The following is a 71830-nucleotide window of genomic DNA, read 5'->3' on the forward strand; positions in this document are numbered from 1 at the left end:
ACACACGTGCACTGCACACACACACCTCTTCAAAGAGCTGCAGACTGTATGTGTTGTCGTCGTCTGCAAAGTAGACCACAGCAGCCTGCTGGTCCCTGCCGTCCTCTCTGAGCCACCGTAGACCCTCGTTCCTCTGCTCCGCTCCACGAGGCTTCAGCCAGCTGGGGTCTCCCTGAGGGGGGACGACACACAATCAACATGCCACTCCGTTTAAACCAGTGCTTTTCAACCAATGGTATTGGTTGAAAAGCACCAGTGGTCCTTGAGGGGCTTCCAGGTGGTCCCCAGCTAAATGATGAAGAGTAGATTGAGAATAGATAGAAGTGTTTTTTGACTGGCGGGTCATATTTTGACAGCAGGAATTGCCTGTCATAATTTGACCCCCCAGTATCAGGATGTATTAGGATGTTGATATTCATTCATCAGCCAACACTCCCCACTGACAGGTAGTCCCCCCCCCCCCCCCCCCAGAGAGGACATATCGGGCCTTAGTCCTACTCCTCCTCCCAGCCCAAATCACACCTTGGAAACCATGAGTGTCTATTTCAAACAAAGTGTTTTTTGACTGGGGCCGACACTCCCCACTCACAGGTATTTTACGCTCTTGAGAGCGTAAAATGAAACCCAAATATTTGGTTTCATTTTACGCTCTCAAGTTCTTACGCTCTTATATCAGTGGTGTATCAAAACGTTGTTACTGTATGTCTATGGCCGCCTTAGCCCCATCCCCCCAATCTCCACCCACCTCTTGCAGCTTGCGGTCTTTGGGCGTGGTGATGTGGAGGTGAGTGTAGGCCAGGCCGCTCTTGGCCAGGAAGTCGGCCACCAGAGTTGTCTTGTGGGGGGAGTCCTCCACCAGGATCCAGTGGAACTGAGGGACGTGTCTGAAGGTCTGGGACAGGCGAGTCAACTCCGCCTTCTGCACAAACCTGGACATTGATTGATTGAAATATTTATTAACAGTTTGCAGAATTACAGTACATTTCAAGCACAAACTCAATACAAATACAAAGACTGTTAACTGTGAGTGGACGACCCAATTAAACATTACACTTGTTTACAAGAGGGTCCACCTTGTTCAATTCATCAAAACATTTAGAGACGTACAAATAGACACTTCTATATAGTCAAAGAACAGAACAGGAATTCATCATAAGATGAACACATGCACGGAGCAAGTGTGTGTGTGTTTGTGAGTGTGTGTGAAAGAGACGGCCAGACTAAAGGTCCTATCAGACTATGGGAACGAGTGCCGCAGGCTCCAACTCTGCTTCATGAGAGGCGTGGGACGGATAGCGTTAAAATAAAAACTCACCACAATCTCACCTGGTGGGATTGTGGTGAGCCCGCGGGCCACTAGATGGCACCAGATGGCAGAAAATTAAGTTATTATTTACCTTGCATATGTTGGGGTGATTACAAAAATGGTGGTCTGGGGGCCTTTGACTGGCTGCTTCTGGGGGGATTTGGTCGCCTCTGCCTTCTTCATTTGCTCCTGGAGACGGTGTACCTCCCCCCGTAGCCGAGAGATGGTGCGGTCCTTAGGCATGTCGTGCTCTGTGCAGTCGCAGCGCTGACCTGCATGGTGTTAGGTACAGAAGAAAACAGAAAGAAGAGATAAACAAGACAATAAAAGGGAGTTTCTCTCAGTATCCACTCCACTAGTCCACTCGTCTTTTATTAACAGGTCCTGCTTGCTGCCTCCTGCGGAGATAAACAAGACAATAAAAGGGAGTTTCTCTCAGTATCCACTCCACTAGTCCACTCGTCTTTTATTAACAGGTCCTGCTTGCTGCCTCCTGCATTATGTGCAAATTCAAAACAGGTGGTACGCAGGGCCGTTCAGTGACTTCGACGAGCGCATCCAAACTCCAACACTTACAAAAATAATCACCTGCACAGAATTTCTTGAAAGTAGCTCATGTCTACAGTACATGTCATTAACGTTGTTTAATACAAGTAGATAGCAAATGCAATTTGGATGAATGGGCTCACACTGGATGGTATTGCAATTCTAGATTCATGATATTCATCCCATTATTAAACAAATCTAGTGCTGCAAATTGCGGCTACCCGGGGACGGGGTAGAGAAGGTTGGGCCACTCAAACCACTTTGAGGAAGAAGCTACAGACAGCGCCGGTAATCCACCTTGGTGGAAAGAGATGTTTGACCGGCCAGCAGCAATGAGGACGCAGTGCACAGAAGGACTGGTCAGACTTCTAGTCAGACGAAGGAGGAGCCAGGCCACAGTGCCTAGAGCCTCCTAGTGTGGCCAACCTGCTACACTGTCTTGAAGCGCCTAGGCTCAAAGAGACCTACAGTATATGCGTTTCTGGGCATGATAGAGGTGGCGGTTCAATCTAGCTAGTGGCAGAGTAATCTAGTAAGAGAGTGGTGAGTGACACGCTTTAATCTCGCCGCAAAGCGGGTGCCTATGGGCGATAGTTCCAAACATTGCTCCTATGGCTGGAACTATTCCATTGAGATAGAATGAGCACTTCCGCATTCCATTGTTACAATGCGAGTCAACGGGAGTGTCATTTCTCTCTTACTAGATGACTCTGGCTAGTGGGTACTAATACCCACACCTGCAAAACATCCATGGCACCTTGGGTGAGCACTTTATATTTGAAATCTAAACGTTTATGTACACGATAACTTTGTAAATATAGCAAAGGGGGGAGGCACGTCATAACTGTCGTGATTGCCTGGGCCGTGGCTCAGCGGTCAAGGCACCTTGGCTGGTGGTAACCCAGTCTGGCAGTGTGCCGCGGGTTCGACTCCCGATCCCGACGGCCTTCACTGCATGTCTTCCCCCAATCTCTCTCCCCATTTCCTGTCAGCCTACTGTCTGTCCCCCCCATAAAATAATATAAAATAAAGGCGAAAGCTACAAAAAAACATTAAAAAAATGAATAATAACCGTCGTGAATCTTGGCAGTCATGTCTCAGGGCTAAATGTGAAGGATCAGTCGGTGTGACTTTACTTACCCAGCTGCATCAGTGCGTAGATCAGACCCATGAGAGACACCATGAAATACAACACAAACACCGTCTTCAGTTTCAGCTTCATCCTCGTCGCCATGGCACCGGCACTGCAACAACAACACAGGCTACAAGGGAAGATATGAAAAATACCACACACCCAATAATGTCAACGTTATTTTATCCCTTTAGTTTTAAACCTATTTAGTATTGATGTCATTAGAATACAACGGTTTGGGTAATTGGGACACTGACCGACATATGCTGAACGAATAACTCAATGTCGTTCATCATAGTGAACCAGTTTGATATTAAAATGGCATTTTAGCTGACAGAACTTTGATCATTTCCACCAAAGCCATGCATGATGCATCATCATTGACCAATTCTAATTCTGCAGTGTAGGCTAAGTACAGCATAGCATGAATGGAAATTAGACGGTAGTAAGTTGTTGGGGACAAATTAAGTGCAGACTGGGTTTTAAGCCTTTGTTTTGATATCCCAAAAAGGTCGTTTAATTAATGTGGCTATAAGAGAGTATAGCTAGTCATCATCTGATGTCAAAGGTAACATTCATATTAGCTATGTTTGGCTAAATGTTTACATTGCACCGCTCGTCACATTTCTTGACACTTACCGAGAGCTAAATCTTGAAAGACACAAAGGTTGAGACTGAAATGTGACCTTATTTCATGTCATTTTTGATCAGATGTGGGTAAAAGACAACCCATTCATTCAGGTAGTGGATACGTAAACATTTTTTTGTTGCTGCTGGGCACTGTCTAGTGAGCTAATCTAGTGAGCTAATTTAAGGCTTCCGGTGGACGATCTCTTCAAAATAAGAGTACCTCTAGAGTATTGAAAAAAATAATAATTTGCACATTAAAACTACAAATTAAGCATTTAAATGATGCTATAAGACACACATTATGTTTCTGTGTAAAAACAAGTAATTAAATAATAATAATAATAATAATAAAGTTATCTAAATGGATAAATGCTATTCACTGGAGTGCATGGACTTCATAAAGTGGACACTGGACAAAAGACGGCTCCGCGAGGCAACTATCTGGACATACCCACGCGTCCGGGGAGATGTCCTCTACCACACCCCACTCTCCGCTAAGCGGGAGAGGTGTAAAATTCACAGCAGCAGAGCTTCTACTGTGGTCAATGCAAAAAAAATTACCGTTTCCGGACCCAGAATGGACACTGGACAAAAGACGGCTCCGCGAGGCAACTATCTGGACATACCCACGCGTCCGGGGAGATGTCCTCTACCACCCCACAGTCTCCGCTAAGCGGGAGAGGTGTAAAATTCACAGCTGGAGCCCTTCTACTGGGGTCAATGCAAAAAAAATACCGTTTCCGGACCCAGAATGGACACTGGACAAAAGACGGCTCCGCGAGGCAACTATCTGGACATACCCACGCGTCCGGGGAGATGTCCTCTACCACCCCACAGTCTCCGCTAAGCGGGAGAGGTGTAAAATTCACAGCAGCAGAGCTTCTACTGGAGTCAATGCAAAAAAAATACCGTTTCCGGACCCAGAATGGACACTGGACAAAAGACGGCTCCGCGAGGCAACTATCTGGACATACCCACGCGTCCGGGGAGATGTCCTCTACCACACCCCACTCTCCGCTAAGCGGGAGAGGTGTAAAATTCACAGCAGCAGAGCTTCTACTGGGGTCAATGCAAAAAAAATACCGTTTCCGGACCCAGACTGGACACTGGACAAAAGACGGCTCCGCGAGGCAACTATCTGGACATACCCACGTGTTCAGGGAGATGTCCTGTACCACACCCCAGTCTCCGCTAAGCGGGAGAGGTGTAAAATTCACAGCTGGAGCCCTTCTACTGGGGTCAATGCAAAAAAATTACCGTTTCCGGACCCAGAATGGACACTGGACAAAAGACGGCTCCGCGAGGCAACTATCTGGACATACCCACGTGTTCAGGGAGATGTCCTGTACCACACCCCAGTCTCCGCTAAGCGGGAGAGGTGTAAAATTCACAGCAGCAGAGCTTCTACTGGAGTCAATGCAAAAAAAATACCGTTTCCGGACCCAGAATGGACACTGGACAAAAGACGGCTCCGCGAGGCAACTATCTGGACATACCCACGCGTCCGGGGAGATGTCCTCTACCACACCCCACTCTCCGCTAAGCGGGAGAGGTGTAAAATTCACAGCAGCAGAGCTTCTACTGGGGTCAATGCAAAAAAAATACCGTTTCCGGACCCAGACTGGACACTGGACAAAAGACGGCTCCGCGAGGCAACTATCTGGACATACCCACGTGTTCAGGGAGATGTCCTGTACCACACCCCAGTCTCCGCTAAGCGGGAGAGGTGTAAAATTCACAGCTGGAGCCCTTCTACTGGGGTCAATGCAAAAAAATTACCGTTTCCGGACCCAGAATGGACACTGGACAAAAGACGGCTCCGCGAGGCAACTATCTGGACATACCCACGTGTTCAGGGAGATGTCCTGTACCACACCCCAGTCTCCGCTAAGCGGGAGAGGTGTAAAATTCACAGCTGGAGCCCTTCTACTGGGGTCAATGCAAAAAAATTACCGTTTCCGGACCCAGAATGGACACTGGACAAAAGACGGCTCCGCGAGGCAACTATCTGGACATACCCACGCGTCCGGGGAGATGTCCTCTACCACCCCACAGTCTCCGCTAAGCGGGAGAGGTGTAAAATTCACAGCAGCAGAGCTTCTACTGGGGTCAATGCAAAAAAAAATACCGTTTCCGGACCCAGAATGGACACTGGACAAAAGACGGCTCCGCGAGGCAACTATCTGGACATACCCACGTGTTCAGGGAGATGTCCTGTACCACACCCCAGTCTCCGCTAAGCGGGAGAGGTGTAAAATTCACAGCAGCAGAGCTTCTACTGTGGTCAATGCAAAAAAATGTACCGTTTCCGGACCCAGAATGGACACTGGACAAAAGACGGCTCCGCGAGGCAACTATCTGGACATACCCACGTGTTCAGGGAGATGTCCTGTACCACACCCCAGTCTCCGCTAAGCGGGAGAGGTGTAAAATTCACAGCTGGAGAGCTTCTACTGGGGTCAATGCAAAAAAAATACCGTTTCCGGTCAATGCAAAAAAAATACCGTTTCCTGGCAGCGGTAATGCAAAAATATTAGTAATAGAAGAATTGCTTTCAACTGTCCAGGCACAGAATGTACAGATGTCTGTATGTTTTGCTTGAACAACTGTGTGGACACCACACATACTCAACCAATCTACTAGTTTGTGTATAAAATCTAATGGGTCATTGTGCATTCCTAAGGCCAAGTCTGGGATGCTATTCACTAGTTGTTGAGTGACACCACAGATTGTTTTGCAATCAAATGTGTGACCTGGATTTTGAAAAAACGCTTGAATGAGAGCTGCTAAATTCCCCGGCATAGATGACAACTGAACCATCGAAGTAGGTGTCAATGGTTTCAATTTATCTTGTCTTGTCGATCATGCTTTGTATCAACATTTTCTTTCTGTGGCGCTAGTTTCTGTGTCTCAGACATGATGGTGTCAATACTGGCTTGCACCACGCTAGAGTTCCTTTTACTACCAAGTACAATACAAGCAGCTTGTACTATTGTACTTGTTTGTTGTAGTGTTTTGGCATTAACTAAAGTGCTGAAGATGTACATAGCCAAATTATACCTCTTATCTCTGTGTATGTATTGTTGTTTGCAAATGTGACTTGCCTGTTTCATCAAATGACTTTTACATGCCCTTATGGTACAGAAATCTAAATATTTGTTATCTGCCTTTCCTACCACTATTCTCCAGCAGCGTAACAAGTACATACTCATGCTATCTTGATTGAAGATACGCATACTGGCTTTTAAAAGCACTATGGACCTGTCACTATTAATCTGAATCGGTGTTGTGTTTGTACCAAATATCTCCTTCTCTTTGCATCTCAATTGTGTGAGTAGTTCCTCTATAGCCGATTGAGTATGTTCTTCAGAGATCATGAATGCAACAGGAGTTGATGAATTAAATGAACTTACTATAATTTCATAATACAAAATCCTTTTCTCTGTTAGTTTAGTCTTAATGATCCCCCCTGTGGCATCCCATGATGCGGCACATTGTGCGGTCGCATTGTGCCACAGTTTCACTCCTGCTTTACTAAAACATATAACCTTAAGGGGAATAACTTGAATGAATCCTTTTACAACAACACTGTCTGTGTCTTTATCCTCCCATTCTTTTTTAAGGTCCATCAAAGCTTTGATCTCACTGTTATCCTTCCATCCTAGTTTCCGCTGTTCATATTTGACCTGCCTGTACAAAGAAGTGTCTTTGCCAACTCCACTACGATTTCCAGCTATTAAAGACCTTGGGTCTGCATTGTTCACTGCCTCAATGTAAGCATTATGTGCAAATCGGTTCTTCATTTTTCTACCCAAGTTTGCACGCTCTGTGCTTCTAATATATCTACCTCTCAATTTGTCCTTTGTGTGATGCATGTTGCCAGTGTAAGCTATATGAAATATGCTGTCTTCGAATGAATAGAGATGTATTTTAAAGGTCATCTCACATGAAGTATGCCGACAGGCGCCAATGATTGTCAGACATGGCTTGCTTGATTTTCTAACGACAGCGGTAGAAAAGTAGTGATTAACAAAACGGATTATACAGTATGGATTCGATTCCTTGACTTTGCTGGCAAACAGCTCTTGCCATTCATACTTCTTAAAATATTTATTTCCTTTGACTCTTAAGGAGTTTACAGTGTCCCATTCTGAAGACTTCAAAGTAAAGGTAGTAGGTTCAATGGCACTGTGTTTGAAGGGTCCTAATGTAGCACTAGATAGTCCCATGACACTCTGAACAGTACCATCATCTAGACTCAGAGTCTGTACAGACTGATGTACAGTGCTATACGAGTGATCTATTTCTACAGCATCTAGACTCAGAGTCTGTACAGAATGATTATGTACAGTGCTCTCATGAAATGCGTGGTGCACAACAACTGGCTTTATAGGCACATGAACACTGCTGGTTTGATTTAAATGTGATTCATCTACACTAGTGCTGTCTTCCTGCACATGAACACTGCTATTCTTTTCAGGCTTTATAGGCTGCACATGAACACTGTTGGTTTGATTTAAATGTGATTCATCTACACTATTGCTGTCTTCCTGCACATGAACACTGCTATTCTTTTCAGGCTTTATAGGCTGCACATGAACACTGTTGGTTTGATTTAAATGTGATTCATCTACACTAGTGCTGTCTTCCTGCACATGAACACTGCTATTCTTTTCAGGCTTTATAGGCTGCACATGAACACTGCTATTCTTTTCAGTATATAAAATCCCCTGTGTCAATGGCTCATGATTGCGTAGTAGTGGATAAACACGCATAATTGAGTTTGTCAAAGTCTCGACTAGGTGAAACTCCCAGACAGTCCATATGAAACCAGGCTCCACAGAGGTCACATGCAATCATAGCTTTATTTCGGTCATTTGGCGCTTGGCAAATGCAATAGACAGCCCTTTTACTTGGCATGACCCATTCATTAGCATCTAGTGGATGTTTGGCACACCTTCTGTTCACACGCATTTTCATGGGTGTAGCAGATGTGTTAATTTGTAGAATCTCTAAAGCAATCTTGTCAGCTTCATCATTACTCTGTTTTGTATCTGTGGTCAAGGCATCGCGAATAACTGGACATTCACTAATTCCATCCACATCCTCTATGTGTAGGCTGTTACCAATATAAGAAGGGCTCCAGCTGTGAATTTTACACCTCTCCCGCTTAGCGGAGACTGTGGGGTGGTAGAGGACATATCCCCGGACGCGTGGGTATGTCCAGATAGTTGCCTCGCGGAGCCGTCTTTTGTCCAGTGTCCATTCTGGGTCCGGAAACGGTATTTTTTTTGCATTGACCCCAGTAGAAGCTCTGCTGCTGTGAATTTTACACCTCTCCCGCTTAGCGGAGACTGTGGGGTGGTAGAGGACATCTCCCCGGACGCGTGGGTATGTCCAGATAGTTGCCTCGCGGAGCCGTCTTTTGTCCAGTGTCCATTCTGGGTCCGGAAACGGTATTTTTTTTGCATTGACTCCAGTAGAAGCTCTGCTGCTGTGAATTTTACACCTCTCCCGCTTAGCGGAGACTGTGGGGTGGTAGAGGACATCTCCCCGGACGCGTGGGTATGTCCAGATAATTGCCTCGCGGAGCCGGCTTTTGTCCAGTGTCCATTCTGGGTCCGGAAACGGTATTTTTTTTGCATTGACCCCAGTAGAAGGGCTCCAGCTGAGAATTTTACACCTCTCCCGCTTAGCGGAGACTGTGGGGTGGTAGAGGACATCTCCCCGGACGCGTGGGTATGTCCAGATAGTTGCCTCGCGGAGCCGTCTTTTGTCCAGTGTCCATTCTGGGTCCGGAAACGGTATTTTTTTTGCATTGACTCCAGTAGAAGCTCTGCTGCTGTGAATTTTACACCTCTCCCGCTTAGCGGAGACTGTGGGGTGGTAGAGGACATCTCCCCGGACGCGTGGGTATGTCCAGATAATTGCCTCGCGGAGCCGGCTTTTGTCCAGTGTCCATTCTGGGTCCGGAAACGGTATTTTTTTTGCATTGACCCCAGTAGAAGGGCTCCAGCTGTGAATTTTACACCTCTCCCGCTTAGCGGAGACTGTGGGGTGGTAGAGGACATCTCCCCGGACGCGTGGGTATGTCCAGATAGTTGCCTCGCGGAGCCGTCTTTTGTCCAGTGTCCATTCTGGGTCCGGAAACGGTATTTTTTTTGCATTGACTCCAGTAGAAGCTCTGCTGCTGTGAATTTTACACCTCTCCCGCTTAGCGGAGACTGTGGGGTGGTAGAGGACATCTCCCCGGACGCGTGGGTATGTCCAGATAATTGCCTCACGGAGCCGGCTTTTGTCCAGTGTCCATTCTGGGTCCGGAAACGGTATTTTTTTTGCATTGACCCCAGTAGAAGGGCTCCAGCTGTGAATTTTACACCTCTCCCGCTTAGCGGAGACTGTGGGGTGGTAGAGGACATCTCCCCGGACGCGTGGGTATGTCCAGATAGTTGCCTCGCGGAGCCGTCTTTTGTCCAGTGTCCATTCTGGGTCCGGAAACGGTATTTTTTTTGCATTGACTCCAGTAGAAGCTCTGCTGCTGTGAATTTTACACCTCTCCCGCTTAGCGGAGACTGTGGGGTGGTAGAGGACATCTCCCCGGACGCGTGGGTATGTCCAGATAGTTGCCTCGCGGAGCCGTCTTTTGTCCAGTGTCCATTCTGGGTCCGGAAACGGTATTTTTTTTGCATTGACTCCAGTAGAAGCTCTGCTGCTGTGAATTTTACACCTCTCCCGCTTAGCGGAGACTGTGGGGTGGTAGAGGACATCTTCCCGAACGCGTGGGTATGTCCAGATAGTTGCCTCGCGGAGCCGTCTTTTGTCCAGTGTCCATTTATAAAGTCCATGCACTCCAGTGAATAGCATTTATCCATTTAGATAACTTATGTTATTTAATTACTTATTTTTACACAGAAACATAATGTGTGTCTTTACAATAACTTTAATGTAATAATAATACTAATAATGTAATGTAATAATTATTTAATTAACGAATTAAATAACCTTATCTTATTCTGAAGGTAACCGGATGTCTTAAATTAGCTAGCTCTCAGACAGGAAGTTCTAAATTAGCTCATAAGACGGAGCCTTGCTGCTGTCAGGGTACCAACAACTTCCGGGTAGGCCTATAGTGCAGCTCTTTAAAAAGTCCTCGGAATCATACCGTCACAGTAGTTCCGTTGACATTTACCACAGTTTACCTTTTGGCTTTCATAGACTACACAGATTACATAAACATATTAAGCATACAGGCTACTACTATGTACAAATTCAGCAGGGGTCAACCTTTTTGACATGAAGTGCCATATTCTTTTGTAGACGGTCAGTGTGCCATATCAAGATTAAGTATAATTATGACCCCATAAAAATCATAGCCTATATAACCTTTATTTTCTTCTTTTGAAATATTTCCTTTCACATCAGGATGTAATGAGCATTTGAGCAATATTAACACCATCTAGTTTGAATGTAGAATCATGTGCAGGATAGGATGTAATTTGCACACACACACACACACACACACACGGTTAAACGAAGAATCCTCTCTCACTCATGCCAGTGTGCCAGTCATCACCCTCCCCTGTGCCATTGTTAGCAGGTTCACCAGGTTGTCAACAATTTGCCTAGGTTGCCTAGTCCTGCACAACAGTATGAAAAAGTACAGGTACAAATTAAAAAAAAACAAGGAATATCCATCTAGAAGTCAAACAACTTTCCTTTATTTGTAACATACAAATAAAACACTGACAAGGCAGAAATGACTTATTTTTCCCTTTCATTGTCGGTTAAGCACAGGACTAGAACACTCATTCTCAAACATCGAGGTTTTTTTAAATGTCATTTAAAAAGTGTTTAACCTGTAAAAGGCAAAAACAATAAACTGAAAATGGATTCGCAACCGATTATACATAATATATATACACACACTGAGGAAAACGAAAGAGAAAGGAACGTATCGGAGGAGGGAGGGAAAATTAAAACAATGTGACATGACGAGGCGAGGGTGGTCATGGACAGGTTGTAAAATAAGTGATTTAAAAGAAAAATAGGTTCACTCACAAACAAAAGATCTTTTTATCACAAAATAAAGATCACTCCAAATAATCCCCCCTCAAAGACACCTCAGCTTTTTCACGTAAAATGTTGACCCTGAGCACAGTTCTAGGGCCGGTTAAACTTTAACCAACGTAAAAGTAACGTAAAGCAGAGTTTCACTTTTGGAAGAATATTTTCAAATGTTCAAAAGCACATCATTTTAGATTTTTGTGTTGGATATTCAAAAAGATAGCAGATATACAAGCTCACAGCACGTCACTGCAACAGCTTGTTCAACTATTTTTGAAACATTTAAAAAGAAAATCTTTGAAAACATTAGAATGCATTTGTAGAAGTAGAATCAACCTCAGGTCTAAAATGGATTAACCTTTAGTGGACACCGGCCTTTCTGTGACCTCAGACTCTTAACAAAAATAATTTCTGTGGGACGATAAGAAAAATAACATTTTAATAAAATGGTGTTGCATGAATCACATTTAGCATGCTTGTATAAATGGTTTTATTTCCGAGCGCTGCATATTATGTCTACAGAACTGCCAATACTGTGCGATGTACTCCTACTGAAGCATGCACATACTTAAACTTAAAAAACTTCTACCAAAAGTGAAGAGTGCTTTAAATATGTTGAGAAAAAGAAGAAACAGATTTTTAGATCAGAGCCGAGGGACAAACCAATCCAACTGACATCTCAACAGCCAACATGGTTGCAAAAGTAACACAGAGGTTTGTTTACATTTGAATAACCTGAGAGAGAGAGAAAGACTCGGTCAGTCGTCGATATACCGTTGCTTTATACACAAATATCCTGTTCCGTTTGTGTAGCCTCTGCCAATACAAATGAATGATTGTACTTATCAGAAGTTAGGCTAGAACTAAAACATACAAGCAAAAATGTCGAAAAGTTTTGTCTTTTGTTTTTGTTCATCATTGTTGTTCCAACAAGCAGTAAAACACCTAATGTAAGCTCCGAGTGCTCGCCAGCTGGGTAATAGGAGTTTTTCAGTGACTCTACAAAATAAAATAAAAAAGTCGATTGATACAACCTTGGATGGTGTTTCGTGTCAAAATGGATTGGTCAAAGTTGGCCTCATGGGACAGTTATTTCACACCAACTGGGTTAACTGAAAATCTCATATCACACTTTCACTGATGACAGCGGGTTTCACAAAAAAGTGAAATATAAATAAATTAAGACAGCATCTCATCTATTAAAAAAAACAAACAGGAAACATTAACCTCACATACAAGTGAACCACAGTTCTGAGGTGAAATGGTTGGTTGGTGGTCTCTAGAAATGGAATATATGACCCAGCAGACGGGCACTGGAGGTGGTCAAGATACCCTGAAGGTTTTGTAAACAGATATGGAATCGACATCAGCCTGTCTAGGTAGCAACTATCTAGTTAAAGTGGTTCCCAAACCTTTTTAGCTTGTGACCCAAAAGACAATTTTGATTGTCTCCCCGTGACTCAAACTACTGAAAATAACAGATCTACAAGCTTGTAGATCGGCTATTTTCACTCCTACTTAAACATTAGTTTTCTAATTTTAAAAATGTCTTACATTTCTTCATGAATTTACAAAAAGAAAAAAAAGTTTTTAAATAATTTAAAAAAAATCAAATGTAGGAAACGAAAAATGAGAGGGACCCATAAAAATGTGCCTGCGACCGACAAACGGTTCCCAGACCCAGCATTTGGGAACCAGTAACCTAGTACAGTACATCCTCTTGTCCAAAATCCTCCCATAACAATCTGGGCTCCATCGGCCAACAGTATCGTAGCGCTAGGACCATCTTTATCCCACGGTAACGCCACTATGAACACATGAGAACACATGAGATGCAGCTAAAAAGCTAAGGGTTGTGACGTCAGCTAAAAGGGCAACACAATTAGGCAAGGGTTTTTTTGCCTCCGTTATCAACTCTACAAATGTAACCGATCTACTTCTGGCGGACGGCACACGGCCATACCACAAAGTATACATTGACCTGTTGATTCTACATGCCAAGATGCTTTTTTTTGTTTTGCTCAGTGGAACCTGTGCATCAACTTTAAATCTAATTCAGACTCCCAAACATTTCACTTACGTTTTAACCACAGCCGTTTTAAATGGGAGACTTATAGTCATGCTGTCAGAGGCAGGAGAGGAAACCCGGCTGCTGGGCTAATCCTGAATAAAGACAGCGACCGTGATTGTATTAATTATTAAACAAACATTTTGAATCTCATCATGCAACATATCGATAGTTAGTTTGGGAATAGGGGGCGATGGCCGAAGCGAGGGACATTATCTCAATGAAAAAAGTCTTCCAAAAATGACACGCATACATCCTTCCTGCTAGCTTAATGTCCTTCCAGTGATAGCGTTCATCAACTTAATATAAGTGGACTGAAGACAGCTGTGTAATGGAGCATTCACGTATACTGTACCATATCCTTCTTGTATTAAATCAATATGATTTGCTCATGGTGAAAAGCGGTGGTGGTGGTGGTGGTGGGGGGCATGAGGATATATTTAGTAGTTACACAGTCAAAAAGTAACATTTGTTTTGATTAGTACGGCTGAGGATAGCAGGGGGATGTCTAAAGTCCAGGTAACGGATCTATGGATCTATGGTCGTCAGTACCGTCATGTGAGTGGGGGAGGAGGAAGGCTACAAAGAGAAGGGGGAGGAAGGATGCCGTTCTACAGATTTGAAACCCGGCCTTGTGGAAAACAGTCATCGGTGCCTACAAGGGGCTGGAAGGAGGGAGGAGAGGAAAGGATATGTGACGGAGGAAGGAAGGATGTTGTCTTTAGAATTATCCAAACAGGATCAATGGCAACGTTGTTGTTAAGAGAACCTATGAAACTTAAATCTAAGCTCGATTGAAGAGAGAGAGAAAAAAAAGCAGTGGCTTTACACCGTGGTCGAGGAACCGATAATGGAAGGAGAAGATGAGACGGGTGTTGAACTCCCTGTGATCACTGTGGGTTTCTTTAAACGAGTCGAGAGTCTCCAGACAAACTAAGGTCTATAACATAACTGGAAGTCGGAGCCATTAAGCACATATCAGCTCAAGCTTTGCAGAAGAGAGCGTGATCCGTGGCTCTTTTGAGTACAAACGTAACATTTTACATAATCTTCTTTTACCCTCTGAGGGACTGTGTCGGCGTGACCACACAAAGCGTTTTTTGGAGTGTCTGTCATGCATTTCTACGGTAAGACTGCCCTGGTGCACTCCTCTTCCCAGCGCCCATGAAGCATAGAGGAGCGCCGCTCTTTTGATCCTCCAGGCTGGTCATTTACGACCCGACATTGAAATCGGCATCGGCAGATATGACCCTGCAAATAATCAGAGATCGAAGGTCGGTCATAATTTCATAATCGTGCACCCCTAACTTGTGCCAATGACATGGATCAGAGCATTCGAGCACGGCAACGGTTGATTGGTTTGAACGTTGTGGGTGTTAATAAACAATGCACGCAAGCACTATGGACATGGATATCCAAAGCGCCTCTCAGCTCATAATACGCTTTGTATGGACACGGACCCGAATACCTCCTCCGAGTCACACAACACCTGGTGTCTGTAACAGATCAGCCTGCCATGATCAGTAGTATGAGACCCTAAAAATGACAGCCAAGTAGTCCAAATGGACTCCAATGGAAGTAAAATGATTTAAAAAATAAAAGGTAGCAGGAGATTAAAACAGAGGCGGGGGGAGGGGGGGCTTGGTCGAGGAGGATGGCTGTACAGCGAGTTAGACCCGTTTAATACTTGCTTGTGTGAAATTGTCACGTGCCAAAATGAACAAATTTATAAGCCCACAACCCATTGGGGCGCAACACGTTTTGAGTTTGTAGATAGACTATTTTCTACCCGCAACAACAACAAAGTATAAATTAAATCAAGAGAAGTGCAGGTTGTGGCACTAAAAGCCAATCTAACCACAACGGAAGCACCATAACGCTTCTGTGTAGATCAAGAGTTGTCGTTTGGAGATTTTTTGCTAAGTCGCCTTTCATCATTTCACATTTTCTCTTTGTGGTAGCAGTTGGTGCTCAAACAGCTCACCGATTCTGAACTGGAATACGAGGGGAAAAGGACACTTAATGGGGACACTTCCCAGACTGGATTCCTATCACTTAACCAGGACGTGTGGAAAAGAATAAAATAAGAATGGTTAAATTAAGGTTAAAAACCTAAGCAAAGAGGAGGTTAACAACATGCACAGTAGAATCCAGAGTATTACGTTTTATCTCTTGAAAGCGTTGGGGGTCCTTTTTTTACACCCCGAGATTTAAAACGAGATTTAAATGAACACCAATGGTTTTCCTGTGGAAATCACCTGAGTGATATGATAGGCAGGTGGGAGAAAGCTGGAAACCCTCACAGTTACATGTAACATTAATAAGCAGTAGGACGGGCCGTCGAGGTTCAAAGAAGGCGCGTGGTTGTGGAACGCCCGCTGTGCTGTCGCACGCCAACAGCATATTAGCTACACAAAGTACCTGGACGACAGTACGGTAGCGGTATGCTACAGTACAGCAGGGACAACTCAAAACCTCATGTCTCCAACGGCAGAAAATGGCCGATATACACAGCTCACAGCGGCGTAGAGCGGCCATTTTCTGGGAATATTCCCCCCCCCCCAGAAAAGGGTTCATGTAACTCGTCTGGGGGTAGGGGAGGGGGGGGGGGTCCCATAAACCGAAAACCCAAGTTCACACTCTAATACGTGGAAAATAATCTGACTGTCCATCGCCCCGTTTTCCATCTTGGGGACCCAGCAGCAGGGGGGGGGGGCCCGTGGGGGGGGGGAGTTAGGAAACACTGCGTGACGAATGAGGACAGAGTGCAGTATGTGAACAAAAGGAGATCAGATGAGCTAGAAGGTTGTTGGGAGTGAGTTGGTGGTGGATTAGCTTTTACATGACTTTGAACCAGTAACGGCTGATCTCTGGAATAACCAGGGGTATAGGAAAACAAGGTGCCGTGTCTGAAAGCTCACACTGCATACCGCCTTACATACACACCGCCGACGTCACACCTCCGTCTACGATAAGACCTCCGAGCTGGAGATTCTTCCCGAAACGCCTGACGCACGGCAGGGCAGGCAGTGTGAAATTTCACAGGCGGTCACGAAAGTTGCTGGTCCTTTTTAAACCGTTTGGGAGGGAGGGCGGGCGGGTGGGTGGGGGGGGGGATGGGGGCAGCCAATCAGTGGCAGCAGCCCCCACAGTGCCCGCCGCCCCCGTGGGTGTGTGCCTGTGCCGCCGCCAACGCCACCAACGCCTCGCCGTGTTTGGTCCGCCGGCTGAGGATCTCGTAGGAGCAGTCGTCGCCACAGCAGCCCGACATGCTGGGTGAACTGTCGTCTATCTCGAATCTGGAGGGACGGCAAGAGAGACGGCGTTAGAACACTAAGGAGATAATATTAATAATAATAATAAAGAGACGGCTTGAACAGTAAGGAGATATTAACCCATTCTGACCTGAGATCAGATTCTAAAAATGTCAGTCGTTCTTCGATTTTTCAAAAATAGCAGACCTACAAGCTCGTAGCGCGCCACTCGGTGGCGCGCTATGAGCTTGTAGATCTGCTATTTTTCAATAGCTAAAGCACAACATGATGCCAATACCAAAATGGGTTCCCGTTCAGAATGGGTTAATAATAATAATATTAATAAAGAGACGGCATGAACACCAAGGAGATAACGTTGTGGCCGCCGCCCAGTCCAATCTCTAGCTTTCATTAATACTGTCATGTGTGCAGTTTGTGTGAATGAAGCCGCACAGACCACCATTTCCGGCGTTAAGTGGCAGAGCTGTGGCAGGAACAATCTGGGTGGCGTCATCATCCTGATTAATAAAACGTGTGTGTGTGTGTGTGTGTGTGTGTGTGTGTGTGTGTGTGTGTGTGTGTGCGCAGTATGTGTGTGTCGACTAGTCTGCTGATGGTCTATGCCCCTTTAGGCCAAGCAGAAATAGTCTATAAATACTTTTTTGTGCATTTTAAGCACAAACGTAGCTGTTCTACTTTTGAAGGGACAAGCAGGCATGTTGTTCCCATTTTACAAACCCCATTTGGATTCTAAATTAAAGTACAAGCTGCCGGTGAACTGCAGTCCCTGTGGCAAGTGGACGAACAAGATAGTGGGTAGACATGATTAAAATCCTTCTGTATAGAAAACTATACGACATATGATGTCATAGTCACACCATGGCCTGGTCATGATTAACTATAATTACAGTTTGTGTTACAATTTTGCTTGTATTTGGTGCACAAAGTGGAAAGAAGAATAACATTAGAATGCAGTCAACTTTCCCTTTAGGAAAAGCCTGATTGTGCGCGACGTGTTATACTCACTGTAAAGCATCTCTGAAAAACTGGTAAGCCCCATGGTTGTGTTTGAATACTGTCAACATCACTTTCTTCATCTGCGTGCTAGGGCGAGAGAGAAAGAAATAAAATCGTTGCGGTCCCGTCCATGAAGGTATTGCATATGGTCCCTGACCATGCAATTAGGAATGTAGGAAAGGGAAAATTTGTATTTTAATTTATTGTATCGACCACAAGTTGAGAAACAATGCAGTAAATGACGTGGTGATGTATGATGATGCTCGATCGATGTTGTCAGTTACTGGGAAGCCGGACGTCAAGAACTTCCACAGAAACGGGAGTGAGAATCTCATGGGAAAACTTTACCGGATTGCCTGGTTGAGTCACCATTATAAGGAAATGTGCCCATAATTAATTGCATGTGTCTGCTCGCTCATACATACAGTAAGTTACAGCAACATCATTTTAATATGGAAGGTTAATTCCCCCCCCACACCATGCCCATATCCCCCTCCTCCCAACACAACAGTGGTCCCCAGGTTGATTCTCAGTCAGGGCGGTGGTCCCTGGTTCATAATCAGTTGAAAACCCCTGCCATATTTAATGGTGTAAATTAACGCCCCACTTGATCATACTGCAGAGTCACACAAAATATCAGCTTGTAAAGTAACAGTTTTGGACATATAATACTATATGAAGTTTCCACCTAACAGACGAAATCATGAAGCACGGGCGCATAAAGTTCCTTCCTCATCGCTGTGGAATCATTTTAAGAATGCCGTTTTGTGTTATTGTAAATTTGGACAATAATAAGAAATGTAGTTACAGTAATACATTTTTAATCTGCTTTAATATCGGCCTCTTTGATCACTATAAATCCGTATCTGTATTGGCCATGAAAAAACCCCATATCGGTCAATCATTTACAGTTGGTTTACCCGTTAGCAATGAGCTGTAATATCTGAATGAGGAATTTACCTGTTAGCAATGAGCTGTAATATCTGAATGAAGAATTTACCCGTTAGCAATGAGCTGTAATATCTGTTTACAGTTGGTTTACCTGTTAGCAATGAGCTGTAATATCTGAATGAGGAATTTCCCCAGGCCTTTCCTCCTCACTCTGCTCTCCAGCTGCACCTCATAACTGCACACAGAAGAAGAGATCACATTATAGACGTTGTGGACGAGGATTGTTTGAGACAGGCGTTCCCAAAGTGGGGTCCGGGGACCCCACTAGAAATCCCAGATAGAAATGCCGTTAAAATGGGCGGCTGTATCTTCTTAATGCAGGTCAAACTGGGGGTCCTTGAAATTAAAATGGTTGAAAATGACACCCGACAGCGGCGATATGACGGGCGTAGAAAAGAGAAGCCTTACGGTCTTACCAGTATAGAACCTCCTCGCCACACTCCACGTCGAATCGGAAGTGGGAGAAGGCGACGGGGGCGGAGTCTCCGTCGCGAGCCAGGAGGTACCACGCCCGCTCGTCTTTCATCTCGTCTCTTTTCTCCCTCTCCTTCCAGCCCCACTCGCTCTGCTCGTACCTGAATGGGGTGAAAAAAATCACACCAGTGTGAAGTGAGGGCCGCTAATATATTAAAGTCTAACTCCCTCTCCTTCCATCCCCACTCGCTCTGCTCATACCTGAATGGGGGGGGGGGGGGGAATCACACCCGTGTGAAGTGAGGGCCGCCAATATATTAAAGTCTAACTCATGTTGCTATGATTAGGTGATGTAAACAAACATTAAATTATCTTTATTGTTAATGGCATTTAATGTTTGTGTTAGGGACAAGATGACATAGATTTTCCCTTCATTGTCAATGGCGTTTTTAAAACAAACATTAAACCTGTATATAGGAAAAAATACAGAATTCTAAATTTACTTTATTTACAAATAGCAGATCTACAAGTGCACAATGTGTCGCCTCTGCTATTTTCAAATGGCTGAAATATACGGCTGAAGTGGTCAATGCATGTTTTGTATTAATAATCGAAATCTTCAAAGTAACTAAAGTTTTCAAATAAAGTCAGTGGAGTAAAAGTACAATATTTGCCTCTGAGATGTAGTGGAGTAGAAGTAAAAGTATTGGCAAATGGAAGAACTCAAAGTACAAATACCTAAAAAAGAAATGTACTCGACTGACACAAGCCCAAAACGGGACAGTTTACTATCAAAGATGTGGAACCGACAGCAGGTGCCCTGAATATAATTGTGGAGGAGAGACTCAAAACGAATTCAATCCCCTGTGGGAGTTTGCCAGACGGCAGCAGTTAAAATATAGACCATGGGTCTTCAACAGGGGGTCGATAAGAGTCACTACAGGGAGGCTGCCAAATATTTGTGTGAAAGGAAAAAACAATTCTTCTTCTTTTTGCCAGCTGCTTGCAAAGCGGCTGGACTACATGTTCACCTACTGTACCTCTACTAGAGACCGTAGTTGACACTTTTTCTAAGCCAATGGTTATGGTTCATAGTCTGAAGTCTGAACGTTGCAGCGTTCAGAGTATGCAGCCAATGCGGATTGGCTGCATACTCTGAACGCTGCAACGTGAAGCCTCATTGGCTGCATACTCTGAACGCTGCAACGTGAAGCCTCATTGGCTGCATACTCTGAACGCCACAACGTGAAGCCTTATTGGCTGCATACTCTGAACGCTGCAACGTGAAGCCGTGAGCCGAGGCAGAGCCTGCGGCACACAGACTGATTATAGATGTTCATAAACGAGAACTTGCTGCAGCTGGCAATTAAGACCGAGCCATTCTTGTTTCACATTAACCACTAACCATAGCCTCTGTATTCTTACCAAGACATGGCAGAATTTGTTTACCGTTGGGTAAACAGATGTTGGTTTGGGTTCAGTTAACGTGATCGTAATTTTCTATTTTTATTGCCTTATTTTACCATAATTTTATTGTTTCAGTTAATCGCACAGTCCAACTGAAATAACCAAACATTTACAGATGAATTGAATATGAAACTCTATTTCCTATCCAACTATTCAGCCTTCTAAAATAAGGGTGACTGAGCGTACAGCAGAGTAGCCCAAAATACTTACAGTGTCTGCATGTTAGATCTGGTGAGTTCATAAGCCCATTCGACAGACAGCGGGTTGAGGGTGGAAACCTTCTTACACTCTATCTGCAAGGCGAGTCTGGGCACAAAACAGGGACATGAAGTCAGCAACATGTCAACAATCCAACTGTATGTGATTTTAAGATATATATATATATATATAGAAATGAAACAAGATGTGTAGAGTATTTTATATGACTTGAATAACAAACACATACCCGTTTCTGTCATATTTTTTAAAGACGGGGAAAGCAGCCAATGGGTCATCAAGCTGTGAGAAGAGAGGGTGAAGAAAGGCATGTCAAAATGTCATCAAGCAGAAATACATTACGTTCAGTTCACGTTCGCTCAAAATATGAATGTGTTCATGAACGATGGTTCATTGAACGTTCTCAGGGACAACACTGTACACAGTCAGTAAGTACAGTATGTCCCCAGAGCCAGAGGCCTGACGAGAATGATCCATTAAGATCATTGTCATACATCATCATCATGGAGCATAAAGTCGTCTTTTCCTGGGGCCTGGGGAAATATATAATGGCCCTGCACCACCTAATCTCTTGTCTCTAGGATTAACAATAACCACCTCTTCTCTTCCAGCTAACAATGTGGACTACGGGCATTATTCGTGTTTTAAACAATGGCCCGACTGTCAAATCATGTCTGCTGGCAACAAGAAAATGTTGTGGGAGAATGGTTTGCATTCCTGCATGGTTGGTTGGTAACAAGAAAGGAGACAGGATAGAGACGAACGACTTGTGAAACAGATGAAAAAAACAAACCAATTCATTCTCTGGATTTATTCTGGTGCTTATTGTGGCCTTCCAGCAGCTTAAAGGAGGATGCGTTATTTTTGTGTGTGTGTGTGTGTGTGTGTGTGTGTGTGTGTGTGAAATAAACAGACTTTTTTTTCATATTCAAGAACAAATATTGTCCATTGAATCATATGTATGTTTCAAGGTCCATTATGTCTGGTTTTGGCTGGGTAATCTGCCAAATGTCTCAGCAGAAATGAAACCCACAGAATGTCAAAGGCACTTGGCATCAACACAGCACCCCCGTTTCATCAATAAATGGGAGGGTGGTGGTATTACCAAGACCAGTCTAGACGCGAGCATGCTTTCGTCCTCGGGTTGAGTACAGAGTGACGTAGAGAGGGTGCGCTGTGACTGGCCAGTCGCTGTGATTGACAGCCTTCACCTAAACCTAACCCTAACATTAACCTCAGTCAAACTATACCTAAACCTAACCCTAACCTTAACCTCAGTAAAACTATACCTAAACCTAACCCTAACCTCAGTAAAACTATACCTAAACCTAACCTCAGTAAAACTAACGCAGTGGCTGGGGGACGAAACCATGCTAGCAGTCTAGACGGACAGAGTGAGGAACAGACCAGCATGACATTGACAGCAGACAGTCAACAGACGGAGAGATGGCAGAACACAAACAAAGATATCTTTTGAATGATTCATTATCAGAATGAGTAAATATTAGAATATCTCATAATATTATACAGACAGGTCTATAAATTGCCAATGCTGAGGCTGCATTTCATCATTTCCAGGCTGTTAGTGACCTCACACACAAAAAAACGATATCTGGCTGGATTTGTTATATTACTAATCACATTTAAAGAAGCGAGAGAGAGAGAGAGAGAGAGAGAGAGAGAGAGAGAGAGAGAGAGAGAGAGAGAGAGAGAGAGAAAACGTGAGAAACTCAAAGTGGGCATTTATTTTACTATCTTTACTCATCTACACATGTAGTATATTATTTATAAAATCTATGTTAATGTTATTAATATTAATAATTTGTTATTCATATTTTTGTTTCTCCTAACGATAGGCCTCAGAAGAAAACAGCCATTGTTTTACTCTGGGTCCTGAGACAAGTCTGACTAACTGTTAAACACCAAACTGCTGTGTCGGCTGTCCACCTGAAATGCTGCTCGCCGTCTGTGTCAGGGCAGGTGTGTGATTCTTATTTGACTCGTAAAGATGTTTCACTCGATTAGCCATCGAAAGAGGCTGCAAATGTCCATCGTTTCAGGACAAATAAATGAATACATAAATAAATAAGCATCCAACCATGAAAACCCTTTAAGCCATCGTGTGCCCTCGACCAGGACCTAATCTCATTGGTTAATGCCACTCACAGGCCTCTCACCTTATTGGCTATATCCACCTTGGCACAGACAGCATCCATGGCTGCCCTCTCCTCCTGGCGCTTGGCCTTCTTCTCCTTGGCTTTATTAGATTTCCTCTGGATGAACGGAATAAGGGATGGTGAGGGAAGGAGTAGAAGAGAGGGTAGGTGCCAAGTTAGAGGAATTGTGAACAAGGGAGAAATTAGTTATTTATATACTGTAGCACCTTTTTAAAACAATGTTCCACAATGCTGCACAGAGCAGGGTAAAAACAAAACAAAGACAAAATACATCAAGTCAAAAAACTAAAAGCTAAAAGCAAATACAGTAAAAATACAGGGAATACAGTAACAATATTTAAATATGTACAGTCTCGTAACATTTGGTGTAGAGATATGTTTTTAATTGAGAAAGTGAAAGAGAAAGTGAAAGAGATGTCAAGAGTTCAAATGAGGGGAGGGGGGGTTGTAGGCTGTAGCGAGAAGGATTAGAATGGAATGAGAAAGAGAAATGTGGGACAGTGGAGGGGTGGGTGTGGGTGGGTGGTTTAAGGACAGGGGGAGAGTATCAGGTGTTAGACAGAAAGATGGCATGAAGAGAGACACAGAGGACAGATGTGAGATTATCAATCACTGCATCACTGGTGTTGATGAGTACACAGAGAATGTTATCCGGTAGCCATTCACAGATTTTGAGGAAGGCTACGGAATTGTGGTTGGATCCTCTCAATGTAGTCCGAAGAAACAGTTCTGTGCTTGGCTGCATTTCTAATGGGTTTTGGTACATTTTTCCCAATGCTTTGCCAGGCCAACACAGTGACCCAAATCGAGAAACCAGCTAGTAGAGACAAGAACAATCTTAACTGGCTGTTTGTTTTGTTATTTAACTGAAGTATTTTATTCAACAAATGGTTGTCTTCTCCATTATGATAAATGTAGTCCTACTTTCCAGATTTATTCATATTTTCATTTGCGTATTCTCTTTTTAGTGCCCTCATTATTTTGACAGAGGCCAGGTGAGCGAGCCAAGCTGCTTGGGTTGGTAATTTAATTTGTGATCAGAATATGGCTGAACATTAGTACTAGGCTAGCTGGATCGCTACTGATTTGATCCACGCGGTTTAGAGCATAAAGCTCAATTTGTTGCAAACTGATCACACAGGCCTTGCACAGAAACCACATTTGGCAACAAAGCTCAAGGAAATTCAGAACCACTAGTTTAGCTATGTGACCATTGTGACGCTGCAATAACCACATGAACTCTAGCATGAGCTCACCTGTCACTATTCTGGGGGGAGAACATTCTGTAAAAATAGCAGATCTACAAGCTCACAATGAGCTTGTAGTTTGGCTAATGGCAATTTTGTCAAGGAGATTTAATCTAGAGGGAAAAGGGGAGAGGACCAAGTACAGACCCTAGGGGACTCCGGTTAACAAGGGTTTAAGACAGTTGTTAATAAAAGAGAGTTGAGCCAGAAGGCAAAGCTCTCCGTCTACCAAGCAATCTTCGTTCCTACTCTCACCTATGGTCATGAAATTTGGGTCATGACCGAAAGAATAAGGTTGCAAGAATGCAAGTAATGCAATGCACGCACAGTGTTGTGATTATCATTATATAGTCCTTTGTTTAAGTTGTATGTAGAAACTTTATTTAATTGGACATAAATGCAGTGCTTGATTCTCAAACCTTTTCTTATCAAGGACCCCTATATTAATATGCATTTGGCCGTGGACTCTCATCAAAAAGTATTTTGTGCCTGGGACACCCATACAAGATTTGTGTTGTTACAAAATCCCCCCCTATTTTAGATATTTTCATCAGTTCTTTTCAAATAGACATTACAGGGCTAAAGGATTAAACCGATTTTTATGCTATTTTAACTCATTTATGCCCTTGAACCCCCTCAAGGACCCCTGGTGGTCCCCGGACCCCTCTTATGATAACTGGACTATTATGGATGGACAGTAAAATACAAACTCAGGAAAAATGATGGTGGATAAACTGCACCAAGGGCTGAGGATATTTAGAGCTGCAGTGGACCAACAACAGGTCATTAGTATAAGTGCATTTATCAACCGACAGTCCTGAACAAACAGCAAAGGCAACAATTAGGAGAAGGAATGCATAGAATTCATTCCGATTCATGCTGTACCATGCAGGAGCAAGGAACAGACTTCACACAACACAACACGTGGATTGGTTTATCTGGAGTGAAAGTGAAGGGATCAAACTCTGTCTGATTAAAAAAAGCTTTTAATACCGGTAGTCTCCGTTTAACGGGGACATGTCAGAGATCGCATGTAAGAACACATGCGGGTTTTAATACCTGGCTGCCTCTGGCCATGAACACAAACGTGTTCAGCTACTGATACAGAAATTGCAAAGCACCCATCATCATAAAAGATGGATTCCTTGAGTGGGAGACCGGGCTACAGCTAACAAGCTAACAATGTCACATAAACAACACAAGTAAAGGATAACAATCAATCGCACACAGAACACATACACGCTGTTAAAAAACCACACAGTATGGGGTCCAAAGCGGGGGATGTACTTATGGACTAAAGCTTTTTTTATATAGTGGATGTAGTAGGCTAACCGGGGGCTAACGGCTAAGCTAACAGGCTAACAGCCTGGTGGTGGTGGTGGTGGTGGGTGCCAACCATCCACCTCGCATTGCTTCCTCCTTTTCCTTTCTCTCTCTCCCTCTCTCCACAGCCTCTCTCTCTCTCTCCATCACAGGGTCCATGCACACGCACGCACACTCTTTGTTCACATCCATCCAGTCCACCGTTCAGGGTTAACCTCCCAGCACACATACACATTATTACACACACATTTATAATACACAATAATAACTCACACTCACCCCCATGTCGAGCACCTTGTAGATTATACACCTGGCTCTATTGTTGTTGTTGGGAGTCGGGACTGTCTGTCTGTCTGGGCTTTTTGAGTTCTATGTATGACACACTGCCGGGTCGCTTGCTAACGAGGCTAGGTAGGTTAGCAGTTTAGCACGGATCGATGGCTGATTTATCGCGGATTAAACCCGATTATTACACCATCAATTTGCACCAAATTAGCGAACAAGTATTTTTCCCCCTTTTCGCCCGGATTGGCGCCAAGACCATGAGAGGGGTGAAATTATTCTCTCCCTCTCTCTATCTCTCTCTCTCTCTCTCTCTCTCTCACGCACACACTTTTCCTCCCTCCCTCTACCTCACTCTCTCTTTCCTTTCTTTCCTCCCTCTCTCTGTCTTTCTCTCTCTCTCTAGTCTAGTCCGAGGCGTCCAACTAGTTTAGCGCGAATATGGTTTCCTTGTTGGGGAAATGACGACAGCTGCTGTGCACACATCACAGGCACCCAGGGGGCTGGCATGGAGTGGAGGAGGGGGGCGTGGGGACACTGGGGGTCAAATGATAATCTATCTAGATGTCAAGGAAATTAAGGAAGGACCCCCCACATTAATAAGACTGTGGATGTGGGACCTCATCTGAAAATATTTTGTGATTTCCCCCAAAAAAATAATGTGGTTTAAACTGATGTTGATGTTATATTAAAGTCATTTTTAGCTTGGAACCCCCTGAAGCCTGAAGGACCCCTCTGGGTCTTAATTAATTAACAATGCCGGTTCTAGGCGAGTGGCAGAGAATACCCAAACGTGCATCCTGCCCACCCACAATTAAAAGTTATGGGGAATATATATTTTTGGCCAATATAAAAAATAACTATCTGTACCATTTATCATTTTTGATCGGGTGCGGGCAGCATTTGTAGACCCAAGTAAACACATACTGCATGGTAGCGACTATAGCGAGGCGGAGGGAGGGAGAGGCGACACAGTTTTCTGCCCCGCTTTGGGAGGGACTTTCACCCTAGTTTCACCCTCAGGCCGGGAACCCATTTTGGGGTTCTGTAGAGTATGTACAGTTTTTCCAGAAAACTTAGGTCAAGTTTTAGAGGCGTTTTTAGAATCGGCCTCAGGCCTAAATGGGTTAAACCCATATATGGAGATCCCTGATGTCATCAATATTGGCCAGCAACTCTACATCTGACCTCAAACCCTTAGATCTCCATACAGTATGGAACTGACCTGTTCTGACTGTTGATCTGACCCCCCCATGCCAAAGCACCAGTGCTCTGCCAGCAGTCTGCCGTCACCCAGGCGGATGCGTGCATATGAACTGGTCGCTTCTCGCCCTCAGAGTGTCTTATACTGGAGCATTTTTGGCTGGGGACCCCCCCAGCTCCCATGTCTCTGATTGGTGATAATTAACTTGGAGACAATAAATGAAACAAAAATAGAAAGAGACAATATAAGGCGATGAATGGGTTGTCTCAACTCATTGGAAGAAATGTTATTTGTAAATGTACTATTTTGTGTGTGTACTGAAGAGGTGGAGAGACTGGGAACACTGATCTATCAGTGGTTCTCAACCTTTTTCATGTCAAGGACCCCCAGAATTATCTGTATTTGGCTGCGGATCTGAAAATATGTTGTTCCAATTAAGGACACCCCAGAAGCAAAGATTTGTGTTAAAAACATTCCCTTTGAAGGAATATATATTCAAAGATTTGCACAACATTTTCACAATTCTTTCAAAAATAGCAGATCTACAAGCTCGTAGCGCGGCACAGGTCTCCACACATGGATTAAAGCAAAATACATTCTCACGGCGAAAAATGTTTGCTTGGCTATTGGCTAAGACTAATGTGAGATCTCAGATAAATGTTTGCATGGCTATTGGCCAAGTCCTCTAATGTGAGATCTCAGATAAATGTTTGCATGGCTATTGGCTAAGTCCTCTAATGTGAGATCTCAGATAAATGTTTGCATGGCTATTGGCTAAGTCCTCTAATGTGATATCTCAGATTTGTGAAACTGAAAATGACGCCCACACACACTGGCAGTGAATCCTAGACAATTAACACAGTATGTAACATTGTTTTAGTAATTGTAATTGTTCCTGCTAGGCTGAGGCTTTGCCTTTAACCTATGCTTTTATACAAAGTATGGAATATCTGAGGTTATTAAGATTTTATGGAAAACGCTTCAGAATATATTGCTATGTTGACCACTATAAAACAGCCTAACTACAAGCTTTGTATTGAGAGCTTGTAGTTTTCACTGTGCAGCTTCTATGGAATCCAAATGACTGAAATCAATCGTGGTTGAATCCATGGCTCTACACTTGGACCCCTCTTTTTTCCCCCTCTACACCAAATCTCTTTACCATATTGCCAAATCTTCACCTATTATGACATGGGCATGTGGTTGAAAAACAAACAATCATATCACCATCCCAATACGAGTGACTGCACTGCACCAAAATATGTAATCCTAAATTGAATTGAAGTCAGTCAGCAAGTATCCCCGATGGCAGTAAAGCACAACCAGCATACACATTAGCAGCAAGTATAAGATTTATTGTAAATTCCATTATTGTTACATTGTGTTCATGACACACCTCCACAATGCTGCTGCCCTGTCCATTCAGGCTGACATGAGGCAGAGCGTTAAGCACGTTAAAGTATAGTTGTAAACGCTGCAAGACACTGATGCAGAGATCAACGCATCTCTGGGATGTTTACCACGCTGCAAGGATACAGAATACCCATTCATCAACACGACGGCCATTACGCCCCTTTAGTCATGTGGAACTGTGGGTTCCATAAAGCACGTTTTATATAGGACTTTAAGCAACTAGTCGACTAGTAGCCTGGGCACCATTTCATTTAGGGTATATGATCCTGTCGGGAGCAGATGATATCGTTACGTCATGTTGTAGTATTGTTTTGTAGTCGACAGGCAGGAACAAGGGGGGAAGGCGGGACTTCCTTTTCCCTCAAACCGATTTTTCTCAATAAAAGCTACAGACTACGAGAGCTTTTATTGTTATTCTTTCGGTTTGAGGGAAAAGGAAGTCCCGCCCCGTTGTTCCTGCCTGTCGTGTCGACTACAAAACAATACTACAACATGACGTAACGATATCATCCGCTCCCGACAGGATCATACGGACTTTTGAAACAGAGACCAGGCTTTCCTCCGAGGTGGTGGAAAGCCTGGTGAGGCCAGGTTAGTCGACTAGTAAATCCACTAGTTGACCTCGTTGGTACTAGTTGACTAGTTGATAAGAAAAAAAAAGAAAAGAAAAAAAAGTTGGGTTTCTTTCCTCCCGTTTTTGTAGTCCTCAAGATCAAGTAGATTATAGTTATAGTCAACAATGTACAAATATTATTATAAAAAAAAAGAAAAACTGGCCTAGTTAAACAACCAGTCTACTAGTAAACTAGGCAACTAGTCAACTAGTAAAAATCACTAGAAGTGAAAGCCCTAGATTATACTTTGTATGGTAGCCAATCTATGATTTATAGATCTGCTCATTTCGGTGTAAAACACCGTTGCATGATGGTGCATAAATTCAAGTCTACCAGACCAGTCTCACGTAGCCAGAGATCACCGCCTACTCACACATCTAAATTCAATGTATGGGCTAGAACAGCAGGCAAACAGCAGCACTAACAAACGTACGCCCACTGATTTGAAAACCAAATCCCGATACCGTCCCAATATGGACCGCCCTGAAGTCTTTGAAATGGTTCCGAGGTCTAGATAAATGGCCCGAATCTCTATTCTATACATTTCCAAATTGTTTCCACCCGGTTCTACACCCTACATGACATTTAGATGTCAGCAGACGACAGATTGGCAGGCAGAGATCTTTGATGGCCTGAACTACGCAAGACTATATGTAATATTAACCCATTCTGGACGGGAACTCCTTTTGGTGTTTTAACTAAGCATTATGGTTATACTTTAGCTATTTAAAAATAGCAGATCTACAAAGCTTGTAGGTCTGCTATTTTTGAAAAATCGTGAAAATGTGGCACAAATCTTTGAATATAATATATTCTTTCAGAAGACTTTTTATTTATCAGGCCTAAATGGGTTAACTCTAACAGTGCATTTTAACAGCGGAAGAACAACAACGGCGAGCGACACTTTGAACGACGTTTTAACAGCGGGGCGACAGCCAGACGAGTTTCACCGGAAGTGCATTATTTGTCAATGTGGACCCTACTCTACAGGCAACTACTGGCGATAACAGGCGATAGCTGGCGATGGTCGAAAAGTGGGCGGAGGAACGTCGGGCAAAAAAGACGAAAATAATTCAACTTTTGGGGGCGACCTCGTCCGGCGATAGGGCGATGAATTTTGCCCCATCGTGTCCTCCGTTCACTTTGACCATCGCCTGTTCACCTGCTAATCGCACAATTATCGCCAGCAGTCGCCCCCGGGTCCCATTGACAAATAAATAATGCACGTCTGGCTGTCGCCCCGCTGTTAAAACGTACTGGAAGAGCAAAATGGCCACCATGTGAATTTGCCCACATCTTCAGGAAGTAATGTTCAGTCATGTAGTCGTTATAGCATGGAGGTCTGAATGGTAGTTGTAGCATCCGTCCCCCCCGCCCCCCTCCCCCCCTCCCCTACACACACACACACACACACACACACACAAAACACGCACACTATAGGCTCTGTGCATAACTGCGGTCCCGGGTTTCCATTACGGTGGAATACATATTTCAGTTCATTTTTCCATAGGCATAGACATTTGAACCGAGTACACATATGAAGGTGTCATGATATAATGTTCCAGTTCAAGTCTGCTGCTAAACCTGTGGAGAAACGACGGTATGAACGGGTATGCCAACTTCAGCAAAACCCGGGACTACAGGAACTGTATACAGAGCCATACATCACTGCTACCAGTGACACTATGACCCAAACACCCAAACTCAGTTAAAGTCGCATCGTGCTAATCGGCGGGAATCAGTCGGGTCTGGTTGGATAACCTGTTGCACACTCAGATCTCCATCGGCCATACTCGGCACGGCAGCCATTTTGCTCTCGACGTCACGACTCTGGGCGTTCGGTGACCCCCCGATCCGCAGAATGGCTGCCAAAGTGATGAATAATATGGTCAATAATGACCTGCTGCTGTACTGTACAGTGGCGACATAAAAACACTGGAGAACGCTGCCGCCCGCCGGCTCGTCAAACAGCCGGCTGGCGTTCCGGCGTCTCCGCTGAGCTGCCTTGTGTCTCCAAAACGGCCATGGATGTTGTGGAACGAGCGGGAGGAAGCGGTGATGGGTCGGACAGGAAGTGTCTTAATAATCGTCCAAGAAGAAGTAGTTGCCGCTTTTCTTCTGCTCCGTGTCCTATAGGAGACGGGGGGCAGAGGGCAAAGGTCACTAAAGGTCATTCCAACGGCACGGAGTGTAGCAACTGTACACGACAGCATCAGATAAGAGTGTGTGTGTGTGTGTGTGTGTGTGTGTGCGTGCGCGTGTGTGTGTGTGTGTGTTACCTTGATAGAGGCTTGTTTGTTGATTCGTGGTCTGAAGTTGTTTGGGTCTCGTCTGAACGTGATCTCCAACAGAGACAAGAACTTGTTCATACCTGCCAACAGGCTCTGTGGACTGATGGACAGAGAGCAAACACAATGCATTGTTAATATCAACTGAAACAAGGTTCTGACCTGAGATCAGATTCTAAAAATGTCTTCTACACGCCGACAGTTTTCTGAAAAAGCTATGTTTCTATGTCAGTCGTTCTTCGATTTTTCTAAAATAGCAGACCTACAAGCTTGTAGATCTGCTATTTTTCAATAGCTAAAGCATAACATAATGCTAACACCAAAAGGGGTTCCCGCCCCAACATGGGTTAATTCAACTGTATATAAGTTAGATTGATAATACAATACAATATTTCCACATATTTTCATCTTGAATGAATAAGTATGTTATTATACTGCTCCATCTAGTGGACAAGTTAATAATTACGGTTTTCCATAGGAGGGGTACAAGGTGATCATTAAGCTTCATCGATGTCAATGTGAATGAAGACTAAATTGATAAATGGAGAACATCTGTATTTTACAATGATTACTGGCAGCTTGCTGTACAATATACAGCTTATTACACTTAGAAACAACATGAATATGTTTACAAGTAGGGCCTGGGCAATATGTTGATAAAACATGTACAATTAGTCTATGAGATTAGGACTCACTGTATCCATAGCAATGTAAACAGATGCAAAACTGCTTAACTAACTGCAGAACGCCTTAACTGACCAATGGAATTGATTAGTAGTAGCAAAGCCATGTAGTAATGTTTAGCATGCAAATCGCTAGTGTGCATTGTGTGTGTGTCTTACGTGTTGGCCCTACAGTCTTTGGAAGGGTTTCCGTCGAAGACGATGACTCTGTCTGCGAGGTAGGTTGCCATGATGAAGTCGTGTTCGACTACGAATGCAGTCTTCTTAGCATGGAGGATGTACCTACACACACACACACACACACACACACACACACACACACACACACACGTGTGTGAGTCTACAGTATATACTTGACTTGTAAACCTAACACTGGCAGAAGTTCTTTCGATGAATTTTCTTTAGGATAAAACAAATGGCAGATGCCACTGATAAAATTGCTGTCCTAAGTACAGTAATTGTGTGTGTGACTGTATGTGCTCGCGTTGCACCTCTTGATGACTCTCGCAGCCATGAGTCGCTGTTCGGAGTCCAGGTAAGCCGATGGCTCATCAATGAGATAAACGTCTGCTGGTTTCCCCAAACACAATGTTAATGCAACCCTCTGTAGCTCACCACCGGACAGGTTCTGAACCTAGAGACAGAAACACACACAATGTTAATGCAACCCTCTGTAGCTCTTCACCAGACAGGTTCTGAACCTAGAGATACAGACACAATGTTAATGCAACTCTCTGTAGCTCACCACCGGACAGGTTCTGAACCTAGAGACAGAAACAATGTTAATGCAACTCTCTGTAGCTCTCCACCGGACAGGTTCTGAACCTAGAGACAGACACAATGTTAATGCAACTCTCTGTAGCTCTCCACCATACAGGTTCTGAACCTAGAGACAGACACAATGTTAATGCAACTCTCTGTAGCTCTTCACCGGACAGGTTCTGAACCTAGAGACACAGACAATGTTAATGCAACTCTCTGTAGCTCTCCACCATACAGGTTCTGAACCTAGACACAGACAGACACAATGTTAATGTGAGAGAGCGATAGAGATAAAGGCATAGCGATACATTTTCTTATTATTTCTTAATTTAATTGTATCACTTTCTTATGGAAACAAAGACACGTTAAAAACTGGATTCAGAGAAAGTAATTAAAAAGAAAGGTGTGAGTGTGTGTGTGTGTGTGTGTGTGTGTGTGTGTGTGTGCGTGCGCTTACGTCTTGGTCTATGATGCATTCTATCTGCATGGGTTTCATCACATCGGTGATGAACTGGGGATGCATGTACGCATCTCTGATCTTGTCATGAAGCAATGCTCGAACACTGCCCTGTAACACAAAGACACACACTATATTATAGTATTAGAATAGCTTCACATTTGATGAACAGAGCCACCAATCAACAGACAGACAGACACACTTACAACAGCTTTAGACCATTAGACAAGACAGACTTCAAGAGTACCTTGAACTTGGGGCTGATGGTCTGAGGTTTGTAGCTGACGTTGAGGATGGGAACGTCACCTGACAGAGGGAGACAGAGACTGTAAATCTAAACTGTGTGTGTTTGCGCATGCATGTGTGTGTGTGTGTTTGCGTGTGTGTGTGTGTGTGTGTGTGTGTGTGTGTGTGCACACAATGTTACCTCCCGCATCAGCTTTGAGTCCTCCAGCCAACATCCTGATGAATGTCGTCTTCCCTGTCCCTGGAGACAGAATCACACACTGCTTAGATATACTGTACATAATTACACACACACGTTTATATTACTTATGTCCGTCTAGAGAAGTGAATAATATCATAATACCAACAGCTGTGGACACACGACTACATTTGGCATCAAATAATTGAGACATTTAGCAGATGCTTTTAATATCCAGAGTAACTTGACAGGGTAATTACTAGTGTGAAGACAGTAAGACACCTATTTAGTCCAATGTGAACATGCATCTATAATACATCGTTAAAAAAAGAATAAAGGAGCATAAAGGAGAAGAAAATACAGGATCTTTGTAAGAGAATTGATTTAAAAACATTAGTAATTAGCTACTGTATTGAAAAGAGAGAAGAACATTTTAAGAGAAAGAAAATACTGGATTTGTGTGTATGACAAATTAAAACAAACTAAAAAAAGATTTTTAGGTTAATTGTCGTGATTCGAATTGTATCGTGAGTTCAGTGAACGACTGTAGCATCTATTAAAAAAAGGCAACAAGAAGGCATACACGGAATGAGAGTGCTAGGGGGTGAGGTGGAGACGCGAGTTCTCAGCCTGAATGAGTGCTAGGGGGTGAGGTGGAGACGTGAGTTCTCAGCCTGAATGAGTGCTAGGGGGTGAGGTGGAGAGGTGAGTTCTCAGCCTGAATGAGTGCTAGGGGGTGAGGTGGAGAGGTGTGTTCTCAGCCTGGGGCACACAATACAACACTGTATGACACAACAAACACCACGTCAGTGTATGACAACATGCAACGCACCGTTCTCTCCCAACATCACCATGATTTCAGAATCAGTGAATTCGCCTTCTTTGATGTCCAGACTGAATTCTCCCAAGGTCTTCTGCATGTCTGGATACTGCAACATAACACAGTCAGGTTGGACCAAGGAACACTGATATCCCATCTTTTTTTCTATTTTTATTTGGCAACCCATTTCTTCACCCAGTGTCATTTATCAAATGTAATCCTGGGCGCTACACTTCCTATTTTTGCATGCTTGTGCTCAAAAAGGTACACACCAGGTAATGTCTAAGTCGTTTGACGTCCTCCTCATTGGCCGTCTCGGCCACCTTGAAGACCAATGAGGTTTCACGGAACCTCAGGTTCTCCGTGGGAACGTAACCATCCAGAAAGATGTTGATACCTGGCACACACACACACACACACACACACACACACACACACACACACACACACACACACACAATTAATTTTAGTTACTTGTGTTTTTGCTACAAGAGACTTTAAGAGAGGTTTAAGTCAAGCACTTTGATGTTGTCTGATTAAAGCCACGGTAGTTTGCTCCAGGTGCTACATTTTTAATGTATTAATGTTCAGCAACTTCAGACTAAAGACAATACATATTTTCATGGAACAAATGAGAATGAGTGAGAATCGTGATCTCAATTCTTGTTACCGAGATTCACATTTGAGCAAAAATCGTACTAGTGTGTGTGTGTGTGTGTGTGTGTCATTTACCCTCTCTAACGCTGAAAGGCATGGTCACCACTCCGTATGCACTGGGAACGCCGTATAGACAGCAGATGAAGTCAGACAGGTAGTCCAACACACTGAGGTCATGTTCCACTACGATGATGTACCTAACACACAAACACAGTCACACACACACACACACACACACACACAGACACACAGACACACACACACACACACACACACATTAGCATCAGTCAGTAAACAGCGCTTGGCAAAGGTTGTCGTTTCAGGAGTAGGGATGGAGCCCGAAAATCGGGTGCATTACAAATCCTGCTCGATAATGTGATCGTTATCAATACAAATGTACGAGCTCCATCCCTATTCAGGAGTGTTACCTGTCAGGTGTGATCAGTGATCTGATGGTGATAGCTGCCTTCAGCCTCTGTTTGACATCCAGATAACTGGATGGTTCATCAAACATGAAGCTACAACAGAGAGAGAGAGAGGAGGGATATGTGAACATAACTTTCAACTGGTTAGAAAGAAGAATAGAACAGAAATATACTTCATCAACCGGCTTCGACCGGGAACCCCTTTTTGTTGTTATACCTCAAATCCGGGAACCTATTTTGTAACATTAGCTGTAGCAACATAAACATAAAGAAAACATTTCAGATGTGGTCATGTGGTTAATGGTACAGAAGGAGGTGTGTGTGTGTGTGTGTGTGTGTATTACATGTCAGCGCTCTGTATGCAGACCACAGCACAGGCAAATCTCTGAAGTTCTCCACCAGACAGATCCTCTACGTTCCTCTCCCGGAGGTGAGTGAGATCTGACAACACAAAAGCAAACCATCAGAACACCTGACCACACTGAACTTAGCAGAAACACACGCGCACACACACACACACACACACACACACACACACACACACACACACACACAGGAAAAACAAGTGTGTGTAGTGTGTACCTAGCTGTTTACAGACGAGAGTCTGAGAATCTGTATCATCCTTTCTCGTGAGGATGGCTCCTACTGACCCCTGGTGGCAGAAATGGGAAAGTGACATATTATTGGTCTACCTTTTACTTGATAGGGACATAAAATCATCATGTTGACATGTCATTAAGCCCGACAACACAACAAACATTGCACTTGTGCTCTATTAATTTCTTAAATGTAAAAACCAGGGGTGTGCACAAAAGGTAGAGGTCTACCAGTAGATTTGAGAGGAAGAGAGAGTACTGCCGAAGCAGACAACCCGCCTTCCTCAGCGTCGTCAACGCTGAGGAAGGCCGATCAGGTCGAAACGCGTACGTTGTCTGCTCGTCAGAGGTAAATAAATCATGTGAAAAGGACATATATTGAGTGCTGGCATTTCTTCATTTTATCGTCTACCAGTAGATCACAAAGGCAGTGAAGGTAGTGAATGACATGCCCTTACAAATATATAAATGCATTACAACGCCCCCTCTATTCCGCATTCCAAGTGCGTTTATCTTATATGTAAGCCCAGCACCACTACATTCAGAAATGGGATATTAATCATGTTTTGGGTGGGTAGATCTTGTGTTGAGCTGGTCATTTTGAAAGTAGCTTTCAAGTCATGATCTGTTTTCTAACATATTTTAGTAGACAAGACAGACAGATCGATCCCACAAATGATAATTTTGATAATTATTTTTGTCATGCTTACCTTGACAGTCTTGGGGATCTGGTCGACATACTGCGGTTTGACGATGGCTCTCAGATCGTCTTCCAGGATCTTGGTGAAGTAGTTCTGAAGTTCAGAACCTCTGAAGTATGTCAGAATCTCCTGCCAGTCTGGAGGGCTCTGGAACACAAACATTAATGTTAGTAGCCAATCCATTCCACTAGTATTCATTTGAACATACTATACACTCTATATACATACTATACACTGTGTGTGTGTGTGTGTGTGTGTGTGTGTGTGTGTGTGTGTGTGTGTGTGTGTGTGTGTGTGTGTGTGTGTGTGTGTGTGTGTGTGTGTGTGTGTGTGTGTGTGTCTGTCTCTGTGTTTTAAGAGCAGTTGTCATTCTCACATCATATTTTCCCAGATTGGGTTTCAGTTTTCCTGCCAGGATCTTTAGAGCGGTGGACTTTCCAATACCGTTGGTACCGACCAGACCCAGAACCTCACCTGGTCTGGGGATTGGAAGACTGGATGGAAAGACAGACAGACAGACAGACAGACAGACAGACAGACAGACAGACAGACAGACAGACAGAGAGAGAGAGTTATAGGCTGGGCAATATACTGTCTGATATTATATTGATATAGGGACATGAGACTAGATATCATCTGTAATTACATGGCCTGACCTAAGTTTTTTTTTAACATTAGCAGTTTCTTCCCATTTTTAATCACTTAATCATTATTTTATACAATAATAGATGTCTGAAATAGATACAAATAGCCAATCCACAAGCTCACAACAATGTAACAATAGATACAATCCACACATGTACTGTATAAATAAATGCACTGTACATACCGGTGCAGTTTGAAGGAGTTGGCACAGTACCGGTGGGTCGTCTCCTTCACCAAGTTACTGGGCAGGTTGACGATGGACAGAGCGGAAAATGGACATTTCTACACGCATACACACACACACACACACACACACACACACACACACACACACACACAGTCACACACAGAACGTTTTACTACATCAAGATACAATATACATTGTCCTGCACAGTCTACTACTAAACATACATGAACCACATTTCTGCCATTTAAAAATAGCCGATCTACAAGCTCACAATGTGATGATGTGATGCTCTGTGAGCTTGTAGATCTGCTACTTTCAAATGATTTGTATACAATTGAAAACTGGTGAACCACTGGCGGTTGTTACCTTGATACAGATCCCACAGCCAATACACAGAGACTCAGAGATCCACACCAGCTTACTCGTGGGAGTGACTTCTATACACAGTTTACCTGTAAGTGCGCGCACCCACACACACACACACACACACACACACACACACACACACACACACACTCTCTGTCAGGTCACAGGTGATGTTCCCATCCTCAACGTCAGCTACAAACCTCAGACAATCAGCCCCAAGTTCAAGTTAAAGTCTGTCTGTGAAAAGCTGTTGTAAGTCTGTCTGTCGATGGATCTATTAATCAAATGTGAAGGTATTCTAATAATATAATATTATGTCAGAGATCACTTTGTAATAAGTATTTATGAATAAAACACTTACATTAAAGATATACATGAAGTATACATGTGTGGTTCAGAAATTGTGCCCCCTCAGTTTAAAAAACTAAATCACACTCTTATCATATATCATCGTACATCACTTTCCATGGTCAGCCAATCAGCTGATCACATTCGTGTTCAAACGGACAGAGGCAGACACACAGACATACACACAAACTGTGCATAGGAGGGACTAGCGCCCCTCAAAAATAATAATCATTCGAAACCTGTGTATACTCACACATCAACACACACATACGTACCCATGCGGACAACAGGACAACTCTTCTTGCATTCTTGTCGACATTTCTTGGGTTTACACTTGTCATGGCTGACGATGGCAATCCTTGTGTTTTTATCCGCCATGATGCACAGCAGCTAAAAGAGAGCCAGGGAGGGAGAGAGAGAGAGAGATAAGTCAGCTTAAACCTCTTTTTACCCACATTCAGACATCTTTTACATCTTCTGTGACACATTGGGACACTGCTGACACACGGCTGTGTTTAGAGGACAGATAGGGAGACAGAGAGGGAAGGAGTGAGAGATAAGGAGAGGGAGGGAGGACAATCACACACCGACCCACATCCATCAACCATTAATACTACTGTCATGACTCACCTATCGTCTGTCTGTCCTACAGCAAATCAATATTGTCACCTACTGTTAGGGCTTTTTTTTTTGAAAAATCGTAAAAATGCGGCACAAATCTTTGAATATATATTCTTTCAGATGTCAGATTTCGATGTCAGGCCTAAATGGGTTAAAGCAGACTAGTAACTGTACTGTTTGCCTTTGTATTGCAGGATTGTGTATAATGAACAAAAGAGTGTATGGTGTGAACAGAAAGACAGAGCTACCATCCATAGAACAACATTATTCTGCTGACAGACTGACCTCTGACTGTCCCACACGGTTCATAGAGATACACACACCGGTTCATAGAGATTATATGGAAATATAGATCAACATTAGGGGTGATCAACAGGTGATCAAACCAAGTGATTTAACTTTTTTTTAAACATAATTTATTTTACATTAAATCATCGATTTTGGAGAAAACCGGTGTCACATTTAAAACAAACAAAATCACAGCTAGCTGGTAACTAGTTCCCATCATATTAGTTGGTAACTACCTAGGCCCCATCACTTTAAGCAATATCAGAAATCAAAATAGCCCATAGCCCAAACATCAGCAATCATAGTCCGCATCCAGGGTTTCTCCCTGGAAACAAATGTAGTCTGGGTATAGGCGGCAAGTACCAGAGTGGGGCGCATATGCACATGTACACTATAGCTGCACGTTACAGACACAATGTAATGTCAATATTTCAATAGCACGGTCATATACAATATGACTGGGTTCACCATTTTTTATGTTTAAGTGTAGCAAGTAGCAACAAAGAAACATTCTTTTTTTAAAAGCACAACCGTGTGAAGTGAGGGGCGCTAATATATTAAAGTCTAACTCATGTTGATTAAAACAAACACAAACATTGAACTAAAGACAAACATCTCAAAAGACGAACACTCAAAAACATCATCAATCGTCAATAATAGTCAAAAGTATCACATTATTGCTCTTATTTGCATTCCACCGACCTGTTTTAAGGTTCTTTAACCCACTAAGACCTGAGGCCAATTATTCTGCCAGATGCTTTCCTGGTTTTAATGGGTTAGAGGTGTAATAACACGTACATTGTAAGTGAAGAACTTTGGTAAAAACGAAATGTTTTTTTGGTCAAAAGGTTCATTTCAGGTTTGTTCAGTAACAGGTCTCTCTCCCCAGGCTCTTTTTTCCCCAGGTGGGTCACCTCACCAATTTCATCCACTCAGAAGAGAAAACTAGAACTCATTCATCAGCTTTTTGTTCCATCACTTCCAATTACACTTGCCCATGTATATCCGCCATGAGTTCTCTCACCCTTCTGGATGAAATTGGCTTTTTTCCCGTTTTCCGAGCAAACACCAAACACCCTATAATTATAGCAATGATTAAGAAGATGGAATTATAGAGCCCATGAAACCTCCTCAGCCGTGCTCATCATGAAAAACAAACAAGCCACCGAGCCGGCCCATGACAGACTCTTAATAGTATTACCTGGTGCATAGAAGTGCATAGTGTCTCAGCTCAGCAGATGCACAGCCGGCCAGGGTTGTTAGACCTCAGGCTCTTTGCTGCATATCATTCCCCATCTCTCTCCTACTATCCACATAAACTATGAAAATGCCCAAAAATAAATATCTATAAAAAAAAACCCTAATCCACAGCTAATCTCCATCACATGTAAAATTGACATCACATGCATGACACACACACACACACACACGATGAGTCAAACTTAACTCACAATCAAAGGACCACACACACTCCAGTTTTAGGTGATAAGCGAGCCACCACTCACCCAAACACATTTCTCTCTGTTTTTCACCACTGAAAAGGTTAGTAGTTAGTAGTTTACAACACCACAATAAAAACTAGTGTAGTATCCACATCAATGTTTTACTTTCTTTAACTGTGTGTGTGTGTGTGTGTGTGTGTGTGTGTGTGTGTGTGTGTGTGTGTGTGTGTGTGTGTGTGTGTGTGTCTTTAAATGTCCTGATGAATTGAAAATGGAGGACCCTGATGTAAACAAGCCTGAATATATCCTTGCAGCAGCAGTTTTTGTATTGACCTGACCTGACCTGTACTTTCTTTGCACTGTACCCATTCTACAAACGGAATAAAATGTATCACATGTCAAATCTACAGTTAGTCAAAAACTAGTCAAATTAACCCAATAGTAAGTTACACAGTAAATCCCCATCACATTTATGGGCATAACGAGTCAACCTAATCTACAGTTAGCCTGTAACTGGTCTATGGACCATAGCTAGCCTGTAAGTCAAACCTAACCTTCAGTTAGCCTGTAACTATAAAACCTAACCTACAGTTGTCAAACCTAATCTACAGTTAGACAGTGACTGTATTCACTATAGTATTCAGCAATCATCAGGTGTAACGGCATCGCTAGTCAAAGTAAGCCAGTGACTACTCAAAACAAACCTACACAGTAACGAATCAAACTAAAACTATATCAGGCAGTACAAATCGTAGTACGTAATCTACACTAATCCATCACAGTCATTAAATGGCATCAGTGTGTCACTATAGCATCAAACTAAACGCTACAGTTAGCCGGGGTAACAGGTCAAGATAAACTAGCCACTAAGCCACCCGTTTAACAAGTCAAATTAAACGACAGATACCCGTTAACATGTCAATTTAAACGGCGGTTACCCCCTATGCGCGGTAACAAGTCAAGTTAAAAGTACAGTCAGCTAGTAATAACCAGTCTCCATCACATAAGGCCCAGTGTAATTTGACAGCTGCTGTGTGCGGGTAAAGACACACAAACCTTTACGTTTTCATCTCCTGCGTTTCAAATCATAATCAAACTCACCCCACGCGCCGGGGTCCGCGGCCACGCGGCTCACGACTCGTTCGGTGGTGAGATGAAGCCCGTCTCGGCGCAGATAAGATTGAAATGTGGGTGAATTAAAGTGCTGTTTTAGTTTTTTCTTTACAGCAACGTGTTCTTGTTCAGCAGAAAAAAGCCGGCAGTGTGACGGATCTCTGCGTGGGAAGAAAGATGGCGGCTGAGTGACCTCACGTCACCGCGCGTTCCGCGCAATGTTGCCGGGTCTTGCAAGAGAAACAAGCAACCGGGTCTATGAAAACAAGGCAAGGCAAAATAAATTGATTGATTAAAAAAAAGAGTTTAAACATTTTTAAAACTAAAATCTTGTCCCTGGCATAAAATATTTTCAGATGTGGGTCTGCACCATCTGCACTCTGCAGACACAATGACAAATACATAATTATCTTGGGGGTCATTGGAAATTTGATATGAAAATGTTGTGAATCACATTATGAAACAAGCCCGAAATAAGCAACAGCACTTTAGAAACAACACAATTGATTGATTGTTTGAAGTATTTAATAACAGTTTGCAGAATTACAGTACATTTCAAGCACAACTCAATACAAAAACTGTTAACTGTGAGTGGACAGTGGAGTGGACCTTAGAGTAGTGGACGACCCAATAAAGCATTACACTTGTTTACAAGAGGGTCCACCTTGTTCAATTCATCAAGCCCCCCCAAAACGCCGCAACTCGCAACTACCAATAAGCAACTTTACAGAAAACAAGCACAAAGTCGCTTATAATAAGTGGACATGGCGGTACCCGTGGAAAGCCCTGGTTCCGTGCTCTTTGTCCGGTCTGGAGCCCGCCCACTGTATCCGGTCATTTCCACGCACACATTACACACAAACGCAGAGACTGGTTCCGTATCTGCTCTAGACCAGATGGGGAGAAGTCTAGACTCTAAAGTCAATTTTGCAATTTTGATGCTGGTCGGAAGACGCGGTCGCGGCGGGATGACGCAGTAAAAAAATGACAATAAAAAAAAATGACAATAAAATAAATACATAAAAAACAAAGAACAACACCAGTCACCAGACCAGAGACGCCTAAGAAAAATATAGTTACAAATAGTTTTCATAAAAAAGACAAATAAAGGCTTAGAATAGCTATTTGATGTATGTATTTGTATTACATATTTTATGTATTTACTCAAATAATTACAAAATTGATTATGTTAATATCACGTTCATTATTTTGTGTCGATGAAGGAGAAACTATAGTTTATAATTATATCGGAGAAAGCAAAGGAAACAATACAACCTTTGCCAGTAATGACGCAATAAAACCTGCGACTGAGCGTGACGTCACCAACCAGCGACCGAACTTGAGTTAAAGAAGTGGGAGATTCGAAGGAGAAGAAGCGAAAAAAACAAACAAAAAAGGAACGTTTTTAATGTATTTTTTGGATTTAAATAACGCGACACGACATTTGAGCCGCTGAACGGACACGTTGAGGATCTTTTGGCAGGTTAACGGGTAAGCTGTGTGTGTGTGAGTGTGCTTTAAACCACCACCATTCATGTGTGGAATGTTATGCTAAATAAATAAGTCCAACACTATTCATTGCTCGCGGTTATTTTGCCTATTGAAGATTCTTCTTATAACATTAAACAAAAGAAAGGCGGCCAGTCATTCCTATTGACTGAATCAATCAATCAAGTCCATAGTCTAACTGTCCATTAGGTCAGTCTGCGCGGATAGGACCGATCTATGTATTTGGAATACATGAAATGTCTGTCTGTAAGATCAGACATTCTAGAGCTCGTGTAAAAGCAAGGCACGTTCAACAACAATGGAATTCAATGTGCTTTACACAAAGCAGCAAAGGAAATATAATATAAACTGACTTGTGTTCACGATGCGTTAGTGTTGTTGAGCGCACTGTTTGTTGACAAGTGAACTGTGGATTTTAGAGGATGGCCACGCCAAGTAAGACCCCCCCAGGGGCGGACCCCAAACAACTGGAGCGAACTGGTACCGTCCGAGAGATAGGCTCCCAGGCTGTGTGGTCCCTGTCCTCATGTAAACCAGGTGAGATTGACGTAATGACAGCTCCACTGACAAAATGAAAATACAGTATGTTGCAATGTTTGGTTATCATTCAACATGTTGACAGTCTCTCTCTCTCCCCCTCTCGCGCTCTGTCTCTCTCTCCCCCTCAGGTTTTGGAGTGGATCAGTTGAGGGATGATAACTTGGAGACCTACTGGCAGTCTGATGGCTCTCAGCCTCATCTGGTTAATATACAGTTCAGGTATAGTTCACACATAGGCCTACACTTGTGCACCTTTTTAACATTAACGTTTTACCACAGTTCAGGGAAAAGTGTGATCAGCGAGCAGGAAAAAAAGAAAATTGTTGGAACAGTCATAAATGAATGAGACCAGGTGACTGGTGATGAGAGGTTACATGGCAGACATCATGATGATGATGGTGTTTCTTGTCCTCCAGGAGGAAGACCACGGTGAAGATGTTGTGCATTTATGCTGATTATAAGTCGGATGAGAGCTACACTCCCAGTAAAATCTCTGTCCGAGTCGGGAACAACTTCCACAACCTGCAAGAAATCACAGTAACCATTCTATCTTCCATCACATTATATCCAATATTATATTCAATATATTGGAACCTGTTCACAACTTTCATGCTATATTTTGTAACCATTTTCTAAAACCAATAAACAATGACTTTTTATTAACTGTTCTCCCTTCATTCTCTTCTCCTCCTCTCTCTACAGCAGTTGGAAATGGTGGAGCCCAGTGGATGGATCCACATCTCCTTATTAGACAATGTAAATATTACCTTTTGTACTGTATGTATCTGCTCTGTATGTATGCTACATACAAAAAATGTATTGTTGCAGTGTCGGGCAGAAATCCTGTCTCTCCATATTCTCTCCAAGTTATTTTATTCTTTTTTTTCCCCTTTTCTTTTTTTGTAAATTAATCCCCTACTTGTACAAGTCACACAAAAACAAAAATGTCTGATCTACAAGTTCATGCTCTATTTAAGAGCTACTATAAGACAAAGTGAATCCATTGGAATACAGGACTGAGGTTATTATTCGTACGTCATTCATTCATTTACGTCACCTCACTGTGTGTCTGTCTGTCTGTCTTCCAGGCGAACAGCCCTATCCGTACGTTTATGATCCAGATAGCCGTTCTGGCCAACCACCAGAACGGCAGAGACACTCACATGAGGCAGATCAAAGTCTACACGCCCGTAGAAGAGAGTTCCATCGGAAAATACCCCCGGTGCACCACAGTGGACTTCATGATGTACCGAACCATCAGATGATTCATAGACATTTATCCTCGCCTATATACACACCTGTACACATTTACCTACAAGCCTTCATCTGGACGAGTCTTAAAGTCTGGGAACTGCACAAATTGTGGTTGTAGCAATGAATTGATAGCCAATGGGGAAAAAGTTTTACTCTGTGGTTGTACTCATATATATATACACACGTTTGATTTATTGATTTAATATTTTATTAGCGGGTTTAACAGTACCGGCAGGTAGTACAGTCAAAGGTTATGCTAAAAGGATAACACAAAAAGACCCAGGGGGCTTGTTTCCATTGTGGCCGATTGTACTCAATTCAACAGTAGTGTAGAGTAGACACCACATTTGCCGCTGCTTTTCATTCACTGTGTCAATCCGGCCGCCATATTGGCACCTTTGACAGGGCAAGCTGTGCCGGACTAATACATATGCATGCCCCATGTATGTTTACTGAAGCAGGAGGCCTCTCGATGAAACCATCACACCTCACTGAGTTTTGAAGCCGAAAACGTAGGTTAGGATTTAGAAGGCGCTTTTAGAATCGGCCTCAGGTTTAAAGGGGTAAATACAAAATGTGGGTTTTCATTTCAAAACACCGTATCGTATGTAGATACAAGCAATGATTATAAAACTGTTTCTCATGTACTTACATATTTCTTGCAGTGGAGTTATGGCAATTCGCCCGTGCCAATGTTGACGTAGTGGTGTCTACACATTATGGCAATTCACCCCCCCCCGCCCCCCAAACTGTATGAAATAAAACAAATCAAACAATTTAAATAGCTCAACACAACTAATAGGACTTATCTGAATTATTCAAACCCTTCATGCCATGGCCAAGTGTTTGATACTTTGTACTAGCGCACCCTTTTGACAGAAGCTTTTGAAACTAGTGGGAGGCTCGAGATTGTACTGGGAAAGTTCTACTCAGCTGTGCCCCCAGTATACAGCACAACTGGGAAAGTTCTACTCAGCTGTGCCCCCAGTATACAGGCAGCACAACTGAAGTAAGTAGTAAATACCTTGTATTGAGTATTTTGATGAACTTAAAGAAAGCTGATAGAGGCTGTCCGTCTCACACTGTTTCTGTTCTGAACACACATCTGTTTTACTTGTTTTCTTGGTTTGAATAAAATCCGTATTTTCTTAAAGTGCGCGTTGCTGTTTAACTCATGAGGATGCTGTGAGGAGAGCCGCAACACAAAGCAATTGCCTATTTCAGTGGTTCTCGTTCGTTTGGGCTACGGACACCCAAAACTCTTGAGTGTATATAAATGGACCTGTATGGTCCATTTGGTTACATTTTCACTGTCAAAGTTTCAGACCTACAAGGGTCCATTTTGTTCCTAAATAACAATTTAGCTGGGGACCGCCTGAAATCACCCCCAGGGACCACACCTTGAGAGCTCATTGATAATTAAAAAAACAATGCAGCTGTGTCTCATTAATGAATGAATGGCATAATGTTTTACAAGGAAGAAACAGTTAAAATTAATTCTTCATTTTTAACCCCTTTTATTTCTGCTTCTGATGTACTCTAGTCATGTCTTTATGGCTGGTGGGGATATGTTTAATTCCTGATTCTGGTAGGTTTTCTTCTGGGAAAGGCATTTAACAAATATAATTATTTTTTTAAACCACAGCCTTGGCTTCCCTATTTTAGGGACTTTTGTGATATACGAGCTTGTAGAGCAGGGGTGCCCAAAAGGTAGATCGTGATCTACCAGTAGATTACATAAGTTGTGCAAGTAGACCACATGACATGCTCCTAAAATATATAATAAACTTTCTGAAACAAACTGAATCAATTGCAAGCATTAGTTTTGCCCGAAAAACACTCCTTGGGCTAAAAATGCCCATAGTTGTCTTCACAAATGTCATCTCATTTGGGCAAATCGCTAATTTTAGTCCACAAAGAACTCTTGGGGGGATATACAAACATAGGCTTCATACTCCTATTTTAGAGCCGAATAAAAGTCGGTTCGGTGCTGTAGAGCCTACAATGTGACGTCATTTGAGGTTAGAGAAGGGGGGGGGGGGGGGGGTACCATCCTAAAGTCGGCTCTTCGGTGCTACTGAAAAAACTGACGAGCCAAAATCATTTCGGCACTACAGCACCGAAATAGCGATAAAATAGGAGTATGAATCGGCCCTAACAATTCAACAATGTTTTAACTGCATAAAACATGATCTTACAATAAACGCCTGTTTACACTGTTCTCCAGTTGAACCAAATTTTATTCATTTAAACTTACAGAAAAAACAATAACAATAACAACAATAACAAAACCCAGAAAAACTGTAGTTTCTGTACAGCTTTGGTTTCTTACAGCAGAATGGAATGGAAAAACAAAAGACTGAACTTAAGGCACTTAAAGTACAGCAAGAAGACATTTTATGTTCCAGCAACAGTCTAGGAGTCTTCTACGTCTGGTTTTGAAATCGTCTAATAAAGGACACCTGGACAACAGGTTCGTTTAATTAATTCTCTACTCACCAAAACGAACACGGTTTGGAGGAGTTGAAAGCCTACTTGTTTCCTTAGTGGGAACACTCAGAGAGCCCCCCAACCCCCCCAAAACCTGCTCAATGACAAGTTTCTATTGACAAGATCAGAATACTTTTTCTTCGGGTAAAATACTTTTATTTTCTGGACAAAAAGTGTATTTTGGACGTGAGGTGGTGGTGGTGCCGAGTGTTCCCACTAAGGAAAGTAGGCTTTCAACATTTAAAAAAATGTCTTTGTTTTGGTGAGTGGCAAAAGTGTATTTTAAAATTTTTAAACTAAAGACGAGAGGCTGCGGCCGCTGCGCTACCGTGGGCGTGAGGGGAAAGGATGGACTACAGTACCACAGCGTTAAGGAGAACCTCCTAAGAACCTCTAACGCTACGGACCAGCAGCTATAAGAACCAGCCAACTTCATAGAACAAAAAAGGAAGGAAACGTTTGAACAAAGCCCATGGAAGACTATACAAAAAACATCCACCACTGAAAGGCAAACCAACACATATATATACATACGTACAAACACACTGTACATGACAACACTGTACACCGTTCAGTGCTTTACGACACCGTTCCTCAGAGTCTGAGGTCTGTAACACTGAGAGGGTACAAATGGAACAGATGTCTCATCTGTGGGATGTTCATTTAACTCTGAGAGTACAAATGGAACCAAATGGACTCTCAAGAGTTTACAGACACGTAAAGACCCATTTGGAACCCCCGGTGGACTCCGGAGGATCCAACGCTGTGAACCAGTGTTTTATATAGCGTAGCATAAGCAAGACAACGACAGCGCCGCGAGTCTTACCGTTGAATCTACGCCAGAGGACTTTTTTTACGATTAATGAGAAGAATACAGGTCTTATCTTATTATCAAGGCACAAAAACATTGGGTGGTCATTGAGATTTGTCCCGCATTAACTAATTAATCTGTGTGCCAGCAACTTGACAGACTGGCTGCCAGGGCAACAACAACAACATGCTAGACGTAAACAACTTAGATGTTAGCCGCGTAAGTTGCATTCTCCTCCCCTCCATTAACAGCACATTCACAAGACAGAAAAAGTCCCGAAACCACCGAAACAGCACCAAGATCTTTCCTCTTGCACGGGAAGGCACATTTTGGATTGCGCGTTATCGTGTTAGTGCCTAGTTGTTGTCATGCGGCTCAAACAGGCCACATCAGGCATCATTTGCACTGGGAGAGTAGACTAACTTCCGCCTCAGCCACCTTATCCAACTCGTACAGGCCAATCTGCAAAGCTCTCCTTTACATAGATGAAAACAAAGACCTGACAAACAAAGAGGATAACTCGAGCTAGCCGTACAGATGCAATATTGGCGAGTTTATCATCATTTAATAACACGACCGGATCTGACTTCTGCTTCGCGAATGCCGCCGTCAATGGAAGGTAACGCAGAGACGTGGCGAGCGTCTAAGTTGCTTGTAGCTACTCTAACATGCGAAGCACACGGTCAGAGCTTTCGAGAACATACATAAAGTGTAAAGTGGAGCCGTGAAGGCGGGTTCCAACGTGACTCCTACCAAACAAGGTGCAAAAAAAAGAACCAATCATCCAAATAAACACGTCCGCTTGATTTGTACTCGGGACCAAATGTATGTAGCCACAATGCATGCTGGGGGGCGGAAATGTGTGTTACAGACTTTAACCCCAACCTGGCAACCCCCGGTTGCGATTAGATGATACAAAAAAAAGCCTCGAGCTTCATCCGTCCAATGAAACAAACAAGCGGAACAGCTGTTGTGCCGCACGGCAACACGCCCCGCCCCTATTCCAACATCCACGAGGGACGGTTGTTGTTGTTGTGGTTACGCCTAATTTATGCCCCGTCGCACGATGGCCGCGCGCCGAAAACCGGTCGGCCGCGTCCGCCGCATGACCGCGTACGAGTCGGGGGGGCTGTTAGAAGCCCCTCCCTCGACCGCCCTGATAACCATATCCCCTGAAGCCAGCGTTATAATTATACATGTAATTCTCCCCACCTCGCCTCCTCTCCCTAGTGTACTCCCTCCTCTCCTCCGATCCCTCGCCTCCTTCCCCCCCTCCTCCTCCTCCTCCTCCTCCCCCTTCCACCCCTCCTCGACCCCTCCTGTATCCCCCCCGTCCTCCACGTCCCCGGTCCCCCCCACCCCGGTCACCCCTCCCCCTGCCGCCCCTATCCCCTCCTTCTCGGAAGCGGGGGTTGTACCGCCGGTTCCCCCTGTGGTGGCTCATGGCGTCCGCCGCTAGCTCCGCCTCCTCCCCCCCGCACCCCTCCTCCCCCCCCTCGTCCTCCCGCGGCTCGTCCTCTGTGCTGCACCCCACGGAGAGGGGCGTGGTCCCGCGGACCACGGGCTCCGCGCCGGCGTAACCGCCGCCGGCCGCATAATGATGACCAGCGGCCGACGGCTGGAAGGGAGGGGCGAAGCAGTTGAGGTCTGCCGCCTCCAGGGGGCCGCAGGGCGCCGGGGACATGCGGGGGTCGCCGCCGCCCAACGCCACGCCCACGGGGGCTTCGGTGAATCTCGGCAGGCCGAAACCACGTGGCGGGTGGTGGGAGGAGTCAGAGACAAAGGTGACCTGAAGAGAAGAACGTATCGTCACCGTTATGTGGGAAACCTTGCATGTCCAAAACTGTTACTGTAAATTCATAAATGTGTGTGTGTGTGTGTGTGTGTGTGTGTGTGTGTGTGTGTGTGTGTGTGTGTAGGTGTGTGTGTGTGTGTGTGTGTGTGTGTGTGTGTGTGTGTGTAGGTGTAGGTGTGTCTTACTAGGTTAAAGTCCACCGGTAAAACACGTTTGCCATCTTTGTTTTCCCCGTTGGTTGTCATAGCTACAGAACAAAACACAAGCAAACCATTTTAGATGGAAAAAGACGTGAAGAAAGAGAATCAACTGACCAATAAAGTAAATAATGAAGCTTTCCCACATGATGGAATCAATAACATTATTTTTTGTTTACTACAAATTATTTTAATTATTTCAAAAGATTATTTTACAGTAAGCGGTTTGGCTTCATACATGTGGGTTTTCATACCAAAACACCTCAACGTGTAGAAGCGAGAGAACTAAAGGACTTGAAAGTAAAGTCATTAAGAGAATACATCATAAATAGTAAATACTTAGGCTATTGTCGTTGATCATGTAAAAACATAGTTATGCCAATATTGTTCCTATGAAGTTTTGTTACTGAGACAAAACCAAATGGACTCTTACAGGTGAACAAACGCTCACTGAACTGGTTTGAGAACCACCGGTGTAATAAAAGTGCTCCTACCTGAGGCTGCGCTTCCGTTAGCAAAGTTAGCGCTGGCCACGGAGGCCTCCGCGAAGCCGGGGCTTTGCCTGAGCGCCAGGCCCTGCAGCAGGCCTCTGCCGCCGGCGGGAGGCTGGTGCTGGTGCTGCTCCGCGGGCCCCCCACCGTGGCCCCCCAGGAACTCAGGGGGGTACCCCAGCGGGGAGGTGGGGTACTGGGGCAGGCTGGGCTGATAGAGGTACTGGGAGGTGGTGGGGGAGGGGGAGTGGGGGTAGGAGGGGGGCGTGGCGGCAGACGGGTACACCCCCGGCCCTGCCACGGGATAGGACGAGAACTGCCTGCCGCCGCCGCCACCGCCCAGGTGCTGCGGCTGCTGCTGCTGCCACTGCGAGGGCACGGGAGGGTTGGGGTCGTGGGACGGAGGTTGGGGAGCAGGAGGAGGGGGGGTGAAGTGGTCGTACTGGGGGCTGGCGGGCGGAGCCGGACTGGTGGAGTAGAGGGGAGAGGGGGGCGGGAGGGGGGACGCGTCGCGGGAGGAGGCGGAGGGGGGAGGGGGGTAGAGGTGGGGCAGGGTGGGCTGCATGGTGTAGGCCTGCTGCAGGGGGAGGAGGTACATGTACGGAGAGAACATGGGGTTGGAGTACGCCTGTTGGGAGAGACACACCATATGGAGATGATGTCAGGTACCTTTTAATATCAGGGTATCCATTATTTATTCAGCCTTTGAGCCACACGGACCACCATTTCATGAGTTTTAGGTGGTCTTTACACGAGAATGGTGTTCATAGAAAAACGGCAAAATAAAGTATCGTTTGCTGTGGTCCCTTTAGACGAGAACGGTGTTTTCAAGGAGGTGAAAACGCAACAAAGTGAAACCACCTCCCAGAGTGGAAATCTTTGAGAATGCCTTCTCGTATCCCTTCTCCGTGTAAACGGGCAAAACGGTGAAACCGCAAAACTTATGACATCATGGCTCACAGCGCATATGTTTATTACATCAATGCAGAGCCATACATAGATATATGATATAATGGAGTTCCTGAACAAGCCTCCCTCCTCGCCTACAAAGCACCGCTCATCAGCGATGGTGAATGTAAAACCATGATGTAAATAAAAAGCCTTGTGATAGGCGGCAGCAGCGTTTATGTAGCCTAATGTATTATAAAATATATAACCATCCCGTGGCGCGCTCTGCCTGCATGCTCTGGGTTGCGTGAAGGGGTTCTTCTTCTTGTAAGTGGGTGACTGGTCTATTTGGCAGCCCGTTACCGCCACCTAGCGACGTTATAGCGTTTTCATAAAGTGTGCATTCTCGTGTAAAGCCTCAATAAAAAATGAGAACGCAACGGGACTTTGACGTTTTATCTGGAGATGGTCGCCGTCTAAAAGAGGCATCTGCATCTCAGACCCAAAACTTAGAATATTTATCATTTGGTTATCGTTGGATAATATTTTGTCCACAATTCCATGCTGTAGGCAATTGATATGGTAGGTACCATAGGAGAGAAAACAGGCAAACATTGATCAAAATAACAATTCTTCTACATTCTCTAATTGTGTAGAATTAAGTACCGGTAAATGCAGATATTTAACAATAATTTAACTCTTGAGAGCGAAAAATGAAACCAAATGGATGGACCTGTAAGGGTGAGAGCGTAAAATGAAAGATATACCAGGGTCCAATGATTTGGTTACCATTTAGCATGGGGACCAACTGGACTGTCTGTCTACGAGTACACCACATACCTAGAATCTACCTAGCATCTTTCTACAAGTACACCATATACCTAGCATCTACCTAGCATCTGTCTACAAGTACACCACATACCTAGCATCTACCTAGCATCTGTCTACAAGTACACCACATACCTAGCATCTGTCTACAAGTACACCACATACCTAGCATCTGTCTACAAGTACACCACATACCTAGCATCTACCTAGCATCTGTCTACAAGTACACCACATACCTAGCATCTACCTAGCATCTGTCTACAAGTACACCATATACTGTACTGTAACCTAGCGTACATCTACAAGGAAACCATATACCCAACATATGTTCACTGGTACAAATAAACCTAGCATCGTCTGTCCACAAGTAAGCCATACTGTATTATTACCTAGCATCTGTTCACTACAAACATAGCATTGGTCTTACCTTCAGTCCCAGATTGAAGAAAAACCTCAGAATGTGAACATCTGGAACACAGAACACAAGATTGGGATAGAAAATTATTATCATCACACAAAACTTCGTGTGAAGTGAGGGGCGCTCTTATCATCGTACATCATCATGATAAAAAAAAAATAGACACTATGGCCATTTCCTCATGGCGTCTATGACGTAGAATTCTACCATTCATTGTCGAATTTAATGTTTGTGTGTTTCCTATATTCACTAAAAGCTGAATATAGGAGGGGCTAAAGGGGTGGTCGGACCTACAACTCACCCCTGGGCAGGTCACTCCCGTTAAAACAACTCACCCCTGGGCAGGTCAGTTTAAGGTGATCAGAGCTACAACTCAGCCCTGGGCAGGTCACTCCCGTTAAAACAACTCACCCCTGGGCAGGTCAGTTTAAGGTGATCAGAGCTACAACTCACCCCTGGGCAGGTCAGTTTAAGGTGATCAGAGCTACAACTCACCCCTGGGCAGGTCAGTTTAAGGTGATCAGAGCTACAACTCACCCCTGGGCAGGTCAGTTTAAGGTGATCAGAGCTACAACTCACCCCTGGGCAGGTCAGTTTAAGGTGATCAGAGCTACAACTCAGCCCTGGGCAGGTCACTCCCGTTAAAACAACTCACCCCTGGGCAGGTCAGTTTAAGGTGATCAGAGCTACAACTCACCCCTGGGCAGGTCACTCCCGTTAAAACAACTCACCCCTGGGCAGGTCACTCCCGTTATAGCTCATGGAGTATGGCGGCGGCGTGGGCAGGGCCTCTCCCTTCTCCCCCACGGGGAAGCCGGGGAACAGGGGGTCCATGTAGAGCTGGGACAGCTGGTGGAGGGGCACGGCGCCGGTGGGCACCGCCGGCAGCCCCCTGGCGTGGTGCTGGGGGCCGGCGTGGGGGTGGGGAGGGTACTGGTGGGGAGCAGGAGGGGGGCTCAGGGCCTGTTGTTGTGGCTGTTGTTGTTGTTGGGGTTCTGTTTGGAACTGCCCTTGAGGCGGAGGGTGGAAGTGGTGAGGGTGAGAGGGCTGAAAGTGAGGCGGGTTGTTGTTGACGCCGGGCGCCTGCTGGTGGTGAGACTGGTGGGAGAGAGAGGCGTGGGGGTGAGACTGGTGGGGGTGAGACTGGTGGGCGACAGATGCGTGGGGGTGAGACTGGTGGGCGACAGAGGCCTGGTGGTGTGACGGGTGCATCGCATGTGGCTGGGAGTGAGGTCGGTCAGAGTCAGGAGGCTGGGGGTGAGACATCATGGATTGCTGGGGGTGAGAGGGGTGAGACATCATGGAATGCTGGGGGTGAGACATCATGGAAGGCTGGGGGGGGGAGACAGACGGCTGCGGGTGAGAGGGGTGAGAGTCAGGGGGCTTGGCGTGAGATGCAGACGGCTGGGGGTGAGACACCGGATGCTGCTGCGACGCGTAAGAGAGAGAAGGGTGGGGGTGAGACGCGGGATGCTGCGAGTAGGAGACAGAGGGCTGGGGGTGAGAGGGGTGAGAGTCGGGGGGCTGGCGGTGAGAGGGCTGCCCCACGGACGTCTGGGAGTGAGAGACGGCGGCCTGGGGCTCAGAGACCGAAGGATGGAGGTCGGACAGGCGAGAGACGGAAGGCTGGTGGTGGTGAGAGAGATGAGGGTGATCCGGGTGAGCGGAGGGGGGGTGGAGAGGAGGGTGGGTGTGCGAGGACGACGAGAGGGGGTTGGTGGTCTGGCTGAGGAAGACGGGGGGAGGGACGATGGGCGCGATGAAGGTGGGCGGAGCGGCAGAGGAGGAGGAGACGGCGGACGGAAGGCCGGGGCTGAGGAGAGCCAGGATGGCGGGGCAGGTGGACTTGGCGCCCATCACCGACGCGTAGGAAGACGCTCGCTCCAGGCCGGGGACGGCGGGCGCATACGGGGGGTTTTGGGCACCACCTGCGCCGGAGGTCGCCGCGTTCGACGTAGCGCTCGTTTTAATCAGACCAGTGCGCGTGTTGTTGGCCACCATTTGCGCTAAGTTAGCGTAAGCGGGGGCCAGGTCCACGTTGGCGGGCGTGTCTTTGGTAGCAGCAGTGGTAGAGGGTGTAGCGGTGGAGGGTGGGGTTTTATCTTTGGGGGCAGCAGTAGTAGTGGTAGCCGGGGCAGCTGTGAGGGGAGGAGTGGAGGACTTTGGTGGTTCACCACCAGGTGGTGACGGAGGCTTGAGGTCGTCAACTGGACTCTTCTGTAGAATGAAAAGAGAAACATACAGTTAGAACACGAGACTTAGATTTTACTGCTTATTCATCAACGTCTACTCTCCTCGTCTTTCTTCTCTATAGAGGGTATGATATCATCGTACCTGTAAGTTATGTGGGAACGTCTCTGAGTGGCATCTTGACTTGACAGCCCATACATCCAAACAGAAAAGTCCTATCTGATTGTATTATACGACATTAAACTCACCATCAACATTGCAGCTGTATGGAGTTTTTGTTTCATAAAACTTCCACACTGCTCAACGTTTTGCCACACACTGTGCATTCTCTCTATTCTGGGTCTGACTTCCTTGCAGACCGTTTTCCGGAAAAACATGGAGAACTGCCAAAAGAACTTCTGCTAGAACCTACACCTTCTTGTTTACATTTCGGCAATTGTAATAATATAGATGTGAAACTCACTCCACTGACCCCAGAACAGTTACACACACCCCCCCCCCTACACACACACACACACACACACACACACACACACACACACACACACACACACACACACACACACACACACCGTGTTCCTTCGGTTCTTCTTCTCCACTCTCCTCTTCCCGCCGTCTCCATGGCTCTGGCTCTGATGATGAAATTACGAGACACAATTTGTCAACATTTCTAAATGTCAGTCAATCAATTTGTCTTTGTCAGGGGTCATTGAGGGATTTCTAGGGCAGTGGTTCCCAAACCTTTTCATGTCAAGGACCCCCAAATTGACACTAATCAGCAACATATGCCAGGGACCCCAATAGCAGAGATTTTCAACCTGTTTAATTTGAAGGACCCCCAGCTTGACAAGCATTAGTCTACGGACCCCCCATTTAATGGCATTTCTATTTCTGGGACCCCCAATTTATATTGTAAAATCAATGCTAATTTTCCTCTCAGAGTGTTCCATTTGTACACACTGAGTTACAGACTCATAAGGGTCCATTTGGTTCCAAATTATCATTTAGCTGGGTCCCCCCTGGAACTCCCTCAAGTACCCCTGGGGGTCCCCGGACCCCACTTTGAGAACCACTCACTTCACCGGGACTGTGAAGGTGTATGTGAAGAAAAAAGACTCACCAGAGCAGGAAAACATTGTTCATCGGTGAGTAGGATCTCCAACTCAATGTCATCCTCTGGTAAGACTGCACAGCTCCTACACACACACACACACACACACACACACACACACACACTTTTCTAGTTTACAAATGTTGCCTGTTTTGTCAAGAGATTGGCTACTGTAGAGACACTGTCTGTCTAAGTATTCTTATACTTCATGTGACAGGCAGACAGAGAAACAGAGAGACAGACAGACAGACAGACAGACCTGTTGTCCTGTACGGTGGCCTGTGAGGGCCAAGAGCGCTGCCTCTGCACGCGCCCTGTAGAACCCGTTGGGGAAACAGATGAGGTGGTCGAGGTGGACAGGTTCGACGATCCAGGAGAATTCCCCCTCCCCCGTCCTCTTCCCTCTCCCCACTCTGTGGGTGAGAGACACAGAGACCGTGAGGGACAGAGATAGAGAGACAGAGAGGGACAGAGAGAGAGAGAGACAGAGCGCGAAGGCATTAATAATAAAATATAAAGCTTTTTTTGTTTAATATATCAATGAAATAGTTAAAATGGGCGATGTACGAGTGCACAGCACGTTGCTGATGCGACACGTTGTGCTGTGCGCTCGTAGATCGCCTATTATCACTACGTGTGTGTGCGCTGTGTGTGTGTGTGTGTGTGTGTGTGTGTGTGTGTGTGTGTGTGTGCTGCCTGTGTGTGTGTTTACCAGATGTGTGTCCATTACTGAGTCTCCTGTTGTCTCGGGTTGCCACTACAGTTTTCCAACTGCTGTCGTCACTGAGAGGAGACAGATTCCACAGAGGCACTGTGTGTCTACGCACACACACACACACACACACACACACACACACAGTCACACACTTTAGTACACGATGTATGTCCAAAAATGTACAAGGAATGAAAGAAGAAAAGATATTTCATCTCATTACACGGCTTGGTTGAATGCTTGATTCAGATTGGCCAATCACTGAATTCAGTGGTCCGTTACCTTTGAAAAATGACCGGCTGAAATCAATAACAGACTGCCGTCTAAATCAAAGACTTGGAACAGCTGGCTCACACGCATCATCTCATATCGATCTGTCTAATAATAACACATTCTGAGCTTGTATTTCAGCTATTTTTGTCAACTGTCGCGTGACTGTAGTATGACGAAGTAGGGCGTTAACCCATTCTGAACGGGAACCCATTTTGGTGTTGGCATCATGTTATGCTTTAGCTATTGAAAAATAGCAGATCTACAAGCTCATAGCGCGCCACCGAGTGGCGCGCTACGAGCTTGTAGGTCTGCTATTTTTGAAAAATCGAAGAACGACTGACATTTTTTAGAATCTGATCTCAGGTCAGAATGGGTTAATCAGACCAGTGTGTGTCCAGTGGAAACCTCGTATGAATCTGATCTCAGGTCAGAATGGGTTAATTTAAGAAAGAACATGAAATATGCAGATACAAGGTTTCTGTCCGACAGCAACGATATATATAGAAGTATACACACGTGTGCGTGCACCCACACATGACATGCGGACACACACACACATACACACAGTGAGAATCTAATTAGTGTGGTTGTTAATAAGTACAATGTGACCTACTTCCTGTTGAGTTCCTCTATGTAAACAGTCACAGGGCCGTTGCCAGGCAACACTTCCTTGATGGTAGCGTTGTGGTACCGCCCAGCGTTGTCAAGACGAACCTGGTGATTGATGTTTCATTAATACGCATGCATTTGAACATTTAACACCATTTAATATTCAAAGGAGAACTTTGCCCATTTTCAACAGCTTAAACGGTTAAACCCAACCTTAACTAACCATTATTCCTAAACTCAACCCCAGTAAAACTATGCCTAACCCCAAACTTAATTCATCAAACATCTTCTTTGAAATGACCAAACCCGCCTACCGATTATGTCACTGGTAGGCAGGTTTCTGAACTGTCCGCACTGGCAAAATCAGGCTTAACTTCAACCCTAACCTTATTTTTTTCTCTTTTTCTTTTTCTTTAAATTTCTTTGTGTTTTCTTGTGTTGAAATAGGTGAAGGGATGTAGTTGTATGTATGCGAAAAAATGGGTCAAAGTCAGCTAACAACAGTGACATGAAACATGTGAGAAACAAATGTATTTGTAACAAGGAATTGTGATTGACTCAATAAAAATAAAATAAAACTTCAACCCTAACCGCTAATGTGAATCCACCCACACACACACACACACACACACACACACACACACACACACACACACACCTTACCTGACATCTGTCTCCTGTACTGAAGTGCATCCCAGCAGCAATGCAGAAGTCTAGTTTCTGTTGGGCTGACAAAGAAACTACAGTTACTTTGAACTGCTTTACTCTGACAATATCTTTTTCTTTCTGCCATGCATTTGTACTGTAAAGACCCACTGGAACACTGAAGCCCATCACACACCGCCTGTGAACGCCGCGCGTCAAAACAGCCGCCTCCGTTATTTTCAATGAACCTATCCCACACCGGGGGCGTCCGATGCTCGCTGATGCCTCGCCTGACGCTCCGATACGCCACCGTTCTATTTTCCAGGCGTTTGCCGCGCGGCAACACCTGTGCCGCGTCGCTGAGCACCCTGTGTGTGTTGGGCTTCCCTCAGTGTGTTTTATGATTAACCCATTCTGACCTGAGATCAGATTCATACGAGGTTTCCACGGGACACAAACTGGTCTGATTAACCCATTCTGACCTGAGATCAGATTCTAAAAATGTCAGTCGTTCTTCGAATTTTTCAAAAATAGCAGACCTACAAGCTCGTATCGCGCCACTCGGTGGCGCGATATGAGCTTGTAGATCTGCTATTTTTCAATAGCTAAAGCATAACATAATGCTAACACCAGAATGGGTTCCCGGTCAGAATGGGTTAACCAATCTCAGTGTGTGTGTGTGTGTGTGTGTGTTACCTCTCTGGTCTCGGTCCCACACGTCGTACTCGATGTTCCTGAACAGCGTTGGGTTCAGAGAGCGTCTCACTCGCTCCGACAGAAACGGCCGGCCTGTACCTCTCCCCTACACACACACACACACACACACACACACACACACACACACACACACACACACACACACACACATTTAAATCATGCCAAATTAAACCAAAGAATGTTCAGCCTAGACTCAGACCAGACAGATAAACCTACGTATTTAGGCCCGACGTCGAAAAAAAAAGAAAATAGGTCTTCAGTTTTCTGAAATTCCCATGTTTCTATATCAGTGGTGCTCAATATTTCATGTCAAGGACCCCAAAAATTATATGAAATTGGCCACCGACCCCCATCTGAAAATATGTTGTTCCAGGGACCCCCTGGAACAACTCATATTTGTCTGTTTCTAATTTGGCAGCAGTTACATTAACGTTTTCTCACTGTCAGTTGATTTTTCACATCCATATGAGTGAAACTGCCGGGATCATTTCATCATTTTTGGAACACAGTTCTTTATTTGACACAACAACAAAAAAAAGTCTATGGGAATTCAGAATGGGGGGAAAAACATGACACAGGTAGGTTGTGTAAATTAAAACATGACACAGGTAGGTTGTGTAAATTAAAACATGACACAGGTAGGTTGTGTAAATTAAAACATGACACAGGTAGGTTGTGTAAATTAAAACATGACACAGGTAGGTTGTGTAAATTAAAACATGACACAGGTAGGTTGTGTAAATTAAAACATGACACAGGTAGGTTGTGTAAATTACGTCTGACTATTCTGGGGACGACAATCAGTGTGTGTGTGTGTGTGTGTGTGTGTGTGTGTGTGTGTGTGTGTGTGTTACTGCAGTTACCCTGTATGGGCGGGAGTGTCTAGGCGCTGTGCTGCCTCCATTCCCCAGCCTGTAACAACACAAAACACACATCACATCATATATGCAGTCCCAGCCTCATGTTAAAAGTATGTACTGTAGGTTTAAGTGATAGTTTTTTTGTGAAAAGGTTAACAGTGTCACCTGGTGGACACCAGTTTTGGCCCTCCACCAAAGCCCATTATAAATAAAAGAAAGAAATTGTAATTCTATTGTGCATGTAATGTGCATATCATCACCTGCACACCAGATTAGAGATTTTTTTTTTCTTCCAAAAAGGCGTCCAAATGCGCCATTGGCACTGAGACAGTTTTAAATCACTATATTCTGATATAGTTCCTTGGCAGTGTTTGCGTGTCACTTCCTGGTTCGTACCACTGGGGTTGGTGGTCTTCCTCGCGGTCCGAGTCGTCGCTGGACGGGCAGGGGTCCATGGTGTCGTCGTTAAGGAGGTCCCGGCTGCGAGGCTCCCGGTTACACGAACCCAGAGCCGCACGATCCACCTGCAGCACGTGCTCGTACAGCCAGTCATACAGGATGGCTGCCCACACACACACACACACACATGGAAAAAAGGCCATAAAAAAGTAGTATTAGTTTAGACAGTTTTTGGTTCCTACAACTACAACCTATCTCAAACCCTCACCCTAAACCTAACCTGCCACGGGGCAGCACACCTAAACCTAACCTTAACTCATGTCTAACCAATGACTAGTCTAAACCTAACTTCCCACGGGGCAGCACACCTAAACCTAACCTTAACTCATGTCTAACCAATGACTAGTCTAAACGTCGGCATGGAACAAGCTCCCACTGTACCTTCGTCAGGCAGCCTCTGTAGACATTTTTAAAGCTCAGCTTAAGACCCACTTCTACAACATTGCTTTTAATTGATCTTTTATTTTGTCCTCACTGTATTGCATTACTGCTTGTTCTTAATGTTGTTGCCTTGCTTTTCTTTTATTCTCCATTGTTCTGTAAAGCACTTTGAGCTGCATTTCATGTCATGAAAGGTGCTATACAAATAAAGTTTTATTATTATTATTATTATAAACTAAGTATGCACCCCGTCTATATTACCTTTAACTTCAATAACTAAGAATGAATTCTCTCTATTTTATTCACTTTCTCCATTTGAGCTATTCACAACCTGAGGGAGGAGAACATAGTATCATAGTATCTGTAATGGTTATTGTGACAGAAAAAAGGTTAGAAAGAAAACCGCTGATCTCCGTTTCATCATCCAATTTTCTTTTTGTTGTATTCTGTAAGGATTCTTAGGTCAACCTCACCTCCTTTTCACCTGTGCACTGTAAAAGTACAGTATAGTGCATTCTAGTTCTGCTGAACGTTAATGTCTGAAATGAGCTGTATAAATAAGGTTAGATGTTCTGAATAGGCAGACTTACACTGGCAGACGGCAGCACTCTTCATGCGACTGATTGGATAAACACTGTCATAGTGATTATTATTCAGGAAACACAGCTGCACCTGGAATACACACACACACACACACACACACACACACACACTGTAACCCTAAGGTATATACAGGGGGATTGTTCCTTTAACTGTGTTGGCGGGCTGAGACTCGGACGAGGAGTATTATGGGATATCTTGTGTTTACTTTCCGTTCTGGTGTGCAGGGAAGCGGTCGCGCGCTATTCGAGGAAGAGATATATTATTTAGTTTGTTTACTACGGAGATGCGATACAGAATTAGAACCCTGGCTGATGGCGTTTGTCCTTTTGAATTATTATTTTGTTTATTAAATCCTTTTTCTTTACAGCATAGAAAGGAAGCATAAGGATTATTCCGGAGAGGAGAGACGCGGTGGTTATAACACACACACAGGTTTTTGTGACCGTAGATTACTATGAAAACCTGCCAAACCTGTCAGTCAGTCCGTCAGTCACTGTCATCAGGTCAAAGGGAGAGAAGGTGATTGGCTTCCCCCCCCCCCCCCCCCCCCCCCCCCCCCCCACACACTTTTTTATGTTTTATTAATGTATTTATATTCCAACCTGTACATATAGATTTAGTGTGTTTGAGAAACGTATTGTTTGTTGTCACTGTTGTCATTGTGAATGAATGCATGGGACCCGAATGGAAACAAGACCGCAAGGTCTTTCTTCGGTACCGTCCTTTTGGACCAATGCTGTGCTTGACTGTACCCTGTACTGTTTGCATCTAATTGTCTAATAAAATTATCAATCAATCAATCAATCAAACAAACATAGGATGTAGCCTCCCTACACTTTCCTCACTCTATTCCACCAGAATAATTAGGAAGGCAAATAAAATCATTGCAGACAACTCCCATCCTGCACATCACCTCTTCAATCTCCTCCCATCAGGCAGGAGATATAGAAGTATCCAGAGCTCAACATGACGCTTCAGGGATAGCACTTACCCCGTAGCCATTAGACATCTGAACTCATAGATATATGCATATAGCACTTTAAAAAACTGAATGTAATTGCCTATGCTGCTGGTTTTTGTATTGTATTGTCCTTCTTGTTTGTGTATCTATGGTTGTCTGTATATGTTGAGTATGAACCAAGACAAATTCCTATCAACTTGTTGACATGGCAAATACATTATTTAATCTTGATCATCACCTTAGATCTGCATACATATGGAGCCGGCCAGCAACTCTACATCTGACCTCAAACCCTTAGATCTCCATATATGGAGCTGACCTTAACTGACATTGCATAATGTTGATCCTACCCCACGCGTCCTTCCTCTTCAATGTCTCCCTTTAGACTGATACCGGTCCATTCAAACTCCTGCATAACTTCCGGGGCGAAAAGTGACCTCGCCCTTTTCGCCGAAACTACAGGTCTGGTTCTGCCCACATATGGACCTTTTTCTTTTATTAAAAACAACATTAAACAACGTTAAACTAACTTTGCCACGACTCGATGTGCCACTCGCTTTTTGCATGCCGCATACCCTCTATACTGGACATACACAGACTTTATGAATGTCTTGGCATAGGAAAAAACTATTGTGATATTCACTTTGGTGATCAATACGTTTCTGTAGCAATCGGAACAAGCCTAGTGTGTGTGTGTGTGTGTGTGTGTGTGTGTGTGTGTGTGTGTCCTAACCTTTTCCTTGAATCCATTGTCTGTGATGTGGACTGGAGGTTTACCAGGGTCCCTGAAGATGATGAAATCTCTCCTGGAGAGAGACACACACACACACACACACACACACACACACACACACACACACACACACACTTAGACTGGAGTAGAGAGAGAGACCTTTAGTTAGACACGAGAGAGAGAGAGAGAGAGAGAGAGAGAGAGAGAGACGAGAGAGAGAGAGATTTCTAAATTTCTAAAAGAACATTTGCGAAATCGGATGGGCACCCCACGTCTCTATTTTGAAAGAACGAAAGGGCACATAATGTGTTTTAAGACTGGAGACAGACATGTAGTTAAGACTAGAGAGAGATACATTTAGCTAAACTGGAGAGAGAAATACCTTTACTTGGACTGAAGAGATAGAGATAATTAGTTAGACTAACAGGGTTCCCACACATTTGTAACAATTCATTTTCAAAACATTACGCTTCCAAAGTATTTTAGTGACGTTAACTAGTAGTTGCACTTTATATTTAATGTAACAATCTGTATCTTGTGATAATGTATATACATATGTCTGTTGTTTATGTATGTTCTACGGTTTGTAATGTGTTTTAAGAACGTTTATTATCTGCAGTAAAATGAAGTGCCCAGCTTGGGACATATAAATAAACTTGACCTTAAAAAGCCAAAAACTATGTATGTATATCCAACCATTTTCCAAAGCGTTAATTCCGAACCTTTTCCAGGCCTGGAAAAAACTCTGTTTTTCAAAACATTTCCCAGGAATTTCATGACTGTGGGAACCCTGGACTGAATTTAGTTTCGCTGAAGAGAGAGAGAGAGAGAGAGAGAGAGAGACACACACACATTTGGTTTGACTGTAGATAGAGAAGGACAAGTGGACAGATCAGAGGGAGACATTCCGTTAGACTGGACAGAACAGAGGGAGAGAGAGGCAGAGAATAGAGTTGTTTAATGTAGAAGTGTTCTTACTTGTACATTACAGCCAGAGCTTGGATCTCCACCTCTCCTACCCAATGCTGTAAAACACAAAGACAATCACGTTCAGATTATCTCACACACACACACACACACACACACACACACACACACACACACACACACACACACACACACACACACACACACACACACACACACACACACACACACACACACACACACACACACACACACACACACACACACACACACCTACCTGTGGGTCTCGTAGCTTGACCAGGTATTCTTGAAAGTCTCCCTCAACGAACTGGAGGACATGAAATGAAGGGACATGTACAGGTTAATCATTTCACATTTGAGCTAAATAACTTGTTGGGAGAAGTCAATTTTCTCAGGTTGCATAGGTCATAAACTAGGCCCTGGCATATGACCAGGTACATAGTAATAGGCTAAATTTGAGAATTTTTTATATATATATTTTAATATTACAAATAAAGCTTAGACTACAAATGTGATTATAGAGGAAGACTAACATTTATCACACCACTCCTTTTGGTGCAATCTGAGCAACGGTCGGAATACATATTTTCTTAATACCCGTAAAAATACAATGTATGTCAGACAACATGTATTATATTACTATGTTAGTTTTTAAGATGGTTATAATATAAACAAACCAACAGTACATACATAATCACTTTATGTTGACATAGAAATTGACCATTGTAAATATTTGACTGACAAGCTGACAAGCAGCACCATCTCTCCACACTGAGGTAGCTATGTGACCACCGGTGACAATAAATATTCAGTCTTATCAGGGCTCAACGTCAAGTTCCTAAAACTTTCATTGTGACACTTTGAGTGGTCGTGTGGTAAATCCAGTTCATCCCTTTCCCCTTACAGCGGTGCGCTCTCGCCCCTCTCTAAAAGTCCTAACTCACTCCTTCCCGTTCGTAACAGACACCCAGAACTTGAGCCAAGTAAATTGACTATCTATGGGAGCCAACCCAGGGCAAAACCAGGAAGGGAAAGAAGCGCACTACACTACCTACATAGACGCACTGCGGCACGACAGCTTAGCTAACACTGTCAAGCTCAAGAACCTGATGTAGGACAGAAAAGTGTGGAGGGCAGCGATCCAGGAGTCCCGAGTCGGTGTTGGCTGGACCTCACCTTCGCAGTAACACCAACTATCCTCATACTCAGACTATCCGCAACAAACTGCACATGTGGAGTAATTAGAGGTTCAGCGTCTTGCTCAAGCACACTAACTCTGGGGGAGCCTGGGATCGAATTGGGGAACCTTGCGGTTCTCATCTGGCTGCTCAGTGCTCTACTGGCCGCTCTACCCCTGAGCCACTGCTGTCCGTAGTTATTTGACAATATTATACCCTACGGTGGGATCCTCATACCCCACAATAAATCTTTAGATGTAAGGGTACAACCGATGGTCACTAACCTAGCACTATACCATCATTCATTGCTGGGGGGGAAAAATACATGATCGAGAGGAGAGCGGCGCACACTGTCATAAATAATTCATTCTAGAACATACGCTGGGTGACCCAACAGGCCGGTAGATGGAAGGTTGCGTGTTGTGTTGACCTTGTATTAATGTGCTAAACAGAGGCCAAGTACGAACAGTGTCCAAAGACTTGTTTCTCATTTGACCAATGAGCTCAGTAGAACATAGTACTATGGAAATCAATATATGTCCATCCGGGTGAATGTATATCTTAGAAGTTTATTCAGAAGAACAGCAACAAGCAAACAACCTCTCTCAGTCTAGCAGGCCCAGCCTCTATCCCTCAACATTCTCTCTCAGTTCCATCTCTCTTTCGTGGTCTCCCTCCCACCAGTCTCCTGAGCTTCACCCGAGTCCCTAGGTCCTCTCTTATCGCCCAGGAGTCAGGACCAGGTCCACAGGTAAACATCACCATCACAAAGGTACAATACAATGACTCTCTTGGCTGTCGCCCCCCTCCTGAGACAGGAACCTATACCTAGTGATACCTATTCAGGCCCAGCAGGGTCTCATAACAAACAATAGGTGTGACATACGGTAGTCTTTTACATACAACTTGATTGGATTAAGACAGGCTTTCAGCCCACGGTGTCGTTGCTCACAGAGTCAGACACGACAAGACAGACTAGCATGGAACAATATACTATATAGATTTGAGTCTTCATATTTCCCACAACATACTCTACATAGAACAGCAGTAACGGAACGGGACGGCTCGCCTTAAGACACGCTCGCCCCGAACCTTTTTCCTGCCTAACCCTAAAACATATTTATAACCTTATCCTCAGTATCACGCAGACTGAGCGAGTGGTCAGATAAGGATAAGGTTAGAAATACGTTTAGGGTTAGGCATAGTTTTAAAGGCCACCTGAGGCGACTGTGTTTGAGGCGAGCGTTCTGGTACTCAGAACAGCCGTATACAGTGCAAGTACTGTATGTAGGTCACGATGGGTGCTGTTGATAGGTTACTGTACACTTACCGCCTCAAACCTCTCCCGGTTCTCCTTCAGGTACTCGGCACACTTGTTGCGAACCTGGGTGTGGAGCATCTGACTGTCCAGCACCTGCACAAAAACGGCAAAGCCTCGGGCATTAGAGAGCATGTTATGTAGACAGACAGCATTCTAGTGTTCATAGTTCAACGCTGTGATATTCTACTGTAATAGACGGATTCTTAGTTTACATTTATATGATCCTAGATGACCATTTCTGTGCATTTTATGTATTACCATGTGTTGTATATTGCATATTGTAAATTGTTCTGGATTAGGAGGGTCTGCTAAATGCCGAAATTGTAATTGTCTTATTTATAACAGAGAAACTAGCAGACTTGACTGGGATACCATGAGGTTACAACCAGGCTGTCTTTGTTACCGGGTTCACTGTTTTTGTGAAATATCATGAGGGCTCTCTATAGGTGTGACACCTATAGTAAAGCGCACAATTTGAAAATAACATTTGAGCCACCTGAAACAATACTCAATCAGGAGTAGTACTAGTAGCCAGTTTTTTTGATTTGATCAAATTTACAACATTTCAAGTTTCATTGCTAGCTAAATTGACAATATTGATCCAAAACAAATGTATGACAACAGAAGGTTTGCTTAAAGTTATTACCCATGGTGCGTTACCTAATGCCATAGCTACTATGCTTCAATGACTTCCTGACATTCCAACTGTCTCTCTATGGTTTCATCTTTTGAATACATAATTCCCTTTACGAAATAAGGTGCAATAAATGCAATTCTAAGCGAATATAAATGTGGTGTTGTTTAGGATACAAGTTGCAGACATTTTGTAATTCTGTAATTTTTTGGGGATGAGATTGAGATCATGAGTGGGAGCAGGTTAAGATCATTGGATGCGTTGCACGTGCAGACAGGAAGACGGTGTTACACGGGATCAAATGACCTATCGGATTCGGTGACCGCTGGGATCGCTACTGAACAGCGAAACTGGTGGTTTTGGATACATTCTTATGCCCCGGTGTGGTGAAACAGTGACATACAGAGCAGGAATTGGAACAATTTTTTTAAATAACTCAAATTACATAACAAACAAGGACATCATGTCTGCAAAAAGTACAAAGTATTTGATTAATTGAACACGGTGGACCCTTTTGTAAACAAGTGTAATGCTTAATTGGGTAGTCCACTCACAGTTAACAGTCTTTGTATTGAGTTTGTGCTTGAAATGTACTGTAATTCTGCAAACTGTTAATAAATATTTCAATCAATCAATCAAAACAAAGACTAATTATGGATGGAGAATATGGAAGAATTCACGATTTGATCAGTTTATCGGCGATGACGGGTTTTAAATGTTAAATGCATGCAATACTTTAATACATAACTAAAGAAATAATTGTATTTCAATTCAACTAGTTAATTTAAGTTACTTGTAAAAATGTTAGTTTTTTATATATACACACACACCAACAGGCTCCCTCCCTCCTGGGTCACATGATTCGATAGGTCACCGATGTGAACGCTACACGACACCGTAGACTAGATTGTGTTGCTAACCAGCTAAAACACGTTCCCTGGTACACACATAAAAAGCTAACAACAAAAGTTACACCGACTAAAAATAAGCCAAAAAACGAACTTCCCCAAACGTCACGGTTCCGAGTCACGTCACGGTTCCTGACGTGCGTTTGGGGGTTCGAACCGAACCGGCAACTTTTAACTTTTTTTTTTTACCTGTTCGGCGACAGCCCGGAACAAACAGGAACCGTCCTTGGCGATCTTCTTGCGGTGTAAACCGATCGATCGGAGGTATTGATCCATGCCACGCTCCGACGCCCTCTCGTCGGTGGCCCGCACGGTGCCGCCGGCGCCGTCCATTCCAACAGGCGTTAACCCGGGTTGAACAACCGGACCGGGGCCAAACAACCGGGCTGAACCTGAAACTTTTTTGTTTTCGTTCTTTATTTTTTATTTTTACCTTTATCTAGAAGTGTGTGAACCAGTGGGACAACTTAGCTATCATCCACCCACTGACTGTTAACCAGCTAGTTACGAACGATTTCCGATTCTTAGGTAGTTTTGATTCTCTGAATACATTCATGTCATGTTATTACAAAATGAAACTGTTAGCTTATAGCTTCTTCTTCTTCTTGTTCTTGGTGAACTTTAGCTGGTGGCTAACAACCCAACCCTCCTTAGCAATACGCCCCTTTCACCCTGGATCCCATAGCCGGGGAGACGGGCGCGCTGTGATTGGCCAGTTGTTTGTCAAGACGCATATCGCTCCACTAGATCATTTCACTTTGCTACGTTGCAGATCCGGTCTAGAACAGATACAGAAACTCCGCGTGCTAGACTGGAAATGACCGGATACAGTAGGTGGGATCTAGACCGGATCTGAGCACTGAACTGTAAATACAAATCAGGCTTACTACATGTACTGCGGCTGTATCATGACTGAGCAGCAGTTGTTTTTTTAAACAACAAATAATAATACTAATAATAACTATAATATAATAAATAAATTAAGAAACTTTGGGAATATAGCTTTCACTCAAAGGATTATACACACACACACACACACACTGTCTGCCTTCCTGCCTGTCCAATTGTCCATGAGTAGCTGTCTGCCTGCCAGTCCAATTCTCCATGAGTAGCTGTCTGTCTGCCTGTCTATGAGTAGCTGTCTGACTGCCTGCCTGTCCAATTCTCCATGAGTAGCTGTCTGTCTGTCTGCCTGTCTATGAGTAGCTGTCTGCCTGCCTGCCAGCCAGCAAGTTGGTTAACAGAAAATAAATTGTTATGGCTGAGTAAAATAAAATACAATAAACACAATTTGCCTGAAAATAGATTACCCAGCTATGACCTTTTTCATGAAAAAAAATGAGTAGTGATATGGCTGACTGAGTAAAATAAAACAATCTACCTGAAAATAGATAGCTATAAGTGAAGAGCAATTTCCGCAATTACCATTTCCGCAATTTCCATTTCCGCAATTTCCGCAATTTCCATTTCCGCAATTTCCATTTCCACCATTTCCGCAATTTCCGCAATTACCATTTCCGCAATTTCCATTTCCACCATTTCCGCAATTTCCATTTCCATTTCCAACTATTAATGGCAGCTGGGTTTCATCATTCAAATAAAATAGAATTCTGTCCGTTTAGCTATAAAATTATGTCAGGGAATAGGGATACAGAGTATATGTCTTTCATTTGCATTGCATCTCCCCCCCCCCCACCCCCCCCCAAGCTTTTATTTTCGTTCGAGTAATAGTACAACTCTAATAGTATTACTTATAATAATGTAATTAAAGATAACTTCATTCAGATTAATTTATTTTTATTTCATTTTCCAGATTTTCTTTTCTTCTTTTTTTTAGATTTTCATTGGTGGGCCAGTCATAATGGTCCCGCGGGCCTGATGTGGCCCGCGGGCCTGAGGTTGAGTATCACTGTGCTATGGGAACGAATCTTTACCTCATCCCCACCGCGGGGGCGTTTGATATCCCCCTCCTCCGATCTTACCTTTGGTTTCCTTGAAGTAGCATCACGGTCGCATACAATTGGGAGCGCTCAGTATCCTTTGTTTGATGTCCCGAACACTTGTTCTATAGTATCATTAAAAGTTCAATGTCACACAAAAAAATACGTGTGTGTGTGTGTGTGTGTGTGTGTTGCACATCCTTCTCATGGTGAGGGAAAAAAAGTGTATTTTCTTCCATAATAGGCCTATATGGTAATTCAAAAAGTGAAACTTTCATATTCTCAATTCCATCATTGCAAGTGAAGTATATAGCCTAAGTATCAATTTCAACTTGAACTCATGCTCTGTTGACTGTTGTCTTGACTATATAACCTTGGCAGCAGGGAAAATAAACATCAAACAATGCTGGTTAACAAACTGCCCTCTGACGAGGAATTGCCATCATGCATTCACTCAAACTCGGTCACCAAAAGGACATTTAAATGTATTGTCATTGACATGAGTCTATACAAACAAACGCTTTGAAGCTCGGAACCACGCTGTGATAACATAACAACAGTGCCTGACACATGGCTCCTGTGACCTGGGATCATTTCCTGCTCACCTGTTCCCCTCCTTTACCTCTGCATCCTGTTCCTAAACCCCCGCTCTCTTTCTGCCCCACCTTCTGGGTGGGGTCTAGTATCACTGATATGAACTGTATACCTCTGAATTGTGACATTGTGCCTGCCTTGAGATCTGCCTGTGCTGCAGCATCCGTGTACTGCTGTGCACGTTAAATAAATATCATCAAGACAGACCTTGTTCGCCTCCTGATTCCTCACACGTTTAGTGTGTGTAAAACTGCCACATCACCTCCCACGCTGGGCGCTTTGGTGTAGAGCACATCAAAGCCTTCTACAAAAACCTAGGTGTTTGTAAAGATGATTTTAAACTGACAATAGTAACACTTGAGGAGGTATAGGCTACTTAAAAGACAGTGCCCTTCAACCCGACAAGGCCACTGGCCACGACAATATTCCCTCCAAATGTCTCATAGACTCGGCCATCTCCAATCTTCACCCACATAATAAAACCTCTCCATCAAACAGGGACAGGTCCCCCAAGATTTCAAACTGGCCAAAGTAACCCCCTTGCACAAGAAAGGGAGCAAATTAGACCCCGGCAACTACCGCCCTATTTTTATTAGCTCCATCTCGAAAGTGATGGAAAAAATAGTCTATGAACAGGTTGAAAAGTATCTTGCCAGAAAAAAAAGAAAGTGTGAATTCCAATCT

At 44.0% G+C, this 71830-nt stretch overlaps 5 protein-coding genes across 8 annotated transcripts in view; 1 reads left to right on the plus strand and 4 right to left on the minus strand.

Moving 5' to 3' along the window:
* The window catches only part of b3gat3 (beta-1,3-glucuronyltransferase 3 (glucuronosyltransferase I)), a 10326-nt gene extending 6573 nt beyond the window's left edge, over positions 1-3753 (minus strand). The window contains exons 1-5 of the mRNA XM_080792529.1: positions 3624-3753; positions 2993-3114; positions 1398-1578; positions 746-929; positions 26-172 (exon numbers count right to left, since the gene is read on the minus strand). Of these exons, the coding sequence (XP_080648655.1) occupies positions 26-172; positions 746-929; positions 1398-1578; positions 2993-3086 (606 nt within the window). The 5' untranslated portion in view covers positions 3087-3114; positions 3624-3753. The remainder of the gene's footprint in view (positions 1-25; positions 173-745; positions 930-1397; positions 1579-2992; positions 3115-3623) is intronic.
* A 7557-nt stretch (positions 3754-11310) lies between these two features.
* naa40 (N-alpha-acetyltransferase 40, NatD catalytic subunit) lies at positions 11311-26483 on the minus strand. 4 transcript variants are annotated; one of them, XR_013966073.1, is made up of 9 exons: positions 26086-26483; positions 23243-23338; positions 21295-21347; positions 21060-21155; positions 19385-19543; positions 19060-19143; positions 18027-18104; positions 13722-17045; positions 11311-13683 (listed from the first exon to the last, which is right to left on the minus strand). XR_013966073.1 is itself a non-coding variant. In XM_080792797.1 (8 exons), the coding sequence occupies exons 1-8, from the start codon at positions 26095-26097 to the stop codon at positions 16877-16879; spliced, it is 741 nt and encodes a 246-aa protein (XP_080648923.1). In that variant the 5' UTR covers positions 26098-26483; the 3' UTR covers positions 11311-16876. The 4 variants fall into 4 exon arrangements, 2 of the variants coding, with proteins under 2 accessions (XP_080648923.1, XP_080648922.1); XR_013966074.1 differs by having other exon boundaries at positions 11311-13211; positions 13251-17045; XM_080792797.1 differs by having other exon boundaries at positions 11311-17045; positions 26092-26483.
* A 4252-nt stretch (positions 26484-30735) lies between these two features.
* LOC308334979 (ATP-binding cassette sub-family E member 1-like) lies at positions 30736-42299 on the minus strand. Its single transcript, XM_080791891.1, has 19 exons — positions 42137-42299; positions 38960-39074; positions 38337-38422; positions 37968-38065; positions 37515-37632; positions 37148-37285; positions 36424-36493; positions 36186-36282; positions 35845-35934; positions 35492-35613; positions 35032-35156; positions 34772-34868; positions 33943-34002; positions 33763-33821; positions 33516-33626; positions 32788-32930; positions 32456-32578; positions 31605-31716; positions 30736-31455 (listed from the first exon to the last, which is right to left on the minus strand). The coding sequence occupies exons 2-19, from the start codon at positions 39060-39062 to the stop codon at positions 31405-31407; spliced, it is 1803 nt and encodes a 600-aa protein (XP_080648017.1). The 5' UTR covers positions 39063-39074; positions 42137-42299; the 3' UTR covers positions 30736-31404.
* A 1185-nt stretch (positions 42300-43484) lies between these two features.
* Positions 43485-46644, plus strand: anapc10 (anaphase promoting complex subunit 10). Its single transcript, XM_080791905.1, has 6 exons — positions 43485-43639; positions 44077-44194; positions 44326-44416; positions 44614-44734; positions 44900-44953; positions 45286-46644. Exons 2-6 carry the CDS (start codon positions 44080-44082, stop codon positions 45460-45462), a joined length of 558 nt encoding a protein of 185 aa, XP_080648031.1. The 5' UTR covers positions 43485-43639; positions 44077-44079; the 3' UTR covers positions 45463-46644.
* A 3240-nt stretch (positions 46645-49884) lies between these two features.
* On the minus strand, positions 49885-69231 carry otud4 (OTU deubiquitinase 4; the record flags this gene model as incomplete). Its single annotated transcript, XM_080793147.1, has 20 exons — positions 68802-69231; positions 67080-67163; positions 64828-64878; positions 64602-64648; positions 63624-63696; positions 61917-61998; positions 60883-61048; positions 60490-60538; positions 59606-59711; positions 58928-58992; positions 58269-58369; positions 57383-57489; positions 56930-57083; positions 56680-56755; positions 56132-56191; positions 54101-55586; positions 53379-53419; positions 51239-51863; positions 50733-50794; positions 49885-50541 (listed from the first exon to the last, which is right to left on the minus strand). The coding sequence occupies exons 1-20, from the start codon at positions 68943-68945 to the stop codon at positions 49885-49887; spliced, it is 4236 nt and encodes a 1411-aa protein (XP_080649273.1). The 5' UTR covers positions 68946-69231.
* Positions 69232-71830: the final 2599 nt, after the last annotated feature.

This window comes from Protomyctophum bolini (genome assembly GCF_963924005.1).
Source record: "Protomyctophum bolini genome assembly, chromosome: 20".
NCBI lineage: Eukaryota > Metazoa > Chordata > Actinopteri > Myctophiformes > Myctophidae > Protomyctophum > Protomyctophum bolini.

Excerpts from the sequence above, each read along its gene's own strand:
- naa40 (XM_080792796.1), bottom strand. Across the intron at positions 21,156-21,294 it reads AAAAAATATGACAGAAACGG|ACTCGCCTTGCAGATAGAGT; the intron begins GTATGTGTTTGT and ends TTTTGTGCCCAG. Across the intron at positions 17,046-18,026 it reads TTTTTCAGAGATGCTTTACA|ATTCGAGATAGACGACAGTT; the intron begins GTGAGTATAACA and ends CCGTCCCTCCAG.
- anapc10 (XM_080791905.1), top strand. The coding sequence starts at position 44,080 with ATGGCCACGCCAAGTAAGACCCCCCCAGGGGCGGACCCCAAACAACTG. Across the intron at positions 44,195-44,325 it reads CCTGTCCTCATGTAAACCAG|GTTTTGGAGTGGATCAGTTG; the intron begins GTGAGATTGACG and ends TCTCCCCCTCAG. Across the intron at positions 44,954-45,285 it reads ACATCTCCTTATTAGACAAT|GCGAACAGCCCTATCCGTAC; the intron begins GTAAATATTACC and ends TCTGTCTTCCAG.
- LOC308334979 (XM_080791891.1), bottom strand. The coding sequence starts at position 39,062 with ATGGCGGATAAAAACACAAGGATTGCCATCGTCAGCCATGACAAGTGT. Across the intron at positions 38,423-38,959 it reads TTGTCCTGTTGTCCGCATGG|GTAAACTGTGTATAGAAGTC; the intron begins GTACGTATGTGT and ends GCGCACTTACAG. Across the intron at positions 34,869-35,031 it reads AACGACTTAGACATTACCTG|TATCCAGACATGCAGAAGAC; the intron begins GTGTGTACCTTT and ends GTTATGTTGCAG.